Genomic DNA, 55,000 nt, shown 5'->3' with positions numbered 1-55,000 from the left:
AGTACGACGTACAGCTACGTCCTGACTTTGTTGCAGTGGCAGGAATGTCCCGCTACACGGGAGATCATCAGCCTGGACTCTCTCCATTACAGGCTCCCTGCCGACTGATCGCCTGTAACAGCGCTTGCCCCGAGCACCGGTAGACGGAATGCCCGACGGCGTTATCGGCGCTCCCTTCGGTTGGTGTCACTGCTGACGGCCCCCCAGATGTTCACTCGAAGAGAGGAGGTCTTTTTCGACCCAGTTGGAATCTCCCATTGCCCCCCCTGCTGGCCGAGTCCAATCACTGCAAGCGGCAGCGCAGCATAACGCAGCCCCTGCTCGCTGATCACATTGTGATCAGCGCAGATCATAAAGGAGAGCAAGAAAAGATTAAAACAAAAAAAATAAATACCCCCCCCCCAAAAAAAAAGTGCCCCTTAACCCTTCCTCTATCTGTAACAAAAATCACTACCCCCAAATCCCCTAAACCCAGAAATATGTAATACGGGGTAATATGCAAAGCGCGGCCCTCGGCGGATTTGGGGTGTGAATGGAATCCGGAGACGTCACTGAACTCGGCTCGTCGCTCGGCTGCGGAGCTTACAGCATAGAGGGAAATTTAGGCAAAATTACGTTTTCTATTTCAGTATACTTTTTTTTAATAATTATCACCAATTATTATGTTTTATGCATTTCTACGATTTTAAAAGAAGGCCCCCCCCCCCCCGAACTCACGAGTAATTTGTGCGGCTTCATCGGGCAATCATGGGTTAACAGACATACGGTAATAATGACAAAACAGATTTTGGCGCTTTGGTTATAACCCCCGGGACTGAAGGGGTTAAGCGATTGTTTTCATGCAGCCAGGTTTGGACTTTATACCCTCTGCCCACAGTATACACGCCGCGCAGTCAGTCAGCGAGTATACGGGGGGGTTTCAGGCAGTCAGTCAGCGAGTATACGGGGGGGGGGTTTCGCAGGCAGTCAGTCGAGTATACGGGGGGGGGTTCGCAGGCAGTCAGTTGAGTATACGGGGGGGGGTACAGGCAGTCAGTCAGCCGAGTATACGGGGGGGAGCGCAGGCAGCCAGCGAGTATACCGGGGGGGGGGTTTCAGGCAGTCAGTCAGCGAGTATACGGGGGGGGGAGATTTCGCAGGCAGTCAGCGCGTATACGGGGGGGTTTGGGCACAGGCAGCCAGTCGAGTATACGGGGGGGGCACAGGCAGTCAGTCGAGTATAGGGGGGGGGTACAGGCAGTCAGTCGAGTATACGGGGGGTACAGGCAGTCAGCGAGTATACGGGGGGGGGGGAGCGCAGGCAGCCAGCGAGTATACGGGGGGGGGGCGCAGTCATTCCGGGATGTGGAGGTTTATCGCCTCGGGGCTCAGAAGGGTTAACGAGGACGAGAGTGTTTACTCAGCGAGTGCACTTTATTTATTATACAAAGTTTCATTAAAACGGTTCCAGCTGTTTAGAGGTTAATGCCCCGCGGCACTCACACACCCGCCAATTACCCGCTATTGTCAGGACGGTGGTTGGCAGGTGGACGGCGCTCCCTATTGTGTCTCTTTTGTGTGGAAAGTTCTGGGCCCCCGGCCCCCCCGGCCCCCATCTGTCACCTGCACGGGAAAAGCGCCCGGGGCGCCCGATCCGGATGAGACTGCCGCGGCGCAGGCAGAGGAGGGAGACGGCGCAGGCAGAGGCAGCCATAGACATGAACTCACGCTCACGGAGGGGCATGTAACGCCCCCCATCGTACTCCTGTGGCCTCTGATGCCCACCCTGCCACGGCTCAGGCCTCCATCTCCTGCATTGTTTGCTCCACCAGTCCCACCAGCCCCGACCTCACGGATCCAGTCCCTCCGCTTTCCTCTGGTTCGGGCCGATATACTTCGCAGGGCTGTAGCTCGGTCTGTCAATGACGTCCATTCCCATGAGAGGCCGCAAGACTTCGGGGACGCGCACTCTGCCGTCCTGCGCAAACAGAGTGAGTGTGAGTGAGAGTGAGAGTGAGTGTGAGTGCGAGCGAGAGAGAGAGTGCGAGAGAGAGAGAGTCAGTAAGCCAGGCTACGAGAGAGAGACACACATAGCCAGGCCAGAGACAGAGAGCCGCGTGGGTAGCGGGAGCCGCGTGGGTAGCGGGAGCCGCGTGGGGACAGGCAGCGGACAGACTCATGGAAACTCACCTTTAACTGGTTAGACTCCAGAATGGCGATGAGGAGGCGCGGGACGGCGCAGGCCGTGCCGTTAACCTGCGAGAGGAGAGTGCGGTTAGCGGGTCTTTCCCACGGCCCAGCAGCGGCAGAAACCCTGTTAGTGTGAACTCACGGTGTGCGCGTGGCGCAGCTCCCCCCCCGGGCCCCGGTACATGATGTTCAGGCGCCGGCTCTGGTAGTCGGTACAGTTTGATGCGCTGGAAATCTAGAAAACAGAGAGAACGCTAAGAAGCTCGGAAATAACCCAAATTACACCCCCCCCCGCCCACACACGTGGCCCAGATCACCCCCCCGCCGACACACGTGGCCCAGATCACCCCCCCCCACACACGTGGCCCAGGTCCCCCACCTCCCCGTAACACCGGCGGCCCGGCATCCAGGCTTCGATGTCGTATTTCCTGTACGCCGGCAGCCCCAGCTCCAGGGTCGGCATCTCCAGGACCCTGAACAGAACGAGATCACAGAGAGACAAGTAATACGAATAATAACCATATTATAAACACTCCGCCCGCGCCAACACTCCGCCCGCGCCAACACTCCGCCCGCGCCAACACTCCGCCCGCGCCAACACTCCGCCCGCGCCTTGCCAGCGCCAACACTCCGCCCTCGCCAACACTCCGCCCTCGCCCCGCCAACACTCCGCCCGCGCCAACACGCCGTCCTCAACCCACCAACGATCTGCCCTCGCCCCGCCCGGGCCAACACTCCGAGCGCACCCCACCCGCGCCCCCCTGCTCGAACACTCCGCCCTCACACCAACACTCACTTGAAATGCAGGCCGAGCTCGGAGAAGATCTCTTTCTGCACTTGTAGGAAGTCATCCAGCAGCCTCTGACTCTCCTCTCCGCTCTCGTTTGCCGTAACCCCGAACATCTCCACCTGGGGAGGGAGCAACGAGAGGGGCAGAAACAGGAAGGGGGTCCGGGCAGAAACAGGAAGGGGGTCCGGGCAGAAACAGGAAGGGGGTCCGGGCAGACGGGGCAGGCAGTCGGGGGGGGGGGGAGGCTAACCTTAGTAAAGTGGTGAACTCTGTAAAGCCCCCACGTCTCGCGGCCCGTGTCGGTCTCTGCCCTGTAACAGGTGCTGCAGCAAACCGTCCTACGGAGACACGCAGGAGTCAAAAAGAGACATCAGAAAGGCGAGCGAGACAAACTCCCTATCACAGGGGGGCTTTCTCTATGAACTGCCCCCACCCCATGCTCAGAGGGTAACAGAATGGGGGGGGGGGTACTCACCTGACCGGGAGGTCCGACAGCATCTGCGCATGGTCCATGAAGTACCCTGTATGAGAGAGCAGGACATCGCTCTAATACTCAAACAGGAGAGAGACAGGCAGACGCAGAGCGAGAGAGCCAGACAGGCAGACGCAGAGCGAGAGAGCCAGACAGGCAGACAGGCAGACGCAGAGCGAGAGAGAGAGACAGACAGACGCAGAGCGAGAGAGCCAGACAGGCAGACGCAGAGCGAGAGAGACAGACAGACAGACGCAGAGCGAGAGAGAGACAGACAGACGCAGAGCGAGAGAGACAGACAGGCAGACGCAGAGCGAGAGAGAGAGACAGGCAGACGCAGAGCGAGAGAGAGACAGACAGACGCAGAGCGAGAGAGCCAGACAGGCAGACGCAGAGCGAGAGAGCCAGACAGACAGACAGACGCAGAGCGAGAGAGCCAGACAGGCAGACGCAGAGCGAGAGAGAGAGACAGACAGACGCAGAGCGAGAGAGAGAGACAGACAGACGCAGAGCGAGAGAGAGAGACAGACAGACGCAGAGCGAGAGAGAGAGACAGACAGACGCAGAGCGAGAGAGCCAGACAGACAGACGCAGAGCGAGAGAGCCAGACAGACAGACGCAGAGCGAGAGAGCCAGACAGACAGACGCAGAGCGAGAGAGCCAGACAGACAGACGCAGAGCGAGAGAGCCAGACAGACAGACGCAGAGCGAGAGAGCCAGACAGACGCAGAGCGAGAGAGCCAGACAGACGCAGAGCGAGAGAGCCAGACAGACAGACAGACGCAGAGCGAGAGAGCCAGACAGACGCAGAGCGAGAGAGCCAGACAGACGCAGAGCGAGAGAGCCAGACAGACAGACGCAGAGCGAGAGAGCCAGACAGACAGACGCAGAGCGAGAGAGCCAGACAGACGCAGAGCGAGAGAGCCAGACAGACGCAGAGCGAGAGAGCCAGACAGACGCAGAGCGAGAGAGCCAGACAGACGCAGAGCGAGAGAGCCAGACAGACGCAGAGCGAGAGAGCCAGACAGACGCAGAGCGAGAGAGCCAGACAGACGCAGAGCGAGAGAGCCAGACAGACGCAGAGCGAGAGAGCCAGACAGACGCAGAGCGAGAGAGCCAGACAGACGCAGAGCGAGAGAGCCAGACAGACGCAGAGCGAGAGAGCCAGACAGACAGACGCAGAGCGAGAGAGCCAGACAGACAGACGCAGAGCGAGAGAGCCAGACAGACAGACGCAGAGCGAGAGAGCCAGACAGACAGACGCAGAGCGAGAGAGCCAGACAGACAGACGCAGAGCGAGAGAGCCAGACAGACAGACGCAGAGCGAGAGAGCCAGACAGACAGACGCAGAGCGAGAGAGCCAGACAGACGCAGAGAGACGCACCGGCGATTCCGACCTCCGAGGTCCCGGCCAGGTTTAGATCCGGATGCTGCGCAGGATCCAGGTTATAGACTTGGGAGCTGTGAGCCGTCGGCTGCATCCCACAGCCTTCCTGGGAGAGCGGGGCAAGAAGGGAGACGGGATGAGAGGGGCAGACAGTGCCGGGGGGGGGCCAGGAGACAGTGCCAGGGGGGGCCAGGAGACAGTGCCAGGGGGGGCCAGGAGACAGTGCCAGGGGGGGCCAGGAGACAGTGCCGGGGGGGGCAGGAGACAGACAGTGCCGGGGGGGGGACAGGAGACAGACAGTGCCGGGGGGGGCCAGGAGACAGACAGTGCCGGGGGCAGACAGTCTTTACTCACAAACACGGCTCCTCTCAGCATGTCCGGGACAGACATCGGGATGAATCCCTGTGGGAGAGACATGCGGTGAGTGAGCGCTCGCTCTGGTGAGTGAGCGCTCGCCAAGCTGCGGTTACCTTTTTCATCAGTTTGTTAATCGTGAAGTTGACGAGCGCGTACTGCAACATGGAGCCCGCGCCACGGAGGTAGTAGGAGCGGTGCCCGGAGACGTGGGAGAGGCGTCTGCACAGAAGATAGCGAAGGGTTAATAAACAGAGTCCGAGCAGACACGGGGTTAGTTCTGTGCCCCTAGAACATGGGCCCAGAACTGTTTTGTGCCCCCGACAGCTTTCACCCCCACATTCTTTAGATACCCTTCTAATCATCTCCTGGATTTTAGCCAACCCCCCCGTCCCGCGGCAGAGGGTGACGCACGGCGGCTACGCGGTGACTCCTGGAAACTGCCCCAGGGCTCCATCAGCTAATGAGACACGGAACACGCAACACGCACGCACCGGCATAACATACAGAACACGGAAAGGCCTAGCGGGCGCAGCCATGAGGATGAAAGATGATGCAGATAACTAATTATTTCTGGTAATTCTAAAACTAGAGGGTCAGAAGCTTGGAACGGAAGGAGGTTTTACTTTACTGAGAGGGTGGTAGATATGTGGACCAGGCTCCCAGCAGAGGTGGTAGAGGGTAATACACATGCATGGGATAGACATACGGCTCCTGAATCGAGACCGACGACTGATTGAGTCGTTACAGACTAGACGGGGGCCGGAGGGGGCCGATCTGTCGGCGGGTTCTATGTTTGTAGATAATACAGGGGGGGCGATGCTGACTTGGTACCTCTTGGGACAGGTGAAGAGGATGAACGCTATGTAGGGGCCACCTAGTGGTGGAAGTGTGAATGGCAGCGGTGGGCCTGTCATTTATATGATGGGGGGGGGCGGGTAGTAGATGCCTGGAACTGGCATCTAGGGAAAGACGGTATTCGCCGGAATATAAAGCAGCTCCGGGCGGAAAATGTTTGGATCTTAGTAAAAATACAAAAAAAAACCCCAAAAAGCAACCCCCCCACAATAATATATTTTAATTCCCTGTTTTTTTAATCTTTTTATTTCCGCTTCATTTAAAGCTGCAGCAATAATCAGAAGAGAAAAGAGAATGAAGGAGGGAGAAGCGGGGGGGGGGGCGGTTGGGGTATCCGGGGGGGGTATAGGACGGGGGGTCCGCGGGACGCACCTCTGCCGGATTATATCCAAATCCTCTCCGATCTGGAGATGGCCGCGGGCTTCAAAATCAAACTCTGGAAGAGCAGCAATAAAATGGGAGTCAGTGTCTGAAAATCCCCGACGACTCCAAACCCCATCATCCTTACCAGGCCTGGAGCCGACCACGTCCAGGACCCGAGCGCAGCTCTCATCTCCAACGGGCTGGGGAGGAAAAACACGGAGGATGATCAGAGGATGCATGGGATGGAGGTGTGACCAGACGGGCCGGATGGGGGCCGATACTCACGGTGTCCGGGTGGGTTCTGTTGGGTAGCCGCAGCGCGCGGCAGTAAAACGCTCTCTCCACGTCGGTCTCCTGCTCGTAGAGGCCGTTGAGCTGCGATCGGATCTCCTTCCCTCTCTTCCTGATGGATAAATATCTCGGGAGCTGAACGGGGAGTAAAGTCAGCGGAGTGGATGACAGATCAAGGAAAAGCCTTCAACGCACCGACGAGGGTGCAAGAAGGGGGCAAGAAGGGGGGCAAGAGGGGGGCAAGAGGGGTGCAAGAGGGGGGCGGGAGGGGAGGGCCAAGGGGCAAGCGGGGGGGGGGCAGACAGGAGAACACAAAACCTACAGGATTCTGGTGACTCTCAGGCTGACCCTGGAGGACCAGAACTCAAAATCATAGAGACATCTAGACCCCTGAGAGAAGCTTCTCCCACCTAACAGGCCACGTTCACCCAGCCGGCCCCCGACGCGCTCCAGCCGGCCCCGACGCGCTCCAGCCGGCCCCGACGCGCTCCAGCCGGCCCCGACGCGCTCCAGCCGGCCCCGACGCGCTCCAGCCAACAGCTCCGTGGGGGACTTACCGTCTGCAGACTCTGCTGCCCGTGCGCCAACTGCAAACAAACAGAGAGAGATCAGAACCCGACACGTCTGCGAGGCGTGAGATGGGACACGCGGGGGGCCACGGGTGCGCGCGGGGGCCACAGACAGGCCTTGCGAGACCCGAGCGGTGGCACCCAGGCCCCGCTCCTCACTCACCACCAGATTCTTGACTTCTTTGGCGATCTGAGATTTCTCCTCCTCCAGTTTGTGAATCTCGGCCTGGAGACTCTGCAGCTTCTCCCACATCTGGAGCTGGAACACAGGGGACAGGGGGGTCACCCGGGAAGAGGCGGAGACCGGGGGAGGAGGGGGATGACCGGGAGAGATGGGTCACCCAACCAGATCCATCAGGGAAGAAGACAGAGGGCACGCGGATTTTAGAGAGGGACTGGGCAAACTAATCAGGGTCACTTGGCAGACATAAACGGAAGACTCGCTCTCCCGTTGTACCTACCGTTACCCGCAGCTCCCCCGGGTCTCCTCCAGCTTTCCGGTCCCGCAGTTCGCGTTCTGCCGCCTCCAGGTCCCGGCTCAGCGAGTCCATGTCCAGCCGGGGCCGCGCACTATAGCCCTCCCGCACATGCTCATACAGGCGACTCCGGGGCCCTGAGTCCCCGGTGCTCAGCGCCCGCCGACACCATGACCTGACAGACACCCGCAGCAGCATGCGCGCCGCCATCTTCCTACACCCAGTGCGGCACTGACAGCCAGAACAGCCAATCACACGAATGGGAAGACATCCAGTGCCATAGAAACTCCAATCAGCGGTAGCGCAGCCTGACACGTGACCAAAACACAAATGACAGCACGGGGTAGAACAACTTCACTCAAAGAGACCAATCAACAAGGAGATGCGTGAGAAAAGGACCAATCACAGCGCGTACGAGTAGAGCGTCGCATGTAGGAGCCAATCCGAGACCAGGGCTGGGGTTCTACGCGGGGAAAATTCATAGACAGGAACTTCGGGCATATGAACCGACAAATCAGAACGAAGGATGAAGGGTGGGTGCCCAGAATAGGAGCGGAAGTGTCACTATGACAACAGAGTACACAAAACCCTGGGTCTGGAGGCGAAACGGATTCAACGGAGCCGAAGCCACTGACCCCCCCCCCCGGCACATTACAAAAGGCTAAGGGTAGCCCCCACTATAACTAACAACAGCCCCATATCTGCAGCACCAGTCCCAATAAACAGGCTCATAACCCGACAAGGCCCTGTTTATCGGGATCTGCTGAGATCCAAGTTTTATTTGTGATTCTGAGGATAAATTTGTGTTTTCTATAATAATAAAAATATAATAAACCCAATACCTGTCCAGAACCAACGCAGCGCTGAGTAACGGGTCCGCAGGGGTCCACATGATGACCCCTCCCCATACGGCGACCCCAATAGCTGATTGGATCTTATATAATAGACAGGTGCTGATTGGCACACGTCTCTGGCTAATGGATGCCGTGGTGGCCCCAACGTCTTAACCCATCCAGCCGGTATAGTCACCCGTCTTCCACCCGTTGGTGGCGCATGTTTAAGTGGTACCAGCACATGCCACTCCCCCAATGCTACTGGAAAGCCCCTCTTTAATAACCCCCAAAAACAGCAGCAGCCAATGAAACGCTTCAATCCTTTGTACATAAAACTTTATTTATATTATCTCATAAAGCGCATTTATATCGGAGGGCAGAGATTACGGCTCTACCTGTAAAGCTGCTGTCCCACCTTTCGCTGCTGAATGTAACGCAGGCTTTGAAGCGCTGCCTGATCCCGCTGAATATCCAAACCCATCGATCGGGTAAAATTCAGCCCTGTTCACAATTTCTGCAGGGACCGAGCGCCGTTAACGTGTCCGAGTTGCGGCGGGTTCTCCGCTGGGAAGCTCCCCGGTTCCGGACTCGCGGTTCTCGGCCAGGTTGGTGGCGATCCGGACCGTGACGGAGGAGTTGGTGATTCGCGCTCCGTACCAACCCTTCCAGAACTGCGTGTCCTTCCCCCGGTGCGAGAACCGGACGAACCGCACGCCGGGGCCGTAGTTTTGGAAAACGTAAGAAACCTGAAGCGGGAGGAAGACTCGTTACTCGGACGGAAGACGGCGTCAAAAGCCGGATCTACCGGCGGGGACTCCGATAGATAATCGCACGAGCGCAAACGTGACGGGGGAGGGGGCGTCCCGTCAGGTAAGCGCGGCATGCCGGCTGCATGAATTACGAACGGGACAGACGGCGCCCTGCCTTCCGCCGGTACCTGCGCGTAGCTCTGGTCGTTCCACTGCGGGATCGGCTCTGGGTTGCTCTCAAACACTTTTATGGCCGTCTGTCTGTCGGCAGCGAGGAGTTCAACCTTCATTTGATAAACGCAGCCGCAGTCTGCCCTGCTGCCGTACCTGCGGGAGCAAGGAGACGGTTTAGTAACGGTGAGTAGTGGTTATGTATAAAGCGTCATTGGTGCCCCGGGGAGGTGGCTGAAGTGACCTCCACGTCTGGGGGGGGGTCTGTCTGCAGTGGCAGCTGCAGCGCGGTGCCCTCCCGGGACGCTTGGATTTCCCGTATGGAATATAATAATATATAGTATGGAATATAATAATATATAGTATGGAATATAATAAGCGGGACAAGCGTCGGGAGGAGGAACTGACCAGTCGGAGATGCAGATAGGCGGCTGGTGGACATCCAGGTAATGACCCCACAGCCCTGATTCCAGAAGGTCAACGAGCTGCGTCTTCACACACCAGCTGCGGGGAGACAGACGGACAGCAGAGCGTCAGACAGAAACACAGACCCCGCCGGCCGATCGGCCCCATCCGGCCCTTGCGCCTCCCGTGGTTACCGGTCACGCCCGCTCTTTGGGTAATAATACTTACAAATAAGACGTGACGAAGCATTTCTGGCTCTCTGCCCCATCCAGGGGGGATCTATTATCCTCAACAGTCCAGCCGTCCCCTCCGTGCGTCACCTCCCAGTGCCGGAGTCCCTCTACAGAGAAAAGGAAACACACAAACAGAATTTTCCAGCAGGTCGGCCCCATTCGGCCCCCCGTCTAGTCTGTAAAGACTCAAACCTTAATCAGTCGTTGGTCTCGTCTTAGATTCAGGAGCCGTATGTCTATCCCATGCATGTTTAATACCCTCACTGTATTACCCTCTACCACCTCTGCTGGGAGGCTGCTCCACCGGCAAAAGATCCTGGGAGGGGCTGATACCCTGCAGCCCCCTCTTTTCACCTGCACCAAACGGGTTTCGCAGCAGGTTCCGTGTGAAGGGCTTCTTCAGACAAACTCGCGGCCAGGGGAAGGAGGTGCAGGTGCGGGAAGCCTCCAGCACGTCCGCCCTGCACTCACGCTCACACTTCAGCCTCCACAGGAACGGAGAGTCCACCAGCCTCTTCCAGCGGCGGCTCACAGCCCTGCACGGCGCGGCCAGCTCCCGGGGAGGCAGGTAACTCAGGATAAGGAGGAGGAGGTCGTCCGGCAGAGGCTCCAGATCGAACCGTACCGTGGAGAGCGGGTGACCCATGCCGAAGCCCCCCGCCAGGCCGTCTGGGAAGAGAGGGCAGTTAGCTGGCAAATCACGGCGCTCGCCCCAAACGTACTCAACATGAAGTGAGAAAGACAACTCGCCCCAGCATGGAGAGCGATACTCAAAACTAAACGTATAAATCATATAGATCCGGTATCGTATAAATCGTTTCCATAGCTTAGCGTATAAATCATATCAATCGTATCAATCGCGTACAGAGCAGACATTCTGCCCACATGCGGCAAACCCAAACATCAGATGAGTAGGAAAACCAGTTGGGAGTTTCCTCGGAAATTCAGGACTGTTGGCAGCTATGCATCACAGTTAAGAGGCGGTATAAATATGTTGTAGCCGCAGGTGGATATTGTGAAAGCAGCGCGTGATTGGACAGCGAAAGCTGCTTTCTGTGGCCGTCCGGCACCGGTAGCCCGCGGCATTCATACGCTTGCCAGGACCCTGCATCATGTATTTCTATAACTCTGCGGCTATGTATTACTGCCTGGGGCTATTTCTCAGTGTGGGGGTATATCTGTGATCTCTAACGTATATTATCAGTGACTGCTCTCTCCGGGGTTAATGCTCCATGGCTGGGGGTTTATATGCTCTCTCAGGGGTTAATGCTCAGTGGCTGGGGGTATATATATATGCTCTCTCAGGGGTTAATGCTCAGTGGCTGGGGGTAAACCTGCTCTCTCAGGGGTTAATGCTCCGTGGCTGGGGGTTTATATGCTCTCTCAGGGGTTAATGCTCTGTGGCTGAGGGTTTATATGCTCTCTCAGGGGTTAATGCTCCGTGGCTGAGGGTTTATATGCTCTCTCAGGGGTTAATGATCAGTGGCTGGGGGTAAATCTGCTCTCTCAGGGGTTAATGCTCCATGGCTGGGGGTTTATATGCTCTCTCAGGGGTTAATGCTCAGTGGCTGGGGGTATATATACATGCTCTCTCAGGGGTTAATGCTCAGTGGCTGGGGGTAAACCTGCTCTCTCAGGGGTTAATGCTCCTTGGCTGGGGGTAAATCTGCTCTCTCAGGGGTTAATGCTCCGTGGCTGGGGGTTTATATGCTCTCTCAGGGGTTAATACTCAGTGGCTGGGGGTTTATATGCTCTCTCAGGGGTTAATGCTCAGTGGCTGGGGGTTTATATGCTCTCTCAGGGGTTAATGCTCTGTGGCTGAGGGTTTATATGCTCTCTCAGGGGTTAATGCTCCGTGGCTGAGGGTTTATATGCTCTCTCAGGGGTTAATGCTCTGTGGCTGAGGGTTTATATGCTCTCTCAGGGGTTAATGCTCCGTGGCTGAGGGTTTATATGCTCTCTCAGGGGTTAATGCTCTCTCAGGGGTTAATGCTCAGTGGCTGGGGGGTATATGTGGTCTCTCTAAGGGGTTAATACTCAGTGGCTGGGGGGTATATTTGCTCTCTCGGGGGAAATTGAGTTCCACTCCCATAATTTACCTCTCTTTCCTTCCGTGTAATCCACGCCTCGCTGTGAGTCAGCCCCGCCTACTAGTCATGTGACCCGGAAGTGGCTTCACATGGCGCTTTGGAAGCTGGGCAGTTGAAGGTGAATTCTCAGCGTAGTCATAATAACTGTTAATAGACTATAAAATATATAATTATTTATCGCTAAGGGTGACGTTAATATATCTCTTTATAACAACAACTTCAATAATAATATGACTTACCTCTGTATGACGCTAATCGGTGTGATAATACATCTATCTATCTATATATCTCTGTATAACGCTTATCATTGTGAAAAAAAATATGTATATATATATATGTATCTGTATGACGCTAATCGGAGTGATATTATTATATATCTCTCTCTGCATGACGCTAATTGGCGTGAAATGAATGTGTACAGCACTGAGTATATACTTGGCTCTCTGTGTATAGGAGCAGAGATACGTGTGTCACGCACCCTCTCTGTCTCCCCAGGTGACCGTCTCCTGCCCCGAGATGTCCGGTTCTGGGATCCTGAGCTTGGCCGCCGCGCCGTGGCGTCTGGGTGAGTCAGCGGCAGCGAGGGCCCCAAAGGGACGCTTTAATGCTGAGTGGTCACTTTAACTTATGGGGGGTTTCCATTGCAAATACAGGGGTGCAGTATCCCCCCCCCATACACATTTTGCCCTTTCTGTACCCCCAACTCTTTCCCCTCCTGCCATGTGGCTCCAGCCCGGCTCTTTTTAAAGATCTCTATTTCTTGTGGGAGGGGCAATGTGGGTTTTCACCAATATTTTCTTTTAAACTGGAGATCCCTCATGGTGAGCAGCGTCACACCGGATTGGTCAGTGGGAAGCTAGCGATGCTGGCAATCAGGGGAGACCCCAGGCTGACTAATAACACCCTAATCTCCCGTGTACCGGCAGAGAAACCTCCTCGCCGGTGCGAAATCCATAGGACGTACCGTCCTATGTCATCTAGGGCTTGTTTTATAGGACGTAATAGTATGTCCTAAGGTCACTAAGCTGTTAAAGCACTTAGAAAATAGACTGCCTGGAACATTAAACTGGCCTTTTAAAGATAAACACATCATACACCCGAGGGCCGCGTTGTGCACCGACACTGGCCCTACCTGCTGAAGGCTGCGGATCCCTTTAAGCGTTTCATAATCCGGGTACTGACTTTGTTTACTTGCTTGTTCTTCGCAGGCCTCTCAATGCTCCGGTTTGGCGCCCAGAGGAGTCTCCAGATTCCTGCCCCCCTGGAATCTCGGACCATGGCCACCCTGAACCAGATGCACCGTGCGGGCAGGCCAAAGCCGCCACCTCCGAAACTGGGACCCACATTTGGCCGCCCTCAGCTCAAGGGCGTTGTGCTCAAAACCATGATCCGGAAGCCGAAGAAACCAAACTCTGCCAATCGCAAGTGCGCTCGCGTGCGGCTGAGCAACGGCAAAGAGGTGGTGTGCTTCATTCCCGGCGAGGGCCACAACCTCCAAGAACACAACATCGTCCTGGTGGAGGGAGGCCGTACGCAGGACCTGCCTGGGGTGAAACTCAAGGTGGTTCGGGGCAAATATGACTGTGCCCATGTCAAAAAGAAAGCCTAGTAATGTTCCATGCCTCAGCCACTGCCTGGGCAGCGCCTCCTGGGGGGTATATGGGGCAGGAAGCCCCCGAAGGACAGTTAGTAACCGCAGATTGGTGCAGCCAGCCTGCCGTGTCATCGTCAGACGTGTAAATGTTTGCGTGTGCGCTCTCCCAGCTGCTGGGGGAAGCCTTTGTTGTTCGCACTCACTGGCTCTAAAGCTCGATGTGTAAATGCCTTTCCTGATCCTCCTCGAAAACATGAAATTTCACAGATCCCAAATACCTGGTTTATTTCTGAAATCGCCGCGTTCTGAATGCCAGGAGGTCGGTTCTAGCTGTTCAGAGCCCCTGGCGGGGTGCAGTTACTCATGTTCGGTATTTTTGGGGGTTGGAAGGGCTTTTTACAGTTGGGGTGCCTTCAGCTTTGGGGTAATCTGGGACTAACACTGGCTTCTCAAGGGAGTTATTACCATAGTAACAACCCTTGCACACGTATGTCATGGCTGTGCCACCAGGTGCAAAAATATTGGGTCGGGGTAAACATATTATAATTCATTGTCCGGGGCGGGTTACACAGAGCTGCTTGTAAGACGCGGGGACGCATTTCAGCCTACTTACCCTCATGCCATGGCAGATAGGGCACTTATATAAGCTGAGTCCCGCACCAGTTACCGTTTATTGAAAAATGATTTACCCTGTCTATTTTCTCTTTTCTTATGTTTGACCCCGCAGGTTATTTAACAAACGCCTGACTTTCAATAAATGGAAACCCGAGGGAGGAAATAAAACCTTGCTTTGATGTATTTGCGGTTTATTAAGTGCAGCTTTGGGTTGCAATCGATTCATACAAAGTGTCTGAAAACTAGAAGGGGTTCCCAATGCAACAAAAACTAAGGAGAAAAAAGAATTTTAAAAGAAAATTAGGAGCTTTTATTTTATTTTTTTTCTCGCGTTCACTCGCATTCTCCCCCTCCCTTTACCGACCACCACTTCGTGGAGAAGTGTAATGTAAGTTAAATAATTTTATGCCCGGCGCCCCCGTCTGGAGAAGTAATCGTCCCCTTAGACTCACCTTTGCACCACCTTGAGCAGGTGCGTCCTGTCGTTTTGGATCAGTATCCCTCGGCCCCATTGAGGAATTTTGACGCCTCTGCCGATGGAATATTGTCCCAAAACTCCTGAGGAACATCTCCAAGCCTTTAGCAAACTCTACATGCGCGTCAGCGTTTGACCTATAGAGTCCGGAACGTCTGTATCTATATATCTGCTCTTACGCGCCAATACACTCGCCCTCTCCGTTCTTCCCATGACTTGCGGCTCTCTTCTACCGCTCTCGCCTATTCACGCTCCTTTATTTAGGACTTTGCCGCGTCTCTGGAATTCACTACCACGTTCCATCTCCCTCTTATTCTAATTCCAGACGCTCGGTTAAAACCTACCAACTCCGAGAGACATCCAAGCCCCCCCAATGCCATGTCCAGCCCCAAGATCTACATAGAATACGGCATCATTTGGTCAATCTGATGGCAATGGCCACCATTGAATTTCTAGTGACCGGGATCCTCAAACACCTGACCATCGCGGGTTTTATCACTCGGTACGTCAAACAAACTTTATTCATTACGCCATCCTGCAGAGAGCTGTAGGTAAGCTGTCCCCAGGTGACCCGCAGCATCCATGCTACAACACAAACACTGCTAGTGGACCGATGTTCCTCAAATCATAGCTTCGATTGCCCCAACTGCCCTCCGCATAATGTATAGGATGTCTGATGACTGTACTGCTGCATTACTTGCTGATGCCACAAGGAGGCAGAGCGGAGGCCACCGCAGGATCCCGGCTCTTCCCCTTTGTTTTGTTTCCGGCTCAGTCAGCTGATAAGTTGGTCAGTCTGTTTCCCTGTTTGGACAGCCGGTGATCGACTGGGATCTGTCATAGTGACCTGGACGGTCTGCTAACGGGTGATCGACTGGGATCTGTCATAGTGACCTGGACGGTCTGCTAACGGGTGATCGACTGGGATCTGTCATAGTGACCTGGACGGTCTGCTAACTGGTGATCGACTGGGATCTGTCATAGTGACCTGGATGGTCTGCTAACGGGTGATCGACTGGGGTGTGTCATGGTGACCTGGACAGTCTGCTAGCTGGTGATCGACTGGGATCTGTCCTAGTGACCTGGACGGTCTGCTAACGGGTGATCGACTGGGATCTGTCATGGTGACCTGGACGGTCTGCTAACGGGTGATCGACTGGGATCTGTCATAGTGACCTGGACGGTCTGCTAACGGGTGATCGACTGGGATCTGTCATAGTGACCTGGACGGTCTGCTAACGGGTGATCGACTGGGATCTGTCATAGTGACCTGGACGGTCTGCTAACGGGTGATCGACTGGGATCTGTCATAGTGACCTGGACGGTCTGCTAACGGGTGACCAGTAGGGACCCGGCGGGTCCATGGCTCCATATCAAACAAGGTACGCAGAATACACTTTGATATAAGGGAGTTGACTTCTGATTATAAGATTCAAGTTGAGCTCCACAGGGTCTTCTCGTGGAAATCGTTTTGTGGGACTTTTTCTCCGATCACGCACGTTAAGGAGACAGATCCATAGTGTATCGCTGTTTAGTGGACAGCGCAGGTCCTGTATTCCACGTGCGACGGTGCGAAGATGCTGGTTGCCGCTGTCAGGCTTCTAATTCTGTCTCTGCCGTGGGGGAGCGGTGTGGACATTGTCAGAGAACAACCAGAACAGGTCCATCTGTCCCTCACCGGTGAGTGCAACGTTGCAGCCTCCCTGCTCACCCACCCTGTAGCTACGGCCTTCACACTGTCTCCTCTGCTCAGGTGACCCCAATTCCATGACTGTGACCTGGACGACATACAGCTGGACCCCCTCTATAGTGGAGTACAGCGCCCTGCCAGGGCCACCCTCCTTCAACACGACAGCGCATGGCAATGCCAGCCAGTTTGTGGATGGAGGCTGGATGCGCCGGTCCATGTACATCCACAGAGTCACCCTGCGTGACCTCCGAGCCGGCGGGAGATACGGTGAGAATGCGTTGTGCGTCTGGACCTTGATTTGTGGGTTGTTGGGGGAATCTGGGGGACGTTCTGGTTATTGCGCTGTGTGCGGAGGCATTTTATCCGGATTATAACGAGCCACGTCAGACATTTCTCACTCCCTTAATACCCGGAATTCACCCACGTGTGCCAAGCCCTTCCACCAACAATAACCACAAAAAAGTGGCGCTGCCTTTCTGATTTAAACTGATTTATTGCGCTCTCTGTGTAATAATCTTTGTATGGACCACTCATACTCGGCTTGTTCACTCACCTTTCTGGCTCCTACTTACCCCTCTCTTTCAGTTTATCATTGTGGCAGCGAGCGTGGTTGGAGCCCCACGTTTTACTTCCGGGCTACTCTAGGCGGTTCGTCGTGGGGTCCACGCCTGGCTGTGTTTGGGGATATGGGAAACGAGAACGCCCAGTCCTTGTCTCGTCTCCAGAAAGACACGCAGATGGACATGTATGACGCCATACTTCACGTTGGTAAGTGTGGGCTTCGGTGTCAGCATGTGCCATGGTTACGGTGAATTTAAGGCTCACTGCCTCACCTTTTCTCTCTTACAGGAGACTTTGCATACGACATGGACAAGGTAAGCATTGGAGTCCAACCTCATTCATAGTTGGCATCAAACCTACCAGACGGCATCTTTACTCAATAAATGCCAGCACTCAGTAACTACCTGTATCCCTACCACCCCTTCCAGGATAACGCTCGAGTGGGCGATGAGTTTATGCGGCAGATTGAGTCAGTGGCAGCGTACGTTCCCTACATGACTTGCCCAGGAAACCACGAAGAGGCCTAGTGAGTGTCACTTCCACATCCGTATCCATAAAACACGCTTCTATATCCTCACCCAGGCTTCCCGTTCGCGCGGCTCGTTTTTTGCTGCCGGTTGGTCTAATCTAAGTCTTGTTTTTCAGTAACTTCTCCAATTACCGTAACCGTTTCACGATGCCGGGCGACACCGAGGGTCTGTGGTACAGGTGAGGAGGTCTCAGCTGTGACATCAGCCACGTCTATAGAGCACAATCACAAACAGGGGAAACTTAACCATTTCCAACCGGTGACTGGCCTGTTGACAATAATAAAAAAAAAAACTAGGTCATACACAGCAAGCTGAGGGTATGACATCACTAATCATCCCCAGGCAGCTCGACATTAGCGCACGTGGGACCGCGTGTTTTAGAAAACCAGGCGCATGTTCTCAATGTCCCGGCTTACCTTACCTTATCTTCTCTCCCCAGCTGGGACCTGGGCCCTGCACACATCATCTCGCTCTCCACGGAGGTTTATTTCTACCCAAAGTACGGGAAGGAGCTGGTCGGGGAGCAGTTTGAATGGCTGCAGAGAGATCTTCAGGTTAGTAAACCAAGTCCAGAATTGGAGGAAGGCGATTGAGCCAGAGGAACACTGAGGACCAAAATCCAGAAGCGTCAAACTTCAGTTAAAGTAAATATCTTTTTATACGTGGAAAAAGATATAGCGTGACATTAGCTTTCAGGACCGCAGGGGCCGCTTCTGCAGGTGAGAAGAAGATACAGATACTTGTAGTCGTGTGATTTGGCAACGATAACCCGAAAGCTCTTAAGATGCAATGGAGAGCAGTTTGTAGAAGTTTACATTTCTGGATCTCCTCCCTGCAGGAGGCCACCAGGCCGTCTCGGCGATTGGAGCGGCCCTGGATTATCACGATGGGTCACCGTCCCATGTACTGCTCCAACAATGACCAGGACGACTGCGTGCAGCACGAGAGCGTGGTGAGGACCCCCGATTAAGGGCACGGGGGGGGTTATCAACAAAGATAGGGACAGAGATAGACGGGGACGAGGTCATTCGTTTCCAGCATTCTCTGTACTCCCCACAAGGGTTCTTCACGTTCTCTTTCTGAATATAGGGGTCTCTCTCTGGGTACAGAGGTTTCCTAACACTCTCTCTCTTTTCAGGTTCGCACCGGCCTTCCTGGTGGGCAGTACGGTTTGGAGGACCTGTTCTTTAAATTCGGTATTATACCCAATCCTGGTTTCATAGGGTCACAGGCCGCTCTGCCATCATGCAGCGAAGGGACAACTGAGCTCTGGAATATGAAGCAAGGAGTAGCATATTTCATGGTTTGGCTGGGATTGATGGGGAACAGGATAATGGGTTTGGCTGTCATCTGTGCTTGATTTACAACTCCCATCAATCCCCAGTTGAAGATAGGGGTTTGAGTCCAGCAGAAGGGGACAGGTTTGACAGTTAATGCCGTATGACAGATGCCATCTCTGCCCCTCACTCCACTTTGTCTCTCTCTCTTCAGGGGTAGATTTAGAGATCTGGGCACATGAGCACTCCTACGAGCGGCTGTGGCCAGTGTACAACCACACGGTGAGTGGATTATTCATATTATCCCCTTGCTTGAGCAACGCCTGAAAGAGGCGGTGAGCCCTGTTCCCAAGAACTTACAATCTAGACGACTTAGATCTGCACACAGCTATCTGTCCCATAAGTTTGCTTCGTACCTACTACCATTTCTGCAAATCAATTTGCCACAGGGCTAATAAACCCAGTCTATTTCATGTAGCCTGTTGCCTGCCTCGGGGTTATTATCACATAGATGAGGATCTCCCCAAAACCCCCCGATATTTATTCAATCTTCCTTTGTTTCAGGTTTATAAAGGATCCCCAGAAGCTCCATATACAAACCCTGGAGCTCCGGTGCACATCATAACGGGGTCTGCGGTGAGCACGTGGATTGGTCTGGAACAAATCATAACGGGGTCTGGGGTAAGAAGGGAGCCTGTAACACATCATATGTCTATCTTCTCCCCCCACCAGGGCTGTAAAGAGAGGCTGGATCCTTTCATCCCTTCGGAGCGGCCGTGGAGCGCACTCAGGGTTGAAGATTACGGATACACTCGGATCTCCATCACTAACAAGACCCACATTCACATCCAGCAGCTCTCCGACGATCAGGTACACGCTCCTCCTTCATGTTTAGAACAAGCAAAACGCCATGTCTTCTGAACTCCGCCACTAAACCGCCCATCTTTCTCCCCCAGGACGGGCAAATAGTTGATGACTTTTGGCTGGTTAAGGACAAGCGGTGAGGACGGTCGGGTGCTCTTTTCCCTCGTCTGGAAATCTTCTGTGGTAGCATGCCTGTGATCGCCATGGGACACTCACTGGATGTCTTCCTCTGTGGTAACCTGTCTATGGTCACCACAGGACTCTCACTGGATCTCTTTCTCTGTGGTAGTCTGTCTGTGATCACCAAGGGGCACTCGCTGGATCTCTTCCTCCCTGGTAGCCTGTCTATGGATCTGTTTCCACGGTAGCCCGTCTGGTTATGGGACACTCGCTGGATCTCCTTCTCTTTCCAATTTTGCAATAAACTAGGGGAAAAAAATACTTCATGACCCCAGAACGGCAGTCAGATCTCTCCTCGGATCAAGAAGCTGTTTCCCCATAATTTAAAAATTATATGCCTGAATGTTATGTTTTTGCCGGGAATTCATCCAGCTGCTGTTTAAATGTCTGTATGGAGTTTGATAAAATTACCTCTGCAGGCAGAGAATTCCACGGCCTTACTGTAAAAAACCCTTTCCTCTGCCTTAAATCTCCTTTCTTCCAGTCTAAACGCATGACTCCGCATCCTATGCGTAGTCCTGTTTATAAATAGATTTCCACGCAATGGTTTATATCAGCTCCGAATATATTTATATCATTCCATCATATCCCCTCCGAGGCGCCGTTTCTCTAAACATATTTAAATTAGTTAACCTTCCGTTCCTTTTATTCATTTTGTAGCCGCCTCTGCACCTTTTTCCAGTGCTATGATATCCTGCTTTAGAATAGGTGCCCAAAATTGCACAGCATATTCAAGGTGTGGTCTTACCATTGATATATAAAGAGGCAAAATTATATTTTTATTCCGCGAATTGATACCCCTTTTTATACACGACAATACCTACCTGGCCTTAGCGGCTGCTGACCGACATTGCTGCTGAGTTTGTTGTCTATAACAGTTCCCAAATCCTTCTCATTTGTCGTTATCCCTAATTCCCATTTAGGGTGTAAATTGCTTGTGCATTCCTTACCCCGAAGTGCGTAACTTTGCATTTATCTACATTAAATTTAATCCACCATTTGTGTGCCCAGTCCCCCAGATCTAAATCCCTCTGCAGCGAAGTCATATCCCGCTCACACTGTATTACTTTACAGAGTTTAGTGTCATCTGCAAACGCAGAAACATGACTTTTGCCTATTGCCAGGTCATTTATAAATATGTTGAATAAACTTGGTCCAAGAACAGACCCCTGAGGGACACCACTTAGCGCTTTTGTCCATCTTGAAAAATTACCATTTATGACGGATCTCTTTACTCTATCACTAAGCCGATGTTCTACCCAAGAACAAGAATTTGCATCTAGACCAATTTCTGTCAGTTTGAATTCTAACCTATTGTGTGGAACCGAGTCAAACGCCTCGGCAAAATCCAAGTAGATTCCATCCACTGCGACCCCCTGATCGACACTTCTACTTACTTCTTCTAGAATGTAATTAAGTTAGTTAATGAATTCCTGAATATTATCAGAAACGTTAAATTTCAATGCTTTGCGGTACAAATTCTTTTAATTCTGTGTTTCACGTAAATGCTGATGGCCGCCGTCGGAGCAGATGAATGCGTTACGGGGTCATATAACCCTCACAATGCAACTCGGTACAGAAGGGTTAACCATAAATATCACTTTACTGGAATATTTTTGCGTGAAAATTGATGAATTGAGCCATTCGATGAAGAGACCTCTGAGGCCCTGCATGCTCAGGTAACTTTACAACTTCTGTGTTAGCCAATAAACGGTATCGCCTTCAGCGAAAAGCCTTCATGGTCTCTAAAAAGACAAACGCTGGAAATGGGGTCATCCCTTCTACAGCGCCGAGTAAAGGTGTTTCCCCGCTAACGCGCCCGCCGCGCCGCGCCGAAGACACAACGCTAAGTGCATGGGTTCCCCGCTGAATCCCTGAAGTAACCGCTCCAACCAATAGGAACGCGCGGATTTTATGACGCGAGTGCTGTCATTGGCTGGGAAGGTAGCGCTTTCTGACAGATGGTTAGACCAATGAGCGTGCACCTGGCATGAGGGGGCGGTGCCGCGGAAGCTTGCGGCGTTGCCATGCAGCGGTCGCTAGGGGAGTCGGGAGTCCCCGGATATTGGAGCTTCTAGGACAACATGGCGCCGGCGGCCGGAGGACTGTGAGAAGAGAGTGCGGGGGCAGGTACCACCCGGGCAGGGAGCGGATGGGGCAATAGGAGGGGGTTGTGAGGGGTAAGAAACCAGACGGAGGGGGATTGTCGGGGCGTGAGAGGGCAAGAAGAGGAGGGGGGTTGTCGGGGCGTGAGAGGGCAAGAAGAGGAGGGGGGGTTGTTGGGGCGTGAAAGGGCAAGAAGAGGGGTGGGGGAAGTACTTGTGTAATGGCAGAGGGCAGTTTTACCGGGCGGGGGTATTAAGCGTATCTGTGTTACTTTACGAAGCATTGAAACCCGGAATGGGTGAGCGGCCTGGCCCGGGGTCAGTTGCCGAAGGTCTTCTCTGCGCTTTGGTTCATTAACTCCTGGGACATTTAGCTAAAAGAGGCGGCTGCCCTTACCGGGGCAAAGTGGGCCCTTATTCACTCACTTACGGGTTCCCACCTCCTCAGGAGCCTTTACCGAGCTTCATTCCTTTTATTGGCTCAACCTAGTGAAAGTCACACGAGTTTCCAGTGCCACAGAGGTCTCTTCCTCAGATGGACTCTGAATGTTGAATATGTGTAAGGGTGATCCTTAGATGGTCGGCGCCACAGTCCTGATGGTCAGCAGGTGCCGTTGGTTTTGGATCACACGGGGTGCGAATGTTTTAGTGAGCGGAGAGTTAAGGTTTGGGGCTTTTATTTATCGGCGGGTCATGTGACAGCCTGGGGTGGCTCATGGGAGCCGAGCTGCCGGTGGTATTACATAGCTGTACCCGGTGCGATAGTCTGCCGGGCTCTTTGCGGGGTGTGCTCAGTCACACTGGTCCCGATGATCCGCGCATGTTTCTGCTCCCTGATCCAGTTAACGCACTTGCCCCGGTTTTGCCCCGTTGTGCCTGCGCAGAATACCTTTGCTCCTTCCTGTAACTAGTTAACGATGGCTTTTTGCCCCGAGCAGACGCCCTTCATGCCGCATCCCCTGCTGCTGGTATCACGAGGGTTAATGCCCCCTCCATCTGCCCCAGGTGAGGCAGGAAGTTTGGCTGTCCCCTCCCCCCCGTGGCTTGGGAGTGACGGGGTGTAACAGGTGCAGCTCTCGCACCGCTTCTCCCGTTGTGTAAGGACTCGGTGCGAGCCACGACTCGCCGGCCGCAGACAAGTGCAACCCGCCGAGCCCGTCCCCCACACCTGTCATCCACGCCGAGCGCAGCAGCCGAGTCGCCGGGAATTACCCCAAGCATGTAACGAGAAACAGAAACCCGGAACCTGCCGACAGATCGGCCCCCAGCGGCCCCAGACTAATCCGGAAAGACTCAAACTTTAATCGGCCGTTGGTCTCGTCTTAGATTCAGGAGCCGTATGTCTACCCCATGCATGTTTAATACCCTCACTGTATTACCCTCTACCACCTCTGCTGGGAGGCTGTTCCACGTATCTACCCCCTCTCAGTAAAGTAAAACTTCCTTCCATTCCATCTCAGTCTCTGACCCTCTAGTGTTGGATTCCGGTCTCTTGTTGTAACTTTTCTCCTCCTTTAAAATAAATTTCCCTCCCGTCCTTTATTAAATCCCTTTATATATTTGAATGTCTCTCCCGTCCCGTCTCTTTCTTCTCTCCCTCAATTTTTATGCCTCAAATGCATCGTTTTACACTTATCAACATGAAACTGCAGCTGCCGCGCTCTCTCCCCCAGTCTCCTGATGTTTAACTGCAGCTGCCGTGCTCTGTCCCCCATTCTCCTAACATGAAACTGCAGCTGCCGCGCTCTCTCCCCCATTCTCCTAACATTAAACTGCCGCGCTCTCTCCCCCATTCTCCTAACATTAAACTGCCGCGCTCTCCCCCATTCTCCTAACATGAAACTGCAGCTGCCGCGTTCTCTCCCCCAGTCTCCTAATGTTTAACTGCAGCTGCCGCACTCTCTCCCCCATTCTCCTAACATGAAACTGCCGCGCTCTCTCCCCCATTCTCCTAACATGAAACTTCCGCGCTCTCCCCCATTCTCCTAACATGAAACTGCCGCGCTCTCCCCCATTCTCCTAACATGAAACTGCCGCGCTCTCCCCCATTCTCCTAACATTAAACTGCAGCCACCGCGCTCTCCCCCATTCTCCTAATTGAATCGCTTGCTGTCTGACTGCTTCCCCTGGGAACGGCCGCCGTTCCGCAGGCCTTGATATCATCCGCAGAGACCCGACCGTTAAGAGGGTCTTTATTTACACGCGGAGCGTCGCGGTGCTGAACGGCCTTCGGGTGGGGGTGGAATCCTCACTAGTGGAAGCTCTGACCCTAAGAGCTTGCACTTACTGTTGAAGCTGATGGAAGGTTCTGAAAGGGAATGGAATGCGCAGACACTTTCCCTTCCTGGTCACCGAGTCCGCCGGCCAGGGGGAGGGGGTAGTTAGGCTGCTGGTTTGGCAGGTGTCCCGGGTTTTGTTGTAGCGAGCGATGCTGCGTCCCGCGCCGCTTGCTGCTGTCGGAGTGAAAGTGTTTGTCGCCGTACGGGGTCAGGCGGTCACCGCTGGGAGGGAAGCCCCCGCCGGGCAGCAGCGCCGGCACAGAACAGATCTGCTGCTTACACCGTTTAAGGCGGGGGGGTGGTGATCGGCTTTGTGCTTAATACCCCTCCTGGCCGCGTTATGATGGAGTCGGCTTGTCGTTTACACCCCGCAGCCTAACAGAGTTTCCTGGACGGGGCAGTTCCAGGGGCATCTCTGACGTCCAGGGTCTGTATTACCCCCAAACCAACTCGCTCGTCTAACCGAGGTGAGAGAAGGCTTCTGTTAGGAGTATGGGGGGCAGCGCGGCAGCTGCAGTTTAATGTTAGGAGAATGGGGCAGAGTGCGCAGAAGCTGCAGTTTAATGTTGATAAATGTAAGATAATGCATTTGGGACATAAAAATCCCAGCCCAGGCCCCCGGGCTGTCAGTGACGACGGAAGAGAGGAGCTCGGGGGGGTAATTCTGAGGACTAAGCAGGCAGTGCGATGAAGCGTTGTATGGCTACAGGAATTAATGGCAGAAGCAGGGCCGGTTTATTGGCCTCACCTAGAGTAGTGGAGACAGTTCCATGTCTTCTTGGTAGTGTCTGCTCCTGGGAAAAATGCCCCTCCTATACCGCCCCAGTGATTGAAACCGCACGTGTATCGTTTGTGGACTGAGCTGCTCGTTGGTCTGTGAAACATATGGAGCATGAATGTGCAGTTTAATTGTGTGCGTGCGGGAATGTGTGTTATGCGGTGTGTGTGTGTGCAGAAATGTGCACGTGTTATGCGGTGTGTGTGCGCGTGTTACGCGGTGTGTGTGTGCGCGTGTTACGCGCTGTGTGTGTGTGGGAATGTGCGCGTATTACGCGCTGTGTGTGTGTGCGGGAATGTGCGCGTGTTACGTGGTGTGTGCGGGAATGTGCGCGTTACGCGGTGTGTGTGCGGGAATGTGTGCGTGTTACGCGGTGTGTGCGGGAATGTGCGCGTGTTACGCGGTATGTGTGTGTGCGGGAATGTGCGCATGTTACGCGGTGTGTGTGTGTGCGGGAATGTGCGCGTGTTACGCGGTGTGTGTGTGCGGGAATGTGCGCGTGTTACGTGGTGTGTGTGCGGGAATGTGCGCGTGTTATGTGGTGTGTGTGTGCGGGAATGTGCGCGTGTTACGCGGTGTGTGCGGGAATGTGCGCGTGTTACGCGGTGTGTGCGGGAATGTGCGCGTGTTACGCGGTGTGTGCGGGAATGTGCGCGTGTTACGCGGTGTGTGTGTGCGGGAATGTGCGCGTGTTACGCGGTGTGTGTGTGCGGGAATGTGCGCGTGTTACGCGGTGTGTGTGTGCGGGAATGTGCGCGTGTTACGCGGTGTGTGCGGGAATGTGCGTGTGTTACGCGGTGTGTGCGGGAATGTGCGTGTGTTACGCGGTGTGTGTGTGCGGGAATGTGCGCGTGTTACGCGGTGTGTGTGTGCGGGAATGTGCGCGTGTTACGCGGTGTGTGTGTGCGGGAATGTGCGCGTGTTACGCGGTGTGTGTGCGGGAATGTGCGCGTGTTACGCGGTGTGTGCGGGAATATGCGCGTGTTACGCGGTGTGTGTGCGGGAATGTGCGCGTGTTACGTGGTGTATGTGTGCGTGTTACGCGGTGTGTGTGTGCGGGAATGTGCGCGTGTTACGCGGTGTGTGCGGGAATGTGCGCGTGTTATGGTGTTACGCGGTTAGTCTGGATGTGTGGCAGACCCCCGGCTGATTAGGGGGGCTGTCTGGAGATGGTCCCTGCTGTCTCCTCTTACATTCCTCACATGCCTGCCCCCCCCCAACCTGGAGAATGTCCTACAACACCCTGTATCAGCCCTCGCCCTACACAGACCATTAACCCTTCAGTTGCTGGTGGATAGCGATATAGCTGTAACCCTTGTGCTGCCGGTGGGCGCTTACGTTGCTGAGAGTCGCTGTAATGTGTTTGTGGCGTGTCCGTGCTACACGCTGATAGTGGTTATGTCCGATTTCCCCCCTTATTGCCACCGGCTGGGGGTACGTCAGCGAGATGAATGAACTCCCAGCTGCTGGGGGATAATGCGTAATTCCCCCGTGACGGCAGGAAGGTTGGGGCATGTTTACTGAACGCCTCTCCTTCCCGTGGCCGCTTCCTGGCGGCTCCCGCATACTTTCTAGAAGGCGCCGAGTTTGGTGCCAGGACTGGGCACGGGGGAGGCGGGTGCCAGGACTGGGCACGGGGGAGGCAGGTGCCAGGACTGTACCCGCTGGGCACGGGGGAGGTGGGTGCCAGGACTGTACCCGCTGGGCACGGGGGAGGCGGGTGCCAGGACTGTACCCGCTGGGCACGGGGGAGGTGGGTGGATGCCAGGACTGTACCCGCTGGGCATGGGGGAGGTGGGTGGACGGGTGCCAGGGTGTAGCTGTGCAAGCCGTGGCAGGGTTTGGGAACACTCAGTATCTGGGATAACCCATAAAGCAGCCGGTGTGCATGCGCGTGAGTCTGTGTGTGCATGCGCGTGAGTCTGTGTGTGCATGCGCGTGAGTCTGTGTGTGCATGCGCGTGAGTGTGTGTGCATGCGCGTGAGTGTGTGTGTGTGCATGCGCGTGAGTGTGTGTGTGCATGCGCGTGAGTGTGTGTGCGCATACGCGTCTGTGTATGTATGTATGCATGCGTAAGCCGGTGGGGACTGTCCTGCTGTTACAGGAATCCCCGATTTATTGCTCTCCTGCGTTATTCAGCAGCGTCTCTCCCTCCGTGTATTTATCTTCCCAGCCTCAGATTCCTCGCCCTCCTCCTCTCCCCTCCACCCTCCCTCCCATGGATAAGGGAGGAGCAGCTCCCTGGCGTCATGAAACTAGTTGGGACTGTGTGAGGAAGCAGACGCCACGGACTTTATCATCACGCAGAAAACTGGCCACCAGAAAGCCGGGGGCCACAGACTTTACCACCGGATAGACAGCCGGGGGCCACAGACTTTACCACCGGATAGAAAGCCGGGGGCCACAGACTTTACCACCGGATAGACAGCCGGGGGCCACAGACTTTACCACCGGATAGACAGCCGGGGGCCACAGACTTTACCACCGGATAGAAAGCCGGGGGCCACAGACTTTACCACCGGATAGACAGCCGGGGGCCACAGACTTTACCACCGGATAGAAAGCCGGGGGCCGCAGACTTTACCACCGGATAGAAAGCCGGGGGCCACAGACTTTACCACCGGATAGACAGCCGGGGGCCACAGACTTTACTGTCTGCAGCTTCTATCCTTGCCTGGCCGGCCCTTGCCTTGCCCTCCTCCTCCTCTATCGCCTCGTCTGGTGGATCTATGGTGTCTGGAGGTGCAAGCGATGGTCAGAGTGAGTGCCCCTCCCCCGTATACCGTGCTTTGCCCCATGTTATGCAGGAAGTCACTGACAGCCCTGGGCTAGCGGCGCGGAGTGGGTGCGCGGCGCGGAGTGGGTGCGCGGTGCGGAGTGGATGCGCGGAGTGGATGCGCGGAGTGTGTGTGCGCGTGTTTCACGGCTGCAGCTCAGACAGCCGTGTGCGGCGGCGGGGGCCTCGTGAAGCGTCCCCCGTCGGTTTGCACGCCGGGTGTGTCCCAGACTTCTGAGGCTTGTAGTGAGTGCCGGGTTTGATGGTTTATTAGCTCCCTGTGAACCACCCAAGCCCTCCCGTGACAAACTCATGAGCCAGACTCTAGGAGGCTGTGAGGCGGTTCCATGAATCAACTTCTTTATTAACGGCAGTCCGTCTGCGGCGCTCGTGTCTTCCGTCTAATCAGCCGCGTCCCGCCGGCCCTGTTTAATGGCGCTAAACGCCGACTCCGAGCCGCAGGGATCTGTGCATCGCATGCGCAACCTCTTCTAACGCACGGGGTGTATGAGGGGCGCGGAGCGGCCTCTCCTGACCCTGCGCTGTTATTTGGGGTGTATGAGGGGCGCGGAGCGGCCTCTCCTGACCCTGCGCTGTTATTTGGGGTGTATGAGGGGTGCGGAGCGGCCTCTCCTGACCCTGCGCTGTTATTTGGGGTGTATGAGGGGCGCGGAGCGGCCTCTCCTGACCCTGCGCTGTTATTTGGGGTGTATGAGGGGCGCGGAGCGGCCTCTCCTGACCCTGCGCTGTTATTTGGGGTGTATGAGGGGCGCGGAGCGGCCTCTCCTGACCCTGCGCTGTTATTTGGGGTGTATGAGGGGTGCGGAGCGGCCTCTTCTGACCCTGCGCTGTTATTTGGGGTGTATGAGGGGTGCGGAGCGGCCTCTTCTGACCCTGCGCTGTTATTTGGGGTGTATGAGGGGCGCGGAGCGGCCTCTTCTGACCCTGCGCTGGTATTTGGGGTGTATGAGGGGCGCGGAGCGGCCTCTTCTGACCCTGCGCTGGTATTTGGGGTGTATGAGGGGCGCGGAGCGGCCTCTTCTGACCCTGCGCTGGTATTTGGGGTGTATGAGGGGCGCGGAGCGGCCTCTTCTGACCCTGCGCTGGTATTTGGGGTGTATGAGGGGCGCGGAGCGGCCTCTTCTGGCCCTGCGCTGTTATTTGGGGTGTATGAGGGGCGCGGAGCAGCCTCTCCTGACCCTGCGCTGTTATTTGGGGTGTATGAGGGGCGCGGAGCGGCCTCTTCTGACCCTGCGCTGGTATTTGGGGTGTATGAGGGGCGCGGAGCGGCCTCTTCTGACCCTGCGCTGGTATTTGGGGTGTATGAGGGGCGCGGAGCAGCCTCTCCTGACCCTGCGCTGTTATTTGGGGTGTATGAGGGGCGCGGAGCGGCCTCTTCTGACCCTGCGCTGGTATTTGGGGTGTATGAGGGGCGCGGAGCAGCCTCTCCTGACCCTGCGCTGTTATTTGGGGTGTATGAGGGGCGCGGAGCGGCCTCTTCTGACCCTGCGCTGTTATTTGGGGTGTATGAGGGGCGCGGAGCGGCCTCTCCTGACCCTGCGCTGTTATTTGGGGTGTATGAGGGGCGCGGAGCGGCCTCTCCTGACCCTGCGCTGTTATTTGGGGTGTATGAGGGGCGCGGAGCGGCCTCTCCTGCTCATGTGCTGAGCGCGGAGGTCGTGTCCGAGTCGGCCCTCCTCTGCCCGGCCGCTCAGGCATGCGGTTAATCGGTTACTAATTAAAGGCAGAGCTTGGAGGATCTCCATGCGCTGCAGTCAGCTTTGACCCCCCCGGGGGCAGATCTTTCTGGGGCTTCAGGAGTTTATCCTCTCGTAACCCACGTTTCTGCCCCCAGCCGGCCGGGGTAGTTATTATTATTATTATTATTATAAACAGACAGCAAATCACCTAGTTGGGTAAAAAAGCAAACCACGAACGCTGGCCCTTCTGGACAGCCGGCCCTTCTGGAGAGAGAGGGGGGGACAGGAGAGAGAGAGGGGCAGGAATATTTCATTGGTTGCCGTGGTGATAAAGCGGCTTCTAAAGCTTTACCCCACGTTTGCTTTTTAATACGTTGCGCATCTGAATATTGCCCTGAAATATTTTTGTGGCCCCTGCGGCCCCTGCGGCCAGGGGAAGATTCGGGTCGCATCTCAGAACTTTCATGGACCCTTTCTGCTCCTCATCCGGTTTCCGCCTCTAAATATGAATCTTAAAGGCTTTTTAAAATAAAAATAACAGAGGGGTCTCTGTGCCGGCGAAGTGCTTGCTTGGGGGGGGGCTGAGTAATACCCGTGACTTGCGGGGGGGGTGCTGTGTAATACCCGTGACATGCTGGGGGGGGCGTGTAATACCCGTGACTTGTGGGGGGAGGCTGTATAATACCCGTGACATGCGGTGGGGGGGCTGTGTAATACCCGTGACATGCGGTGGGGGGGGCTGTGTAATACCCGTGACATGCGGTGGGGGGGCTGTGTAATACCCGTGACATGCGGGGGGGGGCTGTGTAATACCCGTGACTAGCGGGGGGGGGGGCTGTGTAATACCCGTGACTTGCGGGGGGGGGCTGTGTAATACCCGTGTCTTATCCCGTGTATCGCCGAGAAGTCTCTTCCCGCTGTCACGTGATAATGCGAACGGACTGGATTTCTGTGATGTGGGGCGGGTGACGCCACGGAGGGCTCTCGCTCACGGCTACAAACTGTGTAATAATGTATATCGCGCTGAGAAATAAGTCGCTGGGCGTGGATCGCAAGCTCCCGGGATGTTTTGCACCGTGTTCACGCAGGGCCTCTGTTGTCTCGCGCAGGTCCGTTAGCAGCCATGTTTGCCAAGAAGAAGAAGCGCGTTGAGATCTCGGCGCCCTCAAACTTCGAGCACCGGGTCCACACGGGCTTCGACGAGCAGGAGCAGAAGTTCATCGGACTCCCTCGGCAATGGCAGAGTCTGATCGAGGAGTCGGCCAAGAGGCCCAAGCCGCTGGTGGACCCGGCGTACATCACGACCATCACACACGGCCCGCAGAAGGTGCGTACCCTCAGATGGACAGGTATCCCACCCCCGGGTCTCCTCCCACCCCCGGGTCTCCGGCCACGGGTCTCCTCCCACCCCGGGTCTCCTCCCACCCCCGGGTCTCCGGCCGCGGGGATCCTCCCACCCCCGGGTCTCCGCATCCCACCCGTTTAATCTCCCTGTTGCCCCCAAAGTGCTAACTCTTGTCCGTTTCCCTTCAGACCATAGTGCGCGGAAACAAGCTGTCCAGGGACGGCTCCTTGGCCTGGCTCCTCGATGAGTTTGACACCATGTCCGTTTGCCGCTCCAACTCCCTGCGCAGAGACAGCCCCCCGTGTCACCCCCGCGATGAACGGATCCCACTGGAAAATGGCGCCAGCGAGAGACGTGCCAGGCAGCCACGCGAGGACGGTGGCCGAGTGCCGGAAAGGAGCCGGACGGAGCACCAGGCGAAGGACAGGCACAGGGAAGAACAAAGGGCGGCCCCCCAACAACCAAGAGGGCAAGAGCCCAGCGCTAAACACCGTCCGCCCCCACCGGACTATCCCAAGCCCCCTGAGAACAGAGGCACGCGCTCGCACGAGCGGACGGACGCAAAGCGGGACTTCTCGGTGCCCGAGCGCGATTACAGCGAGCCGGCGGACAGAGTGCCGAGACGGGACAAAGAGGAGCGCCGGCCAAAGTCTGCTTACGCAGGAGGCGAGGGCAGCCCGCAGTCCCCCAGAGACAAGCGGCCCCTCTCGGGGCCTAGCATACAAACGCCAGGCACCTCGGCCACCGAGCGGGCCACAAAGCCGACCCAGCAGGCGGGGCGACCGTTTAACACCTACCCAAGGGCCGATACAGACCCTAGCCGAGGGACGGGCCACCAGGTAACAGGACGCGTGCCGCTCGCTCGTTAACCCGCGTAGCCGTGTTTCTCGTATTAATGCATGTGATGTATGTGGATTAGAACCCCGTGGGAGCCGCCATGTTGTCTTCCTGTTCTCCGGATCTGCAGGATTATTTCTCCCCGTTCGGTGTCTGACCGTCTCGTTCTAATTCTCGATAGGTGCCGGATTCTCGCTCCGCGGCGCAGCTGGATTCAAAAAGCCCAGTGGATAGAGGGTCTTCTCGGCCCCAGCAGGGCCATTCGAAACCCAAGCCCCCGGAGAAGCCTTCCCACGCCATCCTCGCCCAGCATAGTTCCGACCCCCAGCTCTCCCGGCCCCCGCAACCCCAGCCGCAGAACCCCGCGCAACCCCGTTCCCCGCAGAGAGAACCGCAGCGGGTGTCGCACGAGCAGTTCCGAGCCGCGTTGCAGATGGTGGTTGACCCCGGTGACCCCAGAACCTACCTGGAGAACTTCATAAAGATTGGCGAGGGCTCCACAGGCATTGTGTGCATCGCCACGATCCAGAGCTCGGGCAAGCTGGTGGCCGTGAAAAAGATGGACCTCCGCAAGCAGCAGCGGAGGGAGCTTCTGTTCAATGAGGTGAGATGATCTGCTTACTAGTGTCCTGCCCTGGGGGCCGCAGAGGCGTGGGGTGGGAGTCGTGGTGCCGGGGTCTGGCGGCGTGAGTGTTACTGGGAGGGTAGTGGTGGTGTTTGCTGCCATCTGGTGGTTACCCGGGGCGTTGCTTTCTCTGCTCTGCAGGTGGTTATAATGAGGGATTACCAGCATGAGAACGTGGTGGAGATGCACAACAGCTACCTGGTGGGAGACGAGCTCTGGGTGGTCATGGAGTTCCTGGAAGGAGGGGCGCTGACTGACATAGTCACCCACACCAGGTGAGTGCAAGCCGCTTGGTATTCTGAGCCGAGGCTGAAGAGCTGACGGTCTGTGTTATAGGAGTCGTTTTGGCTTCGGTTATACCTGATCGCGTTCCTCGTCTCGCCGGCCCCCCTGATCGCGCGCCCCGTCTCGCCGGCCCCCCTGATCCCGCGCCCCGTCTCGCCGGCCCCCCTGATCTCGCGCGCCGGCCCCCCTGATCACACACCGCCCCGTTTCGCCGGCCCCCCTGATCGCGCGCCCCGTCTCGCCGGCCCCCATGATCGCGCGCCCCGTCTCGCCGCCCCCCCTGATCGCGCGCCCGTCTCGCCGCCATCCTTCTCTGCTCTGTTGATGTTTTCGCCTTCTCTGTTTCCAGGATGAATGAGGAGCAGATTGCGGCTGTCTGTGTGTCTGTCCTGAAGGCTCTGTCAGTGCTTCATGCGCAGGGTGTGATACACCGCGACATAAAGAGCGACTCCATACTGCTGACACACGACGGACGGGTATGTACTGGGGACAGACGGCCACCCTCTGGGATTGCCACGGCTGCTGGGAGGCGGTTTTGGGGGGGGGGGGGTTCGTAACGGACCTGGTGCTGAGCGCAGCAACAAAGGTCAATAAGCCTGTGTCTGGATAAGTGATGTCTGGCCGCTTTATGCCCTGCAGTGCTGCCCCGCATGGTATTTACTACCTCTGCGACACACAAACTTTCTGCTGGGGAAACTCAGTAATTTGCATGTGTTGAGCGCGTACTCGCATCACGGGACTGGAGCGGAATAACATGCTGTGTACAGTATACATGTAACAGCGGACTAGTCCATGAGCCTGCCTCGCGTGCTCTGCCTCGCGTGCTCTGCCTCGCGTGCTCTGCCTCGCGTGCTCTGCCTCGCGTGCTCTGCCTCGCGTGCTCTGCCTCGCGCCCCGTCTTCGCTGCAGTCTCTCCTCGTGTTCGGTCTCGCACGTCCGTCTTCGCTGCGGTCTCACCCCTCGTTCTCTGTCGGCGTCCCCGCTCCGTCATTTAATGCAGTCTCTTTCCTGCTGCAGGTGAAGCTCTCGGACTTCGGGTTCTGCGCCCAAGTCAATAAGGAGGTGCCGCGCCGGAAGTCCTTGGTGGGGACCCCGTACTGGATGGCTCCCGAGCTGATCTCCAGGTTGCCCTACGGCCCAGAGGTGAGGCGCTGTGGCTTCTGGGTTTGGGGGTTGGGTGAGGGGGTCTCTTGTGTGCCCCCCATTCATAGCCTTCCCTTTCTTCTCTCAGGTGGATATTTGGTCCCTGGGAATTATGGTGATCGAGATGGTGGACGGAGAGCCCCCTTATTTTAATGAACCTCCCCTGAAGGCGATGAAGATGATCAGAGACAATTTACCCCCCAAGCTGAAGAACGTGCAGAAGGTGAGTTGGGGGGTCTCGCTGTTGTATACACTCAGCGCTCCACGCGTGAAACGATGGCCCCTGCCGACGTGCAGTAAAGTCATTCGGGTCCCGCGCCGCGCTGTAAGCCTCTCGGGTCTCTCTTTGCTCTGTGTGTGAAATTTGCCTCCGTCTGCCCCTGAAGGAGAGAGAATGTCCGGCAGATAGCGTGTAACACGTCTGCGGGCACAGATTCCACATCCATGATACACAGGAGCACGCCGGATGCGTGTATCAACCGTCAGGCAGGAGCACGTCACTCACCGGTGTAAGAGTAACCTGTTTGCCAGCGTGTGTTTTTATGGGGCGTGGACACGCGGTACAGCCGCACATACGTGTAAATACACACAGTAGTCATTGGCCGGGAACGGGTCTGGCTGGTTTTCTATTGGCCGGAAGCCGGGAGTTTTGAGGACGGGGGGCGAGGGGCCTGTATGTTTTACCCCGCTGGGCCGTGTCTTCTCAGTCGCTTGGCGCCGTATTTCCAGGGAATATTTTAGGAAGCTTTCCTCGAGTACTTCATGGGTTTTGAGTAAAAAGAGTCCTTTTAGACTGCAAGCTCACGTGCGCGGCCCTCAAAAGCCCTCTGATCCTGCCAGGAACTTTGTATAACGTGTAAGGCTAGATTGTAAGCTCACGGGACGAGTCCCCGACGCGTGTTGTATCTGTATGAGTAAATGTATGTATATGTGTAAGTTAATCACCCTATATTTACGTACCGGTAGTACAGCGCTGAGTAATAATAAATAACAACAAATAAACAAACCATGCGCGAGACAGAGGCCCTTTACCTGCCAGGGCTCTTTATGGTTTTTGGTGCCATTTGCCCCTGGCACGCTCCCTCCTGATTGGTTGCTCGCTTCCTGTTTTTGTTTTAATGAGTGTGGGGGGGTGCGGTTGGATGTGATTGGGGGGGGGGGTGTAAATGACTGTTGCCGGGTTACCGCGTCCGGGGCCAGGTTAGTCGGACTGTCCTAACGGCCCCTCTGCTCTCCGCAGGTGTCTCCGCTGCTAAAGGGATTCCTGGATCGTCTGCTGGTGAGAGACCCCGGCCAGCGCGCCTCGGCCAACGAGCTCCTGAAGCACCCCTTCCTGGGAAAAGCCGGACCACCTTCATGCATCGTCCCGCTGATGAGACAGAATCGCATGAGATGAGGCGTCGGGAGGGATTGGGGACCACTATTTCCTTACGGACCACCAAAGACACGGGGACTCGGGAGCAGTGACCCCGCAGCGCAGTATCTTATCTAGAACTTGGCCGGAAACTACTGAGCGTCAACAGCTAAACTCCCTCTCCCCCGCTAATGTTCTGTTACCGACCCGGAGCCCCCCGCACGGAGATGTTGGGCGCAGCGAGACCCACCGTTTGAGCCGAACCCGGACCGGCCAGAAACTTTGCACCCATTACCTGGAATTACACTGGAAAAAAAAACAAAGCGGCTTTAAACCGGGATTCCCGGCGCGGATCGGACTCTCCAGACATTGCGGGAACGGGATGTAAAGAGTCCCTCTGATTTGCCCGCACATCCTCATTACTCCGAGCCGGAGGAAAGGACTGAGCGCTGCCGCAAGCGGATCTTAAGCCCCCTGCTGGGCAATACAAGCCTAGCCTGAAACGGTTACCCCCGTCCCCTGGTCTTCCGCGTTGAGAGTAGTAGTGTTTGCGGGGATCTGACCCGTACGCTCCCCGAGCTCGTCACTTCGCGCGTAGGTCCATTCCATGGCTCCGAGGTCGGTATATATTCTGTAGTATCCGTTGCCGGGGTCCCTGCCCCCGTCGTCCATGCACTTAGCGCTGCCATCGAAGCCCGGCACACGGATTGTAGGGCGACGCCGCGTGATGACGTGACACTGGAACAGACATCTAGAATGTGAATCCCCTTCTTACCCAGAATCCCCCTCTCCGGAGTACAATGTCGGGGTCCCCACACAGCACGTAGCCCCTCTAAACCAACAGCCTGCGGCGGCCATAATGTGAAAAGCAGGGGCGGCCCTCAAGGGCCAGAGCTCCCTCGCCTCGTGATTCAGAGATGGGTTTTAATCTTTGCCCTCAAAGAGGAATGACCCCGCTAGTGAGGGTTTTTACCCTGCAGTAACGTGGGGGGGCATTTAGTACACATCCATGAACGTAGTGCCTTATTGCATTCGCACCATTATTTCCTGACAATCACCGACCATTTAACGAAGAGGTTTTTCCTCGAAGCAATACGTGACGAAGCCCCCCGACCCGCTGCGAGAGCCCCTCTGACCCCCCGACCCGCTGCGAGAGCGCCTCTGCCCCCCCCGACCCGCTGCCAGAGCGCCCCTCTGCCCCCCCTACCCGCTGCGAGAGCGCCTCTGCCCCCCCGACCCACTTCCAGAGCGCCTCTGCCCCCCCCGACCCGCTGCGAGAGCCCCTCTGCCCCCCCGACCCGCTGCGAGAGAGCGCCTGTGCCCCCCCCGACCCGCTGCGACTACTGTTTCTAGTTTTATACATGAATCTATATTTATAAAGCGTATGTTTGGGACCCTGCCGTATCGCTGCGGTGACCTGGAATCCATAGGCTGTGACGTTTGGGACCCGCAAGAGGATCGCAACTTCTGAATTCATTTGTATAAAAAAAAAAATTCAACTATTTTGCATTTTTTTTTTGTTTGAACAGAACTGAAATAGTTTTAGTTTTACAAATACAGTTTTGGATGAAAAAAAAGTGTTGTTGTTTTTAAAAAATGTTGTTATTATTTCTGTACCATCGCTGGCCGTGTGTCCAGTAGGTTACGCGTTCTGGTTACGCGCTCTGTGTGGAATGCACGGATTGGTCGATGAATGAATGAAACGAGCCGTGTGACAGGTGAGTGTCCGTGAGTCACCGGGGCGAGGTCACGAGGCCTAATCCTGTCATTCCTACGCGGCTGGTTATTCAACCCCAAAAATATCAACATGTGATTAGTCAGAGACTGGTGCCTGCTGCGAGGGCCCAATTCCGCAGCATGCGCAGCCGCCAGCCTAACGACCGGCCGCGTCTTCCTGCGGAGGGCGAATACAGAGAAGCGTTAAAAACCCCAAAAAACTGTAATGTAATACGAGCCTGCGGATCGGAGTAAATTATGCGTGTAAAACCAGGCCGATAACAGATCCCCTCTACTCGCTGAGGTATCCCCACTCCCGGGAGTGGAGCACATTGTGAACACGACGTCACTCCGGTTAATGTAGGGTTAGATGTGTCTTGGTGTTAGAGTGCCTGAGTGAGCGTTAGCAACGCAAGAGAAAAGAGGCAGGTAGTGTGTATGTATGTGCGTGTATTTATGAATGTATGTGCGTGTATGTGTGTGTGCGTGTGTGTGTATGAATGTGTATGTGTGTGTTTCATGTTAGAGCAGGTTTACGTGTGTTTGTGAGGGGGTGCTGAGGAAATTCTGCCCCCGGGCGCCATCAACGCTCAAGCGCCGAAGCCTAGAAGATTCCGGTCTGCTCGATCTCTATTGCCGGAGTCGTGTGATGCTCGTAGGAAGTTCAGCCGGAAGGAAGCGAGGCAGAGGCGCCCACGCTGCTCTTCTGCCCACGCTGCTCTTGTGCCCACGCTGCTCTTGTGCCCACGCTGCTCTTCTGCCCACTCTGCTCTTCTGCCCACTGCTCTTCTGCCCACTCTGCTCTTCTGCCCACTCTGCTCTTCTGCCCACTCTGCTCTTCTGCCCACTCTGCTCTTCTGCCCCGCTGCTCTTCTGCCCCTGTCTCTATCACAGACCCCCCTCTCGCTAACAGCACCCTTTCTTCTGCCCTACCCCCATCTCTGTCATCCCCTGCTAACCCTTGATGGAGACACGGGCTCGTCATACAAAGGCAGGCAAGGTCTGCAAGCTCGGTGCACGCGTGATATCGGCCGTGTTAGCTGGTCTGTCGCGGCACCGCGATAACGTTACATGCGACACAAAGCTCATTCTGTGGGATGTGGGGTTGCTGCCTGTCCCGGGTTGACCCGGGCAATCCCAGGATAAAGAAGGAAGGTCCGAGTCCCGGGTCTGCCTCTGTCTGGAAAGCCGTCGGGTTGGCGGTGATTTCTGATAGCGGAGGATGACTTAGTCTCGATCGCACGATGCAGTTTTACGTGACAGTAACACCGTGGCAACTCTTCCCTTTCTCCTCTCCTCTCCTCTTCTCTTCCATTCTCCTCTTTCCCCTTCCACTCATCTCCCTATCGTTTACTCTTCTTTCTCTCTTCCCTTCTCTCCTTTCCTCTCTTCTTTCTCTTCCATTTCCTCGCGTTCCTCCATTCCCTCTTTCCTCTTGTCTCTCTGCTCTTTTTTCTCTCTCCTCTCCTTTCTGTTTTTTTTCTCCCCTTTTCTCTCGCCTTCCTCCCTCCCTGTCGCTCGTTTTCATTTCTTTTTTCCGGTGAATAAGGAAAGGGTTCTGTAAAAGTTGGTAGCCCCAGCAGGACGAGATGGAGTTTAGTAAAAGAAAATGTTTGCTGCCTGCGTTTCTCCTCCTTCCATTACTGTTATTATTCATTTTGCTGAAAATAATTTTGCCTCATGGGGGTTAAAAAATGATGAGCCCCGGGTGTCAAATCCGCTGCACCCAACCCCTTAATTCCGTCCCAGGAATGGGTCTTGGTAGAACTGGTTATTCTGCCTCTGTCCCCGTCACTAAAAGCTTTGGCACCAGATGATTGACATGTGTCAGCTGGGTGACGTCACACCAGATGTGATGGTGGCATCCGGGCTGTCATCTGCCCCCTCACGCCCCACTGGGGTTAGCAGCTCAGGGTACACTACATGACCAAAAGTATTTGGACGCCTGGCCATCACACCTACATGAGCTTCTTGAGCATCCCAATCCGAAACACGGGCATTAATATTGGAGTTGCCCTCCTATAACGGCCTCCGCTCTTCTAGGGAGTCTTTCCGCAAGATTTTGGAGCGTCTCTGTGAGAAACGGGAACGGCTCACTATGAACGGGGGCCACAAAGAGTGCCCTGAGCTGGAGAGTCGGAGAATCGATGACGAGCTCGAGCCTGGAGTCTCCGGGTAAAACCATTCATTCTTATAAAAAACCCCAAAACAAATCCTCCTCCTCCTCCTCCTCCTCCTCCTCGTTCTTAAGCCGTTTTTGTGAGTTTTGTGGTTGTTGGGATGGCGCTGAGTGTGAGTGGATGCAACGTCTCCAAGAGTCTCCCTCCCTCCACCCAGAGTGGTGTCTGAAGCTGATGTCTCGGAGTTCACGCCGCGGCCCCCCGGGATTCCTTTGAAGCTGTAACTTGGGGGATGGACGCAGAAGATGGCCCTCCATGGAGGTCTCCGGTGGAGAAGGTCCTGTTACTCAACCTCTCTGTGCTCCGTACACACATAGACCCTAACGCGTATTCCTTTAGGGCCACTAGCCGGACGGCCCCCGGGCCCCTTCTTCATTACCTTTCTCGGCCGCTTTCTCCAGCACGGAGTGTAAGAAGTTCTTGGCGGAATCCTCTGATTTCTTGAGGATTCTTCCAGCAGAACTTCAGTCTCTCTCTCTGCGTTCTAATTACGCGACGGCGCTGGATCTCGGCGAGGACCTTGCTTCCTGCTACGGAGACCAAGAGAAGACCTCGAAACCTAACCCAGAGACCCGCGAGGACGCTCAACGCCGAGACCGCCCAACGCCGAGACCGCCCAGAGAACCATCTCCTCTCTAGGTTTCCCAGAGAAACTGGTATCTTCAGGGCATTAACCATCTTCTAGCTGTCCTTCCTGGTGCAGAGGGTGGTGTGAACATGAGGGCCGTCTCCGGACAGCTATAGGCGACATCTTTTAATGGACCTTATCTGAATAGTTAAGTGGAACAGTCTCCCAGCAGAGGTGGTAGGGGGTAATACAGTGAGGTTATTAAACATGCATGAGATAGACCAAGACGAGACCAACATAGGATTTACAGCAGGAGAAACGGGAGTCTAGACGGGGGCCGCCGGGGGCCGATCTGCCGGTTCTCCAGGATTCTAAACTGGATTTAATTTTAATCAATCCCTGCTGAACGTTAATTATTATTATTTCGCCCCAGACGTGGCCGCCTGTATGATTTCCATTCCCCGAGGAGGTGAGGCTTTAACGACGAGGGGCCAGTGGGTTATTTGCCCCTGGGGTGGATGAAACGAGGACCCTCGGGGTGTTTGCAATTCACTTTATCTGCTGGATCCCAATGGAGGGGAGGATGACGGCCGAAGCAGTCCCTGCCGATCGCCAAGCGTGGCTGCCACGGCCCTCGATAAGGGTAATAACCGCTTCCTGCCCCGCTCTGCCCTCCCAGTACTGGATCCGATCCTAGTGGGTGCGGCGCCGTCCCCAGGGCAGGAAAAGTGGATCCCATGATGAAATAGGAAAAGCACTGGACGGGGGGAGAGCTTCCCACCGGGGGGGGGGGCAAGAGGGGCAGGAGGGGGGCAAGAGGGGCAGGAGGGGGGCAGGAGGGGGGCAAGAGGGGCAGGAGGGGGGCATCCCAGGAGTCAGAGAGCCGGGGTGTTATTGGACAGATTTCCAGAAATTCTCCTTTGGTGACTCTTCCTCTACAGCTCATCCACAGGCGCACCTGCCTCCTCCACCACTCCCTCCTCTCCACTATCTGGGCCTCCTCCCTGGGAGGGTAAAACCTGTTCTCCGACGACAACAATCACAGGAGGGAGAGCAGCTCGTCAGAACGCAGGACGGAGAGCGAGAGAACAGAGACCGCAGGGAGCCGGGGCAAGCGATAGCCCAGGGGTACAGATCCAGGGCAGAGGGGTGCATGCGCCGTCAGAGAGAGAGGAGGCAGAGACACCACAGAGAGACAGTCAGATGGACCCCGAAAAGTCTGGGAGTGCTGGAGGGAAGCGGGACGAGACCCTTCCGAGACAGCCAGGAACTCAGGGGGAAACCAGCAAGACAGCTGTAAAGCCGGAGACAGCTCAGAAAGAGGAGACACTTAAAGAGACAGATACAAAAGAGACAGCTCAGGAGAAGATGCACCAAAAGACAACTCAGCGAAAAGAGACAGACAACGAAAAGGAGAAACCGAAAAAGACAGCCCAAGGGAAAACATACGGAGGCGAGGAGTCGGCACATCATAGACAGCAAGTACCAGAAGAGAGCGCCCATGAGCAGAAAGAGACATCTGTCAATGAGGACAAACACAAGCAGGCAGCTCTAAAGGAGAAGCAGGTACAAAAAGAGACCGTTCAGGAAGATAAAAAGACAGGGGAGAAAAAGACAGGTACAGCTCAGGGGACCCAGAAAGAGACAGCTCATGAGAAGGAGACCCCAAAGGTGACAGCTCAGGGGACCCAGAAAGAGGCAGCTCATGAGAAGGAGACCCCAAAGGTGACAGCTCAGGGGACCCAGAAAGAGACAGCTCATGAGAAGGAGACCCACAAAGTGACAGCTCAGGGGACCCAGAAAGAGACAGCTAATGAGAAGGAGACCCCAAAGGTGACAGCTCAGGGGACCCAGAAAGAGACAGCTCATGAGAAGGAGACCCACAAAGTGACAGCTCAGGGGACCCAGAAAGAGACAGCTCATGAGAAGGAGACCCACAAAGTGACAGCTCAGGGGACCCAGAAAGAGACAGCTCATGAGAAGGAGACCCCAAAGGTGACAGCTCAGGGGACCCAGAAAGAGACAGCTCAGGAGAAGGAGACCCACAAGGTGAAAGCTCAGGAGACACAGAAAGAGACAGCCCAGAAGAAGGAGACCCAGAAAGAGACATCTCAGAAGAAGGAGACCCCAAAGGTGACAGCTCAGGAGACACAGAAAGAGACAGCTCAGAAGAAGGAGACCCCAAAAGTGACAGCTCAGGAGACACAGAAAGAGACAGGTCAGAAGAAGGAGACCCCAAAAGTGACAGCTCACAAGAAGGAGACCCCAAAAGTTACAGCTCAGGAGACACAGAAAGAGACAGCTCAGAAGAAGGAGACCCCAAAAGTGACAGCTCAGGAGACACAGAAAGAGACAGCTCAGAAGAAGGAGACCCCAAAAGTGACAGCCCAGCAGAAGGAGATTCCAAAGGTGACAGCTCAGGAGACAGAAATCCCCAAAGTGACAGCCCAGCAGAAGAAAACCCCAGAAGTGACAGCTCAAGAGAAACAAACCCCAGAAGTGACAGCTCAGGAGAAGCCGAGTGTATTAGACGGCCCCAGCCAGCTTCAGTTTCTCCAGGACTGGCCGGAGCCCGAGACAGCCCAGGGGTGGCTGGACCTGTGTGACAGAGAATGGGGTCTCACAAAAAGGGACATCCAGCTGCCCGAGAGCGCTGACTGGAGAGACATCTATAAGAAAAGACCCTTCGGGAGGAACTTCCTCAAGAGCCCAAATCCTGAAGGTAAAGCCTTTCCCTCCCCGTGTCTCTCTCCCCGTGTCTCTCTCCCCGTGTCTCTCTCTTCCCGCGTTTCACCCCATGTTTCTCCCTGTGTCTCTCTCCCCGTGTCTCTCTCCCCGTGTCTCTCCCCGTGTCTCTCTCCGCGTCTCTCTCCCCGTGTCTCTCTCCCCGTGTCTCTCTCCCCGTGTCTCTCCCCGTGTCTCTCTCCGCGTCTCTCTCCCCGTGTCTCTCTCCCCGTGTCTCTCTCCCCGTGTCTCTCTCTTCCCGCGTTTCACCCCATGTTTCTCCCTGTGTCTCTCTCCCCGTGTCTCTCTCCGCGTCTCTCTCCCCGTGTCTCTCTCCCCGTGTCTCTCTCCCCGTGTCTCTCTCCGCGTCTCTCTCCCCGCGTCTCTCTCTTCCCGCGTTTCACCCCATGTCTCTCCCTGTGTCTCTCCCCCGTGTCTCTCTTCCCGTGTCTCTCTCCCCATGCCTCTTTCCCCGTGTCTCCCCCCATGTCTCTCTTCTTCTCCCCGTGTCTCTCTTTGTGTCTCTCCCCATGCCTCTCTCTCCATGTCTCTCCCCGTGTCTCTCCCCGTGTCTCTCTTCCTCTCCCCGTGTCTCTTTCCATGTCTCCCCGTGTCTCTCTGTGTCTCTCCCCGTGTCTCTTTCCATGTCTCGATGTGTGTCTCTTCGTGTCTCCGTGTCTCTCTCTGTTTTGGGACAAGCCGTAACCTGCATCGTCTCCTCCAGGTTTATCCACATCGCAGCCGCCGCCACGGGAGGAATGTGACCCCCCCCCTCAGAAGAAGCCCCTGGAGACATTGGGTGAGCGAGACCTCCGGCCGTTATCATCGTCTGTCTCCGTGGCTCTGTCGCGCTGCGCTCCGGATCTCCGTGGCTCTGTCGTGCTGCGTGCCCGGTCTCCGTGGTGCTGCGTGTCCGGTCTCCGTGGCTCTGTCACACAGCGTTCCCGGTCTCCGTGGCTCTGTCGCGCTGCGTTCCCTGTCTCCGTGGCGCTGCGTGCTCGGTCTCTGTGGCTCTGTCATGCTGCGTTCCTGGTCTCCGTGGCTCTGTCGCGCTGCGTGCCCGGTTTCCGTGGCTCTGTCGTGCTGCACTCCGGATCTCCGTGGCTCTGTCGCGCAGCGTTCCCGGTCTCCATAGCTCTGTCACGCTGCGTTCCCGGTCTCCGTGGCTCTGTCGCGCTGCGTGCCCGGTCTCCGTGGCTCTGTCACGCAGCGTTCCCGGTCTCCGTGGCTCTATCGCGCTGCGTTCCCGGTCTCCGTGGCTCTGTCGCACAGCGTTCCCGGTCTCCGTGGCTCTGTCACGATGCGTTCCCGGTCTCCGTGGCTCTGTCGCGCTGCGTGCCCGGTCTCCGTGGCTCTGTCGCACAGCGTTCCCGGTCTCCGTGGCTCCGTCGTTCTCTCTCTCGCTCCCATAACCGTGTCCTCTGTCTCTCCAGGTGATTTCCGTGGCTGGCAGATCAGTACCGAGGAGATTCCCGTGGACAGAAGCAAAGTGCCCGAAGGGGTCGTTGTCTGTTATTTGCCCGTTTACAGGTGAGAACATCAACAAACTACCCCAGCGAGCAGCGCGATCAGGAAACCCCACGCCGGCCACGCAGGCTCAGGACACACGTGGCATTCATTGTAATTACCCTCCTTTCTACAACAACAACAACAACAATAATAATAATAATATAATATAATAATAAATATATATAATAATAATAATATCAATAATTATAAATATAATACTAACACCCCTTCTAATAAATATAATACTGCTACTACTACTACTGCTAATAATAATAATATAATAATAATAATAATATAATAATAATAAATATAATACTGCTACTACTACTACTGCTAATAATAATAATATAATAATAATAATATAATAATAATAAATATAATACTGCTACTACTACTACTGCTAATAATATAATTATAATATTAATAATAATAAATATAATAATATAATAATAAATATAATACTACTACTACTACTACTACTACTACTGCTAATAATAATAATAATAATAATATAATAAATATATATAATAATAATAATATCAATAATTATAAATATAATACTAACACCCCTTCTAATAAATATAATACTGCTACTACTACTGCTAATAATAATAATAAATATAATAATGATATCAATAATAATAAATATAATACTGCTACTACTACTACTACTAATATAATTATAATATTAATAATAATAAATATAATAATATAATAATAAATATAATACTACTACTACTACTACTACTACTGCTAATAATAATAATAATAATATAATAAATATATATAATAATAAAAATATCAATAAGTATAAATATAATACTAACACCCCTTCTAATAAATATAATACTGCTACTACTACTACTGCTAATAATAATAATAAATATAATAATGATATCAATAATAATAAATATAATACTGCTACTACTACTACTACTAATAATATAATTATAATATTAATAATAATAAATATAATAATATAATAATAAATATAATACTACTACTACTACTACTACTGCTAATAATAATAATAATAATATAATAAATATATATAATAATAATATCAATAATTATAAATATAATACTAACACCCCTTCTAATAAATGTAATACTGCTACTACTTCTAATAATAATAATAATAATAAATATAATAATGATATCAATAATAATAAATATAATACTGCTACTACTACTACTAATAATAATATAATTATAATATTAATACTAATAAATATAATAATATAATAATAAATATACGGTAATACTGCTGCTACTACTACTAAAAATAATAATATAATAATAATAATATAAATATATATAATAAGAATAATATCAATAATTATAAATATAATATGAACACCCCTTCTAATAAATATAATACTGCTACTACTACTTCTAATAATAATATAATAATAATAATAATGAATATGATAATATAATAATAAATATAATACTGCTACTACTACTACTGCTAATAATAATAATAATAATAAATAAATATAATAATGATATCAATAATAATAAATATAATACTGCTACTACTACTAACAATAATAATATTATAATAATAATAATAATACGGTAAATATAATATAAATAATAATAATAAATATAATAATAATATTAATAATAATAAACATAATAATATAATAATAAATATAATACTGCTACTACTACTACTACTACTACTACTACTAAAAATAATAATATAATAATAATAATACGGTAAATATAATATTAATAATAATAATAATAAATATAATACTGCTACTACTACTACTACTACTAATATGGTAAATATAATAATATCAATAATAATAATAATAATAAATATAATAATAATAAATATAATAATAAATATAATACTACTACCACTACTAATAAACATAATACTGCTACTACTTCTAATATTAATAATAATATTAATATTAATAATAATATTAATAATAATAATAAATATAACAATAATATATATAATAATAACAAGAACAATGATAATAATAATTATAACAATAATAATAAATATTAAACTAATAATAATAGTATTAGTAGTAATACTATTGCTACTACTACTACTACTGCCGCTGCTACTAATACTACTATTACTAATAATACTACTACTAATAATATACATAATAATAATATTAGTAGTAATATTCTACTACTGAAAATACTACTACTCATGGAAATAGTATTAGTAGTAATAATACTGTTACTGCCACTACTACTACTACTACTACTAATAATATAAATAATAATACTAATAACAATGATAATAAAAATAATATTAATAATAATATTAGTAGTAATACTTCTACTACTAATAATACTACTACTACTAATAATAATACTACTAAGAATGATAATAATATGAATAATAATACTAATAACAATTATAACAGTAGTAATCAGACTAATCAGAGTATTCCCCTCCCCCGTATCTGTATGACACGTGGCAGTGACATCATGATGTCTGAGCCGTGACGTAATAATAACAGGGTGTTCCACGTCGATACACCGCGTGCCCTCCGTGCCACGTGGGCCTCGGCCTCCAAGGTAGGAAATAGATGAGTCGGTAGGGGGGGTCCCAACCAGAGCTCATTAATTACCCCTCTCAGGGGCTTTACATGCATCACACATAGCAAATGCCCCACGTCTAGTGGCCACAGTGGTCCCCAGGGCCAGGGGTTTGTGCGTGGGGCAGGTCGGGGTAGATCCTGATTGGCTGTCTTGTTCCTGGCAGCTGGTGTGTGAAGGAGCAGGTGGTGGATTTGGTGGCTGAAGGACTCTGGGAAGATCTCCTCGACTCGTACCAGCCGGACATCTACGTACTGGACTGGTAACTGCTGCAGAGCATCACACACACCGACGGCAACCTGCAGAGCATCGCACACACCGACAGCAGCCTGCAGAGCATCACACGCCCCGACAGCAGCCTGCAGAGCATCACACACACCGACGGCAACCTGCAGAGCATCGCACACCCCGACAGCAGCCTGCAGAGCATCACACACCGACAGCAGCCTGCAGAGCATCACACACACCGACAGCAGCCTGCAGAGCATCACACACCGACAGCAGCCTGCAGAGCATCGCACACACCGACAGCAGCCTGCAGAGCATCACACGCCCCGACAGCAGCCTGCAGAGCATCACACACACCGACGGCAACCTGCAGAGCATCGCACACCCCGACAGCAGCCTGCAGAGCATCACACACACCGACAGCAGCCTGCAGAGCATCACACACCCCGACAGCAGCCTGCAGAGCATCACACACACCGACAGCAGCCTGCAGAGCATCGCACACCCCGACAGCAGCCTGCAGAGCATCGCACACACCGACGGCAACCTGCAGAGCATCGCACACCCCGACAGCAGCCTGCAGAGCATCACACACACCGACAGCAGCCTGCAGAGCATCACACACACCGACAGCAGCCTGCAGAGCATTGCACACCCCGACAGCAGCCTGCAGAGCATCACACACACCGACAGCAGCCTGCAGAGCATCGCACACCCCGACAGCAGCCTGCAGAGCATCGCACACCCCGACAGCAGCCTGCAGAGCATCACACACACCGACAGCAGCCTGCAGAGCATCGCACACCCCGACAGCAGCCTGCAGAGCATCACACACACCGACAGCAGCCTGCAGAGCATCACACACACCGACAGCAGCCTGCAGAGCATCACACACACCCCGACAGCAGCCTGCAGAGCATCACACACACCCCGACAGCAGCCTGCAGAGCATCACCCCCCCCCCCGACAGCAGCCTGCAGAGCATTTCACACCCTGACAGCAGCCTGCAGAGCATTTCCCTGCGTAAGAGATGTTCCCTTGTAACCCCCCCGGCCACGTTACGCTGATTACATGTTACGTGTTCCAGGTATGAGGACAGTAAGCTGCACAGACACGTGTACGAGCTCCACGTCACGCTACTGGCTGCCGACAAGACGACCGTCATCTCTCGATATGACGTCACCCCTGAGAATGACATGAGTGGGGACCTCAAGGGCTGGAACTTGGTGAGTGGCACTCAACGGCATCCCACTCAACACGGGCCTTCCCTGTCTGTCCGTGACACAAACAGACAGCAAGACACACAGACATGGGGGGGCACACAGACACGGAGACACAGAGACACGGGGGGGCACAGACATGGGGGTGGCACAGACACGGGGGGGACACTGACACGGAGACACACAGACACGGGGGGACACTGACACGGAGACACACAGACACGGGGGGGCACAGACATGGGGGGGACACTGACACGGAGACACACAGACACGGGGGGACACTGACACGGAGACACACAGACACGGGGGGGCACAGACATGGGGGTGGCACAGACACGGGGGGGACACTGACACGGAGACACACAGACACGGGGGGGCACAGACATGGAGACACACAGACACGGGGGGACACTGACACTTTGGGGCATTTGGGGGTTTATTCACTAAGTCAGGAGAGCCGCCAATTTCACTCCGTGGCGTTGCCCTGCGGGAAGGGCTGTATAGTTTAAGACATTAGACTGCGAGAGGGCATCTCTTTTCTCACCTGCCCCCCTTGTTGCCCCCCTTGTTGCCCCCCAGGTGTCTCACGTGTTTAAGTCGTACGGGCCGGGGGTTCGTTTCATCCGCTTCCTGCACAAAAGCAAAGACCTGAGTGTGCTGGGATTCCACCGGACGCGGCTCGCGGACAGCACCGTCTTCGCTCAGCTCCGGGGGGACGTCTGATCCACCCCCGGACGTCTCGCAGAGACCCACCCGACGGGCACTGCAGCACCGAGCCACGGCCGCACTCACCAGCGACACTCACACTCGTGTCATTCCAATAAAATGCAATAAATCTATTTATATCTCCAAGTGTCTGCAGCGGATTATTATAAACCTCTACCCCTCGCACACTCACCCTGCCACTCCACCCCTCGCACACTCACCCTGCCACTCCACCCCTCGCACACTCACTCTGCGACTCTACCCCTCGCACACTCACCCTGCCACTCCACCCCTCGCACACTCACCCTGCCACTCCACCCCTCGCACACACTCACCCTGCCACTCCACCCCTCGCACACTCACTCTGCAACTCTACCCCTCGCACACTCACCCTGCCACTCCACCCCTCGCACACTCACTCTGCGACTCTACCCCTCGCACACTCACCCTGCCACTCCACCCCTCGCACACTCACCCCGCCACTCTACCCCTCACACACTCACCCTGCCACTCCACCCCTCACACACTCACCCTGCCACTCCACCCCTCGCACACTCACTCTGCGACTCTACCCCTCGCACACTCACCCTGCCACTCCACCCCTCGCACACTCACCCCGCCACTCTACCCCTCACACACTCACCCTGCCACTCCACCCCTCGCACACTCACCCTGCCACTCCACCCCTCGCACACTCACCCTGCCACTCCACCCCTCGCACACTCACCCTTTTACTTTCTCTCGTTCGCGCTCAGAATATCACGCCGGTGTCATTTGATAAATGCTTTATTTGTGGTTGGCATTGAGGACGATGGGACGGGGGGGGGGGGTCAGGCTGTCCACGGTTGGCCCCTCCAGGTCCTGTGGTTTCGTGGCGTCGTTGCCGGATCGTTGGTGGCTCCTCAGGTACATTTGCAGTAGTAGGAGGAGATGGAGTCGTTCCAGTCCCCAAACAGCCCTTTCCGGATCTCTTCGAGGCGAGGGTACACTCCGCTGCTGAACTTGCGCGTCTCGCCCTCCTTGGGTTTCCGCGACCAGACGGTGAGCTCGCAGCGAGGGGCCACGACCAGCGAGGACACGCGGTTGTTCCACGTGAGTTTGATGTACGGGATGTCCTCTCCCACCCGCACGTCCAGGTAGTCCCCGCCGCAGCACTCGTCGTAGTAGACGCTGCTGTCCGCGTACAGGCGGCCGCAGAGCTTGTTCCCTTGCGGGTCTTTGAGATCCGCAGGCTGGGGGCAAATGCCCAGGGACGGCGAGAGCAGCAGGGGCAGCAGGAGAACGCCGGCGACCCTCATGGTTGAAGTCTGAAGCTGGGCTGATGGGGCATGAGCTTTTATAACTGCCCTTATCAGCCACATGAGTCTCCTCCATACCCACCACCTGTGCCCAAGGTCTGCCAGCTGATAACCGTGGGAACGAGGAGCGACGGGGCAGCCGGCGACCCGGAGAGACCGCCAGACGCTGCCAAGAACAGAACATCGCGAGGGACCTGAGATGTTCTGCAGATCCGGCTTTCCACCCAACTATCGCTGACAAGTCTATTTCCTCTGATTTCAATTGTCCCGCAGACTGATCCTTTCTGTGCTCCATCTATGCAGTGGATTTGGGGGGAGGGGCAGGACGGTGGAAACTTTTTTTCACCCAAATTCTAGAAATATAATTCCAGGAACGCCAATATTTTGGAGACGCTCAGAAGGTCCAAAAACCAAGACAAAAAGGAAACTCCGAAATACACATTTTTTTTAATATTAAAACAATAAATAAATAAGTTAATAAATTATCTCATAAATTATTAAAAGTGACAAAAATATAAAATATTCAGTATTTTCGATGGATCTGCCAGAAATCACCCAAAATAAATAAAATAAATCGATAAATGTAAGGCGGCCTCTCCGGCGCAGACAGGATATACTCTATGGTAGGACATCGACCATGAGCTCACACTCTCGCATCGTGACATCATAGGGGGTTCAACCCGATCCTAGCGACCCCCGGGAAGACGGAACGGATCGCGGGCGACTTCATGTGGCTTTCTTTTCTTAAACTTTTTTTTGTAATTCCATGATTTTTCCGTCCGTTCCGATGTTTTTTGGTTTTATGGAAGGCGGCTGCGGGGCCTCCTTCTGTGGTTTCTCCTCCCGTTGGGGTGTTTTTGGGGGGCAGTCTCGGTGGGGGGCGGCTGCGGGGCCTCCTTCTGTGTCTCTCTCACGTTATACTCCCCAGGAATCAGGAGTCTCACGTCCTCCACCAACAGCCAGACCAGGTTCAGCAGGACATCGCGTCGCAGACACTCGGCAGACACCTGAGGAAAAGCACATTTTGGGGATCATCGGTTGGGAGAACGGCCAACGGATGCACAATTATCTCCTGTAAAGGACGGGGGTGCAGGTCACAGACGTCTCCCCGTCGATACTCACTGTCTCCGAATACTTCATCAGGTGACCCCGGCAGGACTCCAGCACTGAGGAGTTTCGCATTTTCTATAAGAGAAGCCAAAGCGTTATTAGGTCCGACTGAGACAACACCCCATACCCCAGAACCGACCCTCTCCAGACACGCGTTTGCCCCCCGTGGGGCAGAAGTTACAGGGCGTTCTCTGTACTGATCCCATGAGAGGTGCTGGAGATGCTCTGACGGGGTTGGGACTTACACACGAGGAGAGGTCCTTCTTCAGACTGGAGAAGATGTCCAGACTGCGATGGCCGCGGTCAGAGCCACTCAGATTCTGCAGAACCTCCACGGCCAAGGAGACCCTGTGTAGGGTGAGCGTCAGCCTCTCCTCTCCCTGAGAGACGGGAGACAAGGGAAGGGTTAATACACAGGACAGGTGGACAATCCAACCCCCATCCCGAGAGGTAGAGGAGAGGGGCTGGTGGAGCAGAGAGGGGGTCGGGGAGGAGTGTAAGGGGGTGAGGGAGATTAGGTGGGATTAGGTACGAGGGGTTCGGGGAGGACCAAGTCAGCTTCATCTTCTTCCCCAAACTGATACCTTGATATCACATTGCGGGAACCTCTTCAGACGGAGGCCGTGGTGACATTTTACTCCGACCTCCATCTCTTCCTTCAAACAGAAACAAAGAAAAAAGATATAAACGACGCTCATCCCAAACCTTCCGCTCACACCTTCCACTCACACTCACACCTTCCACTCACACCTTCAACTCACGCCATCCACTCACACTCACACCTTCCACTCACGCCGTCCACTCACACTCACACCTTCCACTCACACCTTCAACTCACGCCATCCACTCACACTCACACCTTCCACTCACACCTTCTGCTCACACCTTCCACTCACACCTTCCCCTCACACTCACACCTTCCGCTCACACTCACCTCGTGGTTCTGCAGCTCCCTGAGCTCCGCCATCTCTCCGAGGGATATGGATCTGTATTTGGAGAGGTGGCAGTGTTTGCGGTGCGGGTGTCCGGTCGCTGCGCCCAGCAGGACACTCAGCAGAGTCACCGCGGCCATTTGGATAACGCTAGCCATTCCTGGACAAGAAAACGCGGCTCATGAGACCCCGAGAGACCAGAGCCACAGCCCCCCCCCGACATCTCTCTGGGCGCAGAGGACGGGTCCGGCCACTCAAGGTGCGTCTACTCCCCATCCAGTGTATAGAGAGACAGCACTCAGCCCCGGGGGGTATAGACACACAAACTGCCTTCCTGCCCCAAATATACCCATCCACCCCCAGCTGCCCCCAGTACATACCCCCAGATGCCCCCAGTAATACCCCCAGCTAGGCTGCGCAGGACACAGACCCCCCTTACCTGCACTCTCAGACAGCTCGGCTCGGCTCCGGATCTCACATTCTGCTCAAACCTCCCCATTTTGCCCCTTTTATAGGAGTCTTTGCTGATGAAAAGCCCGTTCCCGCTCCCCGGGTCCCTTTCCCTTCGTCCGGCACGGAGGAGACGGCAACTCCGAGCGCCGGGAATTCCTGCACCACTTTCACTTTCCAAACTGCAGGTGACGACAGGTAAAGGGGGCGGGGAAATAGCTGTCACTCACAGCAAACCCCTCCCTATTACAGGTAAATATTTGTCTATCTCAGCAGCACTCACTGCAGACACCGAGCGTTTATTATTTATATATCGCCGTCATACTCCGCAGCGCTGTACAATGTGTGTTATTATTATTTATATATCGCCGTCATACTCCGCAGCGCTGTACAATGTGTTATTATTATTATTTATATATCGCCGTCATACTCCGCAGCGCTGTACAATGTGTTATTATTATTTATATATCGCCGTCATACTCCGCAGCGCTGTACAATGTGTTATTATTATTTATATATCGCCGTCATACTCCGCAGCGCTGTACAATGTGTTATTATTATTATTTATATATCGCCGTCATACTCCGCAGCGCTGTACAATGTGTGTTATTATTATTATTTATATATCGCCGTCATACTCCGCAGCGCTGTACAATGTGTTATTATTATTATTTATATATCGCCGTCATACTCCGCAGCGCTGTACAATGTGTGTTATTATTATTTATATATCGCCGTCATACTCCGCAGCGCTGTACAATGTGTGTTATTATCATTTATATATCGCCGTCATACTCCGCAGCGCTGTACAATGTGTTATTATTATTATTTATATATCGCCGTCATACTCCGCAGCGCTGTACAATGTGTCATTATTATTTATATATCGCCGTCATACTCCGCAGCGCTGTACAATGTGTTATTATTATTTATATATCGCCGTCATACTCCGCAGCGCTGTACAATGTGTTATTATTATTATTTATATATCGCCGTCATACTCCGCAGCGCTGTACAATGTGTGTTATTATTATTATTTATATATCGCCGTCATACTCCGCAGCGCTGTACAATGTGTGTTATTATTATTATTTATATATCGCCGTCATACTCCGCAGCGCTGTACAATGTGTTATTATTATTATTTATATATCGCCGTCATACTCCGCAGCGCTGTACAATGTGTGTTATTATTATTATTTATATATCGCCGTCATACTCCGCAGCGCTGTACAATGTGTGTTATTATTATTTATATATCGCCGTCATACTCCGCAGCGCTGTACAATGTGTGTTATTATTATTATTTATATATCACCATCATACTCCGCAGCGCTGTACAATGTGTTATTATTTATATATCGCCGTCATACTCCGCAGCGCTGTACAATGTGTGTTATTATTATTATTTATATATCGCCGTCATACTCCGCAGCGCTGTACAATGTGTGTTATTATTATTTATATATCGCCGTCATACTCCGCAGCGCTGTACAATGTGTGTTATTATTATTATTTATATATCGCCGTCATACTCCGCAGCGCTGTACAATGTGTTATTATTATTATTTATATATCGCCGTCATACTCCGCAGCGCTGTACAATGTGTTATTATTATTTATATATCGCCGTCATACTCCGCAGCGCTGTACAATGTGTTATTATTATTTATATATCGCCGTCATACTCCGCAGCGCTGTACAATGTGTTATTATTATTATTTATATATCGCCGTCATACTCCGCAGCGCTGTACAATGTGTGTTATTATTATTATTTATATATCGCCGTCATACTCCGCAGCGCTGTACAATGTGTTATTATTATTATTTATATATCGCCGTCATACTCCGCAGCGCTGTACAATGTGTGTTATTATTATTTATATATCGCCGTCATACTCCGCAGCGCTGTACAATGTGTGTTATTATCATTTATATATCGCCGTCATACTCCGCAGCGCTGTACAATGTGTTATTATTATTATTTATATATCGCCGTCATACTCCGCAGCGCTGTACAATGTGTCATTATTATTTATATATCGCCGTCATACTCCGCAGCGCTGTACAATGTGTTATTATTATTTATATATCGCCGTCATACTCCGCAGCGCTGTACAATGTGTTATTATTATTATTTATATATCGCCGTCATACTCCGCAGCGCTGTACAATGTGTGTTATTATTATTATTTATATATCGCCGTCATACTCCGCAGCGCTGTACAATGTGTGTTATTATTATTATTTATATATCGCCGTCATACTCCGCAGCGCTGTACAATGTGTTATTATTATTATTTATATATCGCCGTCATACTCCGCAGCGCTGTACAATGTGTGTTATTATTATTATTTATATATCGCCGTCATACTCCGCAGCGCTGTACAATGTGTGTTATTATTATTTATATATCGCCGTCATACTCCGCAGCGCTGTACAATGTGTGTTATTATTATTATTTATATATCACCATCATACTCCGCAGCGCTGTACAATGTGTTATTATTTATATATCGCCGTCATACTCCGCAGCGCTGTACAATGTGTGTTATTA

At 53.5% G+C, this 55,000-nt stretch overlaps 8 protein-coding genes across 15 annotated transcripts; 4 read left to right on the top strand and 4 right to left on the bottom strand.

Moving 5' to 3' along the window:
• Nucleotides 1-1,394: 1,394 nt before the first annotated feature.
• SARS2 (seryl-tRNA synthetase 2, mitochondrial) lies at nucleotides 1,395-7,972 on the bottom strand. The gene is made up of 16 exons (XM_053472910.1): nucleotides 7,715-7,972; nucleotides 7,417-7,512; nucleotides 7,242-7,271; nucleotides 6,679-6,819; nucleotides 6,539-6,593; nucleotides 6,403-6,466; nucleotides 5,289-5,394; nucleotides 5,173-5,220; nucleotides 4,816-4,924; nucleotides 3,435-3,480; nucleotides 3,210-3,297; nucleotides 2,966-3,078; nucleotides 2,549-2,642; nucleotides 2,312-2,404; nucleotides 2,170-2,235; nucleotides 1,395-1,957 (listed from the first exon to the last, which is right to left on the bottom strand). Exons 1-16 carry the CDS (start codon nucleotides 7,937-7,939, stop codon nucleotides 1,829-1,831), a joined length of 1,503 nt encoding a protein of 500 aa, XP_053328885.1. The 5' UTR covers nucleotides 7,940-7,972; the 3' UTR covers nucleotides 1,395-1,828.
• Nucleotides 7,973-8,881: 909 nt separating this feature from the next.
• FBXO27 (F-box protein 27) lies at nucleotides 8,882-12,251 on the bottom strand. Of its 2 annotated transcripts, none has more exons than XM_053472365.1 (6): nucleotides 12,220-12,251; nucleotides 10,475-10,789; nucleotides 10,116-10,227; nucleotides 9,891-9,986; nucleotides 9,500-9,638; nucleotides 8,882-9,308 (listed from the first exon to the last, which is right to left on the bottom strand). In XM_053472365.1, exons 2-6 carry the CDS (start codon nucleotides 10,764-10,766, stop codon nucleotides 9,096-9,098), a joined length of 852 nt encoding a protein of 283 aa, XP_053328340.1. In that variant the 5' UTR covers nucleotides 10,767-10,789; nucleotides 12,220-12,251; the 3' UTR covers nucleotides 8,882-9,095. The 2 variants fall into 2 exon arrangements, with proteins under 2 accessions (XP_053328340.1, XP_053328341.1); XM_053472366.1 differs by having other exon boundaries at nucleotides 10,592-10,789.
• A 38-nt stretch (nucleotides 12,252-12,289) lies between these two features.
• MRPS12 (mitochondrial ribosomal protein S12) lies at nucleotides 12,290-14,596 on the top strand. Its single transcript, XM_053472369.1, has 3 exons — nucleotides 12,290-12,328; nucleotides 12,706-12,775; nucleotides 13,419-14,596. The coding sequence occupies exons 2-3, from the start codon at nucleotides 12,727-12,729 to the stop codon at nucleotides 13,817-13,819; spliced, it is 450 nt and encodes a 149-aa protein (XP_053328344.1). The 5' UTR covers nucleotides 12,290-12,328; nucleotides 12,706-12,726; the 3' UTR covers nucleotides 13,820-14,596.
• A 1,873-nt stretch (nucleotides 14,597-16,469) lies between these two features.
• ACP7 (acid phosphatase 7, tartrate resistant (putative)) lies at nucleotides 16,470-20,423 on the top strand. Its single transcript, XM_053472364.1, has 13 exons — nucleotides 16,470-16,574; nucleotides 16,648-16,851; nucleotides 17,170-17,352; nucleotides 17,434-17,459; nucleotides 17,574-17,671; nucleotides 17,791-17,853; nucleotides 18,115-18,229; nucleotides 18,514-18,627; nucleotides 18,814-18,871; nucleotides 19,167-19,234; nucleotides 19,517-19,588; nucleotides 19,685-19,822; nucleotides 19,909-20,423. Exons 1-13 carry the CDS (start codon nucleotides 16,472-16,474, stop codon nucleotides 19,954-19,956), a joined length of 1,290 nt encoding a protein of 429 aa, XP_053328339.1. The 5' UTR covers nucleotides 16,470-16,471; the 3' UTR covers nucleotides 19,957-20,423.
• A 1,596-nt stretch (nucleotides 20,424-22,019) lies between these two features.
• On the top strand, nucleotides 22,020-35,334 carry PAK4 (p21 (RAC1) activated kinase 4). Of its 2 annotated transcripts, none has more exons than XM_053472356.1 (9): nucleotides 22,020-22,126; nucleotides 30,744-30,961; nucleotides 31,168-31,818; nucleotides 31,998-32,420; nucleotides 32,583-32,716; nucleotides 33,076-33,202; nucleotides 33,744-33,869; nucleotides 33,958-34,092; nucleotides 35,110-35,334. In XM_053472356.1, the coding sequence occupies exons 2-9, from the start codon at nucleotides 30,758-30,760 to the stop codon at nucleotides 35,263-35,265; spliced, it is 1,956 nt and encodes a 651-aa protein (XP_053328331.1). In that variant the 5' UTR covers nucleotides 22,020-22,126; nucleotides 30,744-30,757; the 3' UTR covers nucleotides 35,266-35,334. The 2 variants fall into 2 exon arrangements, with proteins under 2 accessions (XP_053328331.1, XP_053328330.1); XM_053472355.1 differs by lacking the exon at nucleotides 22,020-22,126 and adding an exon at nucleotides 27,675-27,918.
• Nucleotides 35,335-40,742: 5,408 nt separating this feature from the next.
• NCCRP1 (NCCRP1, F-box associated domain containing) lies at nucleotides 40,743-48,797 on the top strand. Of its 6 annotated transcripts, none has more exons than XM_053472359.1 (8): nucleotides 40,743-41,305; nucleotides 41,636-41,682; nucleotides 41,737-42,409; nucleotides 43,136-43,210; nucleotides 43,845-43,941; nucleotides 46,664-46,759; nucleotides 47,813-47,951; nucleotides 48,525-48,797. In XM_053472359.1, the coding sequence occupies exons 1-8, from the start codon at nucleotides 40,891-40,893 to the stop codon at nucleotides 48,666-48,668; spliced, it is 1,686 nt and encodes a 561-aa protein (XP_053328334.1). In that variant the 5' UTR covers nucleotides 40,743-40,890; the 3' UTR covers nucleotides 48,669-48,797. The 6 variants fall into 6 exon arrangements, with proteins under 6 accessions (XP_053328334.1, XP_053328336.1, XP_053328335.1 ...); XM_053472361.1 differs by having other exon boundaries at nucleotides 41,636-41,736; nucleotides 41,821-42,409; XM_053472360.1 differs by having other exon boundaries at nucleotides 41,636-41,905; nucleotides 41,990-42,409.
• A 750-nt stretch (nucleotides 48,798-49,547) lies between these two features.
• SYCN (syncollin) lies at nucleotides 49,548-49,948 on the bottom strand. The gene has a single exon (XM_053474154.1). The coding sequence runs from the start codon at nucleotides 49,946-49,948 to the stop codon at nucleotides 49,553-49,555; it is 396 nt and encodes a 131-aa protein (XP_053330129.1). The 3' UTR covers nucleotides 49,548-49,552.
• Nucleotides 49,949-50,727: 779 nt separating this feature from the next.
• LOC128502551 (uncharacterized) lies at nucleotides 50,728-52,563 on the bottom strand. The gene is made up of 6 exons (XM_053472368.1): nucleotides 52,430-52,563; nucleotides 51,993-52,150; nucleotides 51,643-51,714; nucleotides 51,304-51,438; nucleotides 51,071-51,133; nucleotides 50,728-50,955 (listed from the first exon to the last, which is right to left on the bottom strand). Exons 2-6 carry the CDS (start codon nucleotides 52,146-52,148, stop codon nucleotides 50,749-50,751), a joined length of 633 nt encoding a protein of 210 aa, XP_053328343.1. The 5' UTR covers nucleotides 52,149-52,150; nucleotides 52,430-52,563; the 3' UTR covers nucleotides 50,728-50,748.
• Nucleotides 52,564-55,000: the final 2,437 nt, after the last annotated feature.

This window comes from Spea bombifrons, chromosome 8, assembly GCF_027358695.1.
Source record: "Spea bombifrons isolate aSpeBom1 chromosome 8, aSpeBom1.2.pri, whole genome shotgun sequence".
NCBI classification, from domain to species: domain Eukaryota; kingdom Metazoa; phylum Chordata; class Amphibia; order Anura; family Pelobatidae; genus Spea; species Spea bombifrons.
This window is presented reverse-complemented; position numbering and strand designations above follow the sequence as displayed.

Bases quoted from the DNA above. Each gene is read 5' to 3' on its own strand.
- SYCN (XM_053474154.1), bottom strand. From the start codon at position 49,948: ATGAGGGTCGCCGGCGTTCTCCTGCTGCCCCTGCTGCTCTCGCCGTCC.
- MRPS12 (XM_053472369.1), top strand. From the start codon at position 12,727: ATGTCCGGTTCTGGGATCCTGAGCTTGGCCGCCGCGCCGTGGCGTCTG. The intron at 12,776-13,418 runs GTGAGTCAGCGG...TGTTCTTCGCAG, and splicing joins CGCCGCGCCGTGGCGTCTGG to GCCTCTCAATGCTCCGGTTT.
- FBXO27 (XM_053472365.1), bottom strand. From the start codon at position 10,766: ATGGGTCACCCGCTCTCCACGGTACGGTTCGATCTGGAGCCTCTGCCG. The intron at 9,987-10,115 runs GTAAGTATTATT...GTCTCCCCGCAG, and splicing joins TGCTTCGTCACGTCTTATTT to CTGGTGTGTGAAGACGCAGC. The intron at 9,639-9,890 runs GTCAGTTCCTCC...TTGCTCCCGCAG, and splicing joins CCTATCTGCATCTCCGACTG to GTACGGCAGCAGGGCAGACT.
- SARS2 (XM_053472910.1), bottom strand. From the start codon at position 7,939: ATGGCGGCGCGCATGCTGCTGCGGGTGTCTGTCAGGTCATGGTGTCGG. The intron at 5,221-5,288 runs GTAACCGCAGCT...TCTCTCCCACAG, and splicing joins TTAACAAACTGATGAAAAAG to GGATTCATCCCGATGTCTGT. The intron at 2,236-2,311 runs GTGAGTTCACAC...CTCCTCTCGCAG, and splicing joins AGCTGCGCCACGCGCACACC to GTTAACGGCACGGCCTGCGC.
- NCCRP1 (XM_053472357.1), top strand. From the start codon at position 40,891: ATGGACCCCGAAAAGTCTGGGAGTGCTGGAGGGAAGCGGGACGAGACC. The intron at 41,306-41,635 runs GTACAGCTCAGG...ACAAAGTGACAG, and splicing joins GACAGGGGAGAAAAAGACAG to CTCAGGGGACCCAGAAAGAG. The intron at 43,942-46,663 runs GTGAGAACATCA...TGTTCCTGGCAG, and splicing joins TGTTATTTGCCCGTTTACAG to CTGGTGTGTGAAGGAGCAGG.
- LOC128502551 (XM_053472368.1), bottom strand. From the start codon at position 52,148: ATGGCTAGCGTTATCCAAATGGCCGCGGTGACTCTGCTGAGTGTCCTG. The intron at 51,715-51,992 runs GTGAGTGTGAGC...TTCTGTTTGAAG, and splicing joins GGGAGCTGCAGAACCACGAG to GAAGAGATGGAGGTCGGAGT. The intron at 51,439-51,642 runs GTATCAGTTTGG...CCCGTCTCTCAG, and splicing joins TCCCGCAATGTGATATCAAG to GGAGAGGAGAGGCTGACGCT.
- PAK4 (XM_053472355.1), top strand. From the start codon at position 27,888: ATGGTGTCTGGAGGTGCAAGCGATGGTCAGA. The intron at 31,819-31,997 runs GTAACAGGACGC...AATTCTCGATAG, and splicing joins GCCGAGGGACGGGCCACCAG to GTGCCGGATTCTCGCTCCGC. The intron at 33,870-33,957 runs GTGAGGCGCTGT...TTCTTCTCTCAG, and splicing joins GGTTGCCCTACGGCCCAGAG to GTGGATATTTGGTCCCTGGG.
- ACP7 (XM_053472364.1), top strand. From the start codon at position 16,472: ATGCTGGTTGCCGCTGTCAGGCTTCTAATTCTGTCTCTGCCGTGGGGG. The intron at 18,628-18,813 runs GTGAGGACCCCC...CTCTCTTTTCAG, and splicing joins GCGTGCAGCACGAGAGCGTG to GTTCGCACCGGCCTTCCTGG. The intron at 18,872-19,166 runs GTATTATACCCA...CTCTCTCTTCAG, and splicing joins GGACCTGTTCTTTAAATTCG to GGGTAGATTTAGAGATCTGG.